The sequence below is a fragment of the Miscanthus floridulus genome, chromosome 2, assembly GCF_019320115.1.
Source record: "Miscanthus floridulus cultivar M001 chromosome 2, ASM1932011v1, whole genome shotgun sequence".
Classification (NCBI taxonomy): domain Eukaryota; kingdom Viridiplantae; phylum Streptophyta; class Magnoliopsida; order Poales; family Poaceae; genus Miscanthus; species Miscanthus floridulus.
Genome location: NC_089581.1, coordinates 68,960,091 through 69,032,179, shown reverse-complemented (window position 1 = coordinate 69,032,179; position 72,089 = coordinate 68,960,091). Strand labels below are relative to the sequence as shown.

General features: G+C 42.9%; 2 protein-coding genes and 2 pseudogenes across 2 annotated transcripts; 2 read left to right on the top strand and 2 right to left on the bottom strand.

Moving 5' to 3' along the window:
- Positions 1-26,231: 26,231 nt before the first annotated feature.
- LOC136536680 (uncharacterized) lies at positions 26,232-28,152 on the top strand. Its single transcript, XM_066528891.1, has 4 exons — positions 26,232-26,302; positions 26,380-26,575; positions 27,120-27,942; positions 28,032-28,152. Exons 1-4 carry the CDS (start codon positions 26,279-26,281, stop codon positions 28,150-28,152), a joined length of 1,164 nt encoding a protein of 387 aa, XP_066384988.1. The 5' UTR covers positions 26,232-26,278.
- Positions 28,153-34,634: 6,482 nt separating this feature from the next.
- Positions 34,635-38,496, top strand: LOC136539065 (protein EARLY HEADING DATE 2-like). The gene is given in 5 exon segments (XM_066530993.1): positions 34,635-35,180; positions 35,302-35,486; positions 35,488-35,564; positions 35,659-35,832; positions 37,523-38,496. Coding segments are annotated over 5 exon segments (1,266 nt in total). The 5' UTR covers positions 34,635-34,954; the 3' UTR covers positions 38,127-38,496.
- Positions 38,497-44,918: 6,422 nt separating this feature from the next.
- LOC136539064 (perakine reductase-like) lies at positions 44,919-49,757 on the bottom strand (annotated as a pseudogene).
- An 18,540-nt stretch (positions 49,758-68,297) lies between these two features.
- Positions 68,298-71,898, bottom strand: LOC136536679 (BTB/POZ and MATH domain-containing protein 2-like; annotated as a pseudogene).
- Positions 71,899-72,089: the final 191 nt, after the last annotated feature.

The following is a 72,089-nucleotide window of genomic DNA, read 5'->3' as shown; positions in this document are numbered from 1 at the left end:
TAAACTAAGTTATCGTAAGACTTCCGCTATTTTACTCTGATGTATATATTTGAATAAATGTTGTAATACTGCAATGACTCTGTAATGTGATCCTGCTCGGAAATCGTGGATGATTTAGGGTTCCCCGAGGACACCCGACAGACTTCTTAAGTTACCAGGAACATATGCATAGTTGTCAAAGGTCGTTGGACAGTGACAAGTGCATGTGGGTCCTATAATTTAGGTGGTTCTGCCACATATAACGCGGCCAGGAGCGCACGGGAACGACACGCAGTGTGCACCCCATGCCAGCACGAAGCCTAGGGTGGCCACGGGCGCTCTTGGAAGACCGGAGAAAGGACACCGGCGGTGGGGTGGTGGCGCCCTGTTGTCAACTTGATTTTTGAAATATTTATAGAATTCCCACTGCGTTTATTTTGCAAATTACTCACATTTTTTCTAAAGAAGTTGAAAATCTCCAAAAATCAAAGTTGCTCAACTTTTCAAACTCTATAACTTTGCTTTAATGAACATTTTGAAATTCTACCTCCATTTTGAAATTTGAATTTGGGTGCATTTGAGCATTTGAATCATTTCAAAATTACTCCAAATTTTATATGTAAACTTTAAAAACTTTGAATACCAAAGTTGATCCTTATAAAATAATCTTCAACTTTGCTTTTTGTCACAACCCCAAATTTAAAATGGATTTTGAATTAGACAAAAGGGGCAAAAGGACTTTTATGGTTTGAATTTGAATTCAAATTTGATTTGTATACCTTTTTACTTAACATTGATTTTTTACCAGTAACATGGCCCATTAGGGTTATTTGAGTCAATTGACACATGGTCTCACATGATCACATGAAATTTGACCCTTGTGGTCATGATCTTTATTTAAAGTTTTGAATCACATCACATAAAATAACAACTTATGAAATAAAGCTTATTTAGTGAATGCATTCAAAATTTTCTACTTTATGAATGCTTTGCAATGCACATAATGACATGTCAAGTTTTAGTGTTAGGTTAAAACACCAGAGGTGTTACAACCCTTCCCCCTTAAAGAAATCTCGTCTCGAGATTTAAAACCTAAGGCTAAGTAATGGAAAAGGAAATGTGTCAAGCTAACACATTATAACTTTATTCAAAAGGCTAGTGAGGGGGTTTTCCATTCTGTTGACAAACGAGACAAGTTACAATATAGACAAGGTATTGCAACTAGATAGAAGCAAAGAAGTCAGGAAAGTTTTCTTCTAAGTAATCCTCAGACTCCCAAGTAGCTTCATCTTCAATGTGATGATTCCATTGTATTTTGTAGAACTTGATTGTACATCTTCGAGTGACTCGATCTTTCTGATCTAAGACTCTAATAGGGTATTCAGCATAAGTCAGATCAGGTTCTAGTTCTACATCACCAAAGTCGATCACTTGGTCAGGTACTTGAAGACACTTCTTTAACTGAGATACATGGAAGATATCATGCACAGCTGTCATGTGATCTAGTAGCTTGACACGATAGGCGACCGGTCCACATCGTTGTTGGATTTGAAAAGGACCGACATAACGGGGCGCCAACTTTCCCCGAATCCCAAAACGATGAACTCCTTTCATTGGCGATACCTTGAGGTAGACATGATCTCCCACTTTGAATTCTAGTGGTCGTCTCCTCTTATCAGCATAGCTTTTCTATCGGGATTGAGCTACCTTCATATTGGCTTGTATGAGTTTAACTTTCTCTTCAGCTTCCTTGACCACATCTGGTCTAAAGAACCAACGTTCTCTAGCTTCTGACCAATTTAAAGGTGTCAGGCATCTACGGCCATACAATGCTTCGAATGGTGCCATTTTAATGCTCTCTTGATGGCTATGATTATATGAGAATTCAGCTAAGGGAAGGCATTCATCCCATTTAGCACCATAGGAAAGGACACATGCTCTTAACATATCTTCAAGAATTTGATTTACCCTTTTAGTTTATCCATCTGTTTGTGGATGATAAGCAGAACTACGGATAAGTTTGGTTCCCAAAGACTCATGTAAACTTTTCCAAAACTTGGATATGAACAATGACCCTCTGTCAGAGACAATGGTCTTGGGTGCCCCATGCAGACTGAAGATTCTATTAAGATAAAGCTTTGCATACTGTTCCGCTCGATATTTATCTCTGACTGGTAGGAAGTGAGCTATCTTGGTTAGGCGATCAACAATAACCCAATTTGAATTGTAGCCTGCAGATGTCCTAGGCAATCCCACGATGAAGTCCATACAGATATCTTCTCACTTCCAAGATGGAACTAGCAATGAATGTAATGGACCTACAGTCTTCATATGAACCACTTTGACTCTCTGACAAATATCACACTTGGCCACATATTGAGCTATTTCTATTTTTATTTTGGTCCACCAATATCTCTTTCTCAGATCATGATATATTTTGTTGCTACCTAGATGAATGGAGTATCTTATAGAATGGGCTTCATCAAGAATCTGCTTTCGTAGCTCTAGATTTTTGGGTACTACCAATCTATCCTTGAACCATACAACATCAGATTCATCAATCTTAAAACATGTTGGGTTTTCTAGATCTGACTTTATCTTTGATATGGGCTATGCCCATATTTTTTCGTTGAGCAGCAATGATCTGATCTTTGATAGTAGACTCGACTGTAATATTGGATAGGGAACCTTGTTCTATAATTTGTAAATTCAGATGCTCCATCTCTTGACACAATGTTCATTGCATAGGTTTCACAGTCAGACAATGGCAATGACTCTTACGACTCAGGGCATCGGCAACCACATTAGCCTTGCTCGGATGATAGTGCACTTCTAAGTCATAATCTTTGATAAGTTCTAACCATCTTCTTTGCCTCATATTCAACTCAGACTGAGTGAAGATATATTTCAAACTTTTGTGATCCGTATAGATATGACAGATGTTGCCCAATAAATAATGTCGCCAAACCTTGAGTGCATGAACAACAGCGGCTAATTCAAGATCATGGGTGGGATAATGTTCTTCATGCTTCTTGAGTTGTCTGGAAGCATACGCTATGACTCTGCCTTCTTGCATAAGAACATAGCTAATACCAATTCCAGATGCATCACAATAGATATCAAACGACCTCTCAATATCAGGTTGTGCTAATACTGGTGCAGTTGTCAGCAATTTCTTCATTGCTTGAAAGGCCTCTTCACATTCTGTCGACCATACAAACTTAGTTTGATTTTTTAGGAGTCTAGTAATTGGCTTTGCAATTCTGGAGAAGTCAAGGATGAACCGACGGTAATAACTACCTATCCCAGAAAACTACGAACTTGATGAATAGTGGTAGGTGCTCTCTAATTAAGGACTTCTTCTACCTTGCTCGGATCAACAGCTATACCTTCAGCAGATAACACATGACCCATAAATTGTACTTCCTCTAACCAGAATGCACATTTACTGAATTTGGCATATAATTGGTGGTCTCTTAATCTTTGTAGAATAATGCAGAGATGTTCCGCATGTTCCTCTTTGCTCTTAGAATAGATAAGAATGTCATCAATGAACACCACGACAAACTTATCCAACTCGAGCATGAAAACTAAGTTCATCAGGTACATGAAATGAGCCGGGCATTGGTCAGCTCAAAAGACATGACTAGGTACTCATATAGACCATATCGGGTAGTGAACGCTATCTTCGGCACATCTTCTCGTCTGATCTTAATCTGGTGATAGCCTGATCTCAAGTTTATCTTTGAGAACACCTTAGCTCCCGCAAGTTGATCAAAAAGCAAATCAATTCGGGGTAAGGGATATTTGTTCTTTATGGTGACTTCATTTAACGGCCGATAGTCAATACATAACCTTAATGTTTAATCCTTTTTCTTCACGAAGATAGCAGGACATCCCCAAGGTGATGAACTGGGTTGAATGAAACCCTTGTCTAACAACTCTTGTAGTTGGATCTTTAATTCTGCTAGTTCTTTGGGTGGCATCCTATATGCTCTTCTGGACACAGGTGTCGTTCCTAGTTTCAGATCAATTCTAAACTCTACATCTTGGTCTGGTGTCAGACCATGCAGATCATCGGGAAAGACATCCGTAAATTCACATACCACTGGAATTTTCTCGGCTTCTTCAATAGTAGTTGCACAGACGGTTTCAACTATACTCTTAGGAAAGGAAAGTTGGATGAGAAGTTGGGTTTTGCTGTCAAGTGCATTTACCCTTATGGTTCTATGCAGGACATCTATGATAGCCCCATGTTGGGTTAACTAGTTCATGCCAAGGATCACATCTATATCTTGATCCTTTAATATCAACATATTGGTAGGGAACTCATAACCTCCCAAATCAATAGGTACATGCTGAACTACCTCCCTTGTACAGATTCGTCCCCCAGGCGACTGTATATGATATGGTTCTTTCTTTTCCCCAATAGTTATCTAATGCTTCACAACAAATGTACGATTGATGAATGTATGGGATGCACCAGAATCAAATAAGGTAATTGCAGGATGCTTAGCAATGGGAAACATACCCATCATTATTGGTTCTCCCTCTGGAATAGATTCCACCTGAGTATAGAAGACCCTTCTAGTTTTCTTCTCAGCCTGACCCTTCTGACTGTTCTGAGCATTGTCCTTGTACTAATTCTAAGCTTGAGGAACAGGGGCTTTAGGTGCATCAGGATTATTCTTCCTAGGATACAGACATTTTTGAGAAAAATGTCCGGGTTTACCACAATTATAACATGGATAATTGTGATTCTAGGGAGTAGCAGTGCGGTTTGCATTATTCATATTATTTTGGTGCTACGGTGCTTGATGAGGATAAGGCGTATTAGTTGCAGGACGAATAAAGATTTGCTGCTTGCTTTGGCTTTGTTGTGGGCGGAATGGTGCATGGCCATGATTCTAAGGATGGTAGACTATCTTTTGATGCTTTCCACTCAACGATCCAGAAGCAGATATTCTTTTTTTCTTTGCCTCCTTGTGTCGGCGGTAATTCTCCTCGAAAGCAATAGCAATGTTGACCGTCTCATGATAAGTTGCATTGCCACATGTTGCCATCATGATCTGAAGTTTAGTGTTCAGGCCTCTAAGAAAATAATTCTTCTTCCTGTCAGTATTCACAAACTCTATAGCATACTACGACAGGTGATTGAAGCGCCCAACATAGTGCATCACTAGGTGCTCCCCTTGCTTAAGAGCCAAGAACTCTTCTAACTTCATGGTCATCACACCATCTGGAACATAGTGTGCCCTGAAGGCATCCTTAAACTCCATCCATGTGATTTGGTGACCAGCGGGCTGTATAGCTACCAAATTTGCCCACCAGGCACCAGCAGCTCCTCGGAGTTGCTATGCTGCAAACCTTGGTTTTTGAATCTCGGTACAATGAATCAGCTCAAACTTTTGCTCTATTGTCCTAAGCCAATCGTCATCTTCTAAAGGCTCTTCAGCCTTAGAGAACACAGGCGGACGTGTGTCAGTAAAATCAACATAAGTTGACTCGTCATTTCCATTATTATGGCGACCACGATTAGGGTATGGTGCTTGTTGGTTCTGAGCTAATTCCCTTAACAACCTAGCATTCTCTGCCGTTGCATTGATGAGTACGGCTATGGCATCTGTCATAGTCGAAGGCATTGGTGGAGGATTTGGGAAATCATCATCGTCATGCAAGCCACTAGCAACAACTCGGGTGATAGGACGAGGCATCTGTTAGAGAAACACGTTTACTTACATTATTGTTTATTGAAAGTAGTTAAAAGGTTTCATGCTACAAAGGGTTACTTATTTAAATTACATGTCTTGTATCCCACAAGACAACCCTGGTTTACTAGGAAAGCAGTAAAGGAACTATTACTACTCCGAGCTCTCAGTCATCAGTGTCCGTGCCCATACCGGACGAAACCTTATCTTCATCTGAGAAGTACACTAACTCCTCAGGATCCTCCTCCTCTTCTTCATTCTCGACTTCTCCTAGATCTACAATCATTTTTTCATCTGTAACTTCACCATCCCCATGAGGAGGATGAAGTTGAGCATACAGCATGTGGACATTCTCATGAAGAATGGCATTGTCCATCTCTAGGTCTTCTACATAGAACTCCAACTCATGGACGCATTCATTGGCCGCATCCTCTCGTGTCCAGGCTTCATTCCGCAGCTCCATGGTCATGGTGAGCCCCTTTGCATTTCCGCCAGCTCTTCTTGATCTTTGGCATGAGCTCGATGAAGAGTGTTGAGTTCCTTGGTAAGGTTCTCGATGTTGGTGGGATTGCTTGAAGATCCGTCATCTCCTAGGGTCTTGGAACTTCCTTCACCAAGCTCGTGGTTTCATGGTGCCAACTGGTGACGAGGGACTCCATGAGGTCTGGTGGACTTGCGTGTGGTTACCTTGGTCTTTGCCATAGCCTGTAGAATTTAGGGTAGGACTATAAGAATAGCTTGAGGATAATGGAGGTTAGCAAGAATGGGATTGACATTACTTACCCAACCACTATTAAGGGGAATTATTATGCAAGGTGTTCAAGCATGATGCATGAATCGATCTTATGAATCTAGGTACAAAAGATTTATATAATCATACGTACTAGATTTTTAATACATAGGACAAACCTAATCATATTATCCGCCACAAACTTTCAAATAATATAGGATTGAGGCTAGATCAAAGGTAAGAAGAAAGAAATTTGAACTTTAAAATATCAAGTTTACTTTCTTTGATCCAAATCAAGTTGAAGGTTTTCCAAAGTGACCTACAATGATCTTAGATAGGAACTGCTCTGATACCAGCTATGGCAGAACCTCCTAAGAAATTGGGCCCACGTGCATCTATCGTTGTCTCAACAGACCTCTGATAGCGTACACGAGTTTCCAACAACTTAACAGGTCTATCGGGTGTCTTTGGGAAACCCGAATCATCCACGAATCTTTTTTGAACAGGATCCCAATCATAGACATTGCAGATTACAACAGTTTATTCAAATATATACATCAGAGTAAAAGATAGCGGAAGTCTTAAGATAACATAGTTTACAAACCAGTTGTTTTCAAACTTACAATACCATAAGTGTCATACAACCATAGTAGCAGGATAATATTACATTAACTTTATTTATCATACAAACTAGTGCCTTGTCCAAAGGCCATTCATCATTCCTCATCGTCATTGACTTCAAACACAGACATGCAGCAGGGACCAAAACAAGCCTGCGCATGTGACTCACCTGCAACAAGGGTTAACAAACCCTGAGTACAAAAGTACTCAACAAGACTAACCCGACGTAAAGGGGTGTAAGACTTTAAAAATGCAGGTGTTGGGGCAAGGTAAGGATGTAGCAAGATTCAAAAGTTCTTTGCCAAAAGCTTACTATTCTTCACCCTATTTTCAAGTTTTGCCCCTAAGTCCTTTTAGTTCATTATCTCAAACTAAATGTACATTTCCCATATTCCAATCCTTCTCATTCCATTCTTTTTCTCATGTTTTAGTAATTCACCAGTCCTACATTGCTTCTGTAATGAAACAAGTCTCCATATCCATGGAGCACTAGCAATTCGAATTGATTCAAGTCCCAGCTGGGGATTCCTTATCACACGACATATGTAGAACTTAATCTTACATATATCAACCTCGCTACTGGATCCTCCTATACTAAGACGTCTCCACGCCACCTGAGAGCACAGCACACCTCAAATCCGGCCACATTCTAGCCACGAGGGTACATGCTAGTCCCACCATCTCTCCACTCCTAGTGCATGGGCATTCGTCTTAGTATCGGATTAGACAAAGTAGGCTTACCAGAGTATGTGACCAGTACTACAAAGTGTCTCGTTCAGAAGATCCACAATGAGTGGCCTTTAAGCGACATAGTCGACAACATTACCCAACATTCAAGATAAGTCACCCGACTAGTCTCTAGTTCATTCTATCATCTTTCTTTCTTTGGCCAGTATGCCATCTTTGATTGTATCGAAACTTTTACTTTGAAAGCCTACCATAAAGCATACTAAGCATTCTACGCCTTTGTAAATGAAATCATTTTCAAGGATGGTAAACAATTAACAAGGTAGGCAATGCATCAAGTAGGTAACATTTGAAATAATCAACTTAATGCAATAGGTAACATAGGTGATAAACTTTTCAAAGTAAACAAGGTAATGGTTTAATGCATAAACCGGGGCTTGCCTTTGTTAACGATCTCAGGTTCTGGATCAGTACCACAAATATCAAATCTCGAGGCAACCGGGGATCCTTCCATAACTTGCTCAACTAGGATCGGTTCACTCTCGGATTCTACACGAAATGATAACATATGCTTCAACATGATGATAATGTAAACATGATGCTTTCATGGTACATGAAATATAACAACACCTCGAATACTGGTCAAGGACCACACATGTGACTTGGCCAAACTAATCTTGAAACCCTACTGGTCACAAAACACGACCAAAACAAGATCAAACACTAATCTAACACTTAGGGTTTGCTTTCACGGTACAGTTGCAAGCCAACAAAATCAACTTGCAATTCTACCATCAAGGACCACACATGTGACTTGGCCAAACTGATCTTGAAACCCTACTGGTCACAAAACATGACCAAAACAAGATCAAACACTAATCTAACACTTAGGGTTTGCTTTTATTTATTTTTGAATTAATTTGGAAATAAGCCCAAAAATGAAGTTGTTCCAAATGACCTCAAAATTTTATGTAAGCTTCCTCATGACAAATTAGTGTACCAAAACAAATTTCATAATTTTTGGAATTATACAGTGGCCTACAAAAATCATGGAGATTGCATTTATCAATTAATGGACTGAATTTTTGAACATTAAAAATTTATTCAAATTTCAAGTTTCATATTTTTCAACCATAATATAACATGTACAGAAGCTACACACAAATTGTCAAAATTTTTGGAGCTATAATTATTTTCCTATAAATTTCCAAAGTTACTGCACTATTCAAAATTCAGAAATAATAAAATCTCACTATTCTCTCTCTCTTTCACTAAGAGCCGGCCCCCACATGTCATCCCTAACCTCCGGATTTGACCACGGCAATGACGGAGCTGACCGGCGCTAACTCGCCGACGGTGAGGCCAACAGCGACGAGCAAAGTACCAAAACGTTCACAAGAACTAGGCGCATCGATCTGTGGCATTTCGGAGGTTGATTATGACACGGAACAAAGCCGACGTCGGCCATGGCAGACGCGGTGGCACGGCAGTGTTATGCTAGCAAAACAAGGCTGGTAACGGTGAAACAAAGAGTTCAGGAAGCATCAGTGGCCCACCTCGAATGTGTTGAAGCTACGAGCGAGACCGGAGAAGCTATGGTGACGTGTTTCGACGCAGGGATCACGGTGGAGCGGACCTCGTCGACGATAGTGTTCTGGTGACTGCAGTGGGCAAAATGACCAAGCAATAGTAGATTAAGCACTACAGCATCGAGACGAAGCTGTAGAGACAACAAGCAAGGGCAACAGCTCACCGGATGATGCTGGCCACGGTGAATCGGAGTTTTGGTCGAGGTCGCCAGCCACGAGGAAGAAGAGTCGCTAGCGGTTGTTCTCGGTGAAATCAAGTGGTAACAACAGGTCAGTTGGAGGCCCAAGGAGCAGGCGAAACTAGAACACTGCTTTTTCAGGGCTATCTTGCGCTGAGGAGGCTAGGGGAGCTCGCCGGAGTTAGGGCGGCGGCGGTGGGAAAACAGAGGGAAGGAAGAAAAGCAAACGATGACGTCTGGGATTTATAGCGCGGCCAGGAGCGCGCGGGAACGACACGCCTAGAAGACCGGAGAAAGGACGCCAGCGGTGGGGCGGTGGCGCCCTGTTGTCAACTTGATTTTTTGAAATATTTATAGAATTGTCACTGCGTTTATTTTACAAATTACTCACAATTTTTCTAAAGAAGTTGAAAATCTCCAAAAATGAAAGTTGCTCAACTTTTCAAACTCTACAACTTTGCTTTAATGAACATTTTCAAATTCTACCTCCATTTTGAAATTTGAATTTGGGGTGCATTTGAGCATTTGAATCATTTCAAAATTACTCCAAATTTTATATGTAAACTTTAAAAACTTTGAATGCCAAAGTTGATCCTTATAAAATAATCTTCAACTTTGCTTTTTGTCACAACCCCAAATTCCAAATGGATTTTGAATTAGACAAAAGGGGCAAAAAAGACTTTTGTGGTTTGAATTTGAATTCAAATTTGATTTGTATACCTTTTTACTTAACTTTGATTTTTGACCAGTAACATGGCTCATTAGGGTTATTTGAGTCAATTGACACATGGTATCACATGATCACATGAAATTTGACCCTTGTCGTCATGATCTTTATTTAAAGTTTTGAATCACATCACATAAAATAACAACTTATGAAATAAAGCTTATTTAGTGAATGCATTCAAAATTTTCTACTTTATGAATGCTTTGCAATGCACATGATGACATGTCAAGTTTTAGTGTTAGGTCAAAACACCAGAGGTGTTACAGCGGCGCCATGGCCGGTGTGAACTGGAGTCGTCGGTACGGCTTTCCAGGGCGGGAAACGGTGAATGGATGGTACGGGCATGGTCAGGAGCTCACCGGGAGTTCGATGAAGATGATCTCGGCGTTCGAGGCGGGTTCCAAAGGTGAGGTCAACGGCAGTGTGGCTCTGGAGAGAGAAATATGTGCGGGTGAGGTTCAATCTAGGGTTTTTGTGACCAAAATGACGCGATACGGGTACCTTCGGATGTGGGTGGTCACGGCGGAGCTCCAAGCGGCGTCAGCGTCGAGCTTTGAGGCACGGACAAGAGGTACTATGGTGGTGGTGGCTCATGACTGCAAGTAGAGGATGGAGATCGAGGCGGGGCTCTGCTCGAGATTATATAGGCCAGCCGGTGGGGGAATTAGGGAAGGGAAGCGGTGGATTCGGGCGGAGGGGATTGCTTTCCATCTGGGGCGACGGCGCGGCGCTTTCCATCGGTGGTGATCGGAGGAAAAGGAAGGCACTAGCGGTGAAGAACGGAAGGCTGAGGAAGAAGAAAGGAAAGAAGAAGAAGGCGCTGACATGCGGGGGCTAGAGCGTAGTGAGTGAGAGAGAGAGCAGACGAGCGCTTCGGTGATGAAGGCCGGGCGGGCCGATGTGCCTGGCTGGGCCGCCGAGTGATGCGCGCATGGGTGGAAAAGCAAAGCAGGCCAGGCAGCAGGCTGGGCCGCGCAGGGTGTGGGCCAGTGCACTGGTGCAGGGCAGGCCGCCGAGAGAGGCCCGCGCGGGAAAAAGAAAGGAGGAAGGGGCTGGGCTGAAATGAGAAGGAGATGAATTTTTCAAAATCAATTCCTTTTTCCAAATCTATTTTCTCCATTTACACTTTTAAGCCAAATTCAAATAAAATTTGAATTCAACTTCAAATCATCTAGCCCTACACTCAATCAAAAACCATATGCTTCAGCATGAATGCAACAAACAAGTTTCTAAACTTATAGTATATTTTATTTATACAATATTTATTATTTGGCCTAAGTTAGAAATACCTAGAAAATGTATTAAAAGGGCAACAATTTAATTGCTAATTTGTAGTAGAATTTTGGGTGTTATAGAATCTCTAAAGAAACTCAGTGCTCGATTCATTAGTCCTCTGTCTCATGGTCATCAGATCGGTTATCTTCTTTTCTCTAGTCCCAGTGTAAAAATATGTATGAAACTTCTTCTCTATGTTAGCCCAATTGGTAATGGAGTTGACTGGTAGTGACAAGAACCAAGTGAAGGCTGGCCCTGACAGGGATAAGGAGAAGAAACGAACCCGATGGGCATCCTCAACTGATGCTTCACCCAATTATGTAAGATATCGACTGACATATTCTATTGTGCTTGTACTATCTTGACCAGTGAACTTGGCAAACTCTAGGAGCCTGTAATTTATAGGAAGAGCGACCAAATCATACCATTCTGGATATGGACGTTTGTATGAAAAGGTCAGCCCTTTCGGCTTTAGACCAAACTGATTCTTTATCATCTCGGTCACCTTTAGCAGCAACTCATCAGCTTATGGATTTGGATTTCTCGGTACTTGCCGACCTATCTGTGGATTGAAATCTCACGTGCCTTGATATCTTGGATTTGGCATCATGTGGAGGGTGTTATAATCTATGCCATAGTGATAGCCTTGTGGAATCTCAATCTATTAGGTCCTTTGCTGGCTTGCTGCTTGAAGTCTCTGATTGTAGACATAAGGATCTATATCTCTAACGATCTTTTGAATTGATGATGCTATTTTTGAGCCGACTACCAAAATTGATCATCTGGTTCTAACTTTGCCCTGTCGGCTATTGTATATGCTATATTGACGGTCCAAGATTGTACTGTACCTAATTCGTAGCAATACCTGGAGTTTGTTCAGATGAACCTTGAGGTGTCTGGACATCACCATTACCAGCTGGTACTGCTTCTTGATGGCTGGTACCGACTTGATTAGTCCCTTGAGTCAACAGATCTAGAATGTTGTAACAAGTCAATCCAACCAGACCAATTGGAATCCTATGAATCGCCTCTTTCATGGCGTTGTGAAATACGTCAATGAAAGCTTCATTGCGGCTTGATATGGCATCACGAACAGATTTGTTTATGGCTTTTGTAAAGAAACGTCTGTCTTTAGCTTCAACTGTATCTGTCTGCCTGTGTAGTAGAACTCTTGGTAGTGGAAATTTCTAAATAATTGTGTTGTCACGTGTTTTGGTGTAGGACAATAAACACTTCTTCTGAAATTCTTCTGTAGCTTTGCTGATGGTATCCTTATCTTCATTAGGTAGGTATTCATAGTGTACCATAAGGATGTTGTCATTGTTGTGAGCCACCATGACGATTGTGGTGTCCCACCGGGCATGCCAGAAACGTGTGTCAACATAGAATTTTTGCCTCCATGCCGAGGACACACGCAGCAAGCCGGAAGGGTCCGCTCAATGGAGTAGATCCGCCTGGCTTCAGCACAAGGGTGGTTGATCTTGCGCAATCCTCCCGAGATGTGCCAGTCAATTTGACCCTGCAATTGACAAGGAGAGAAAGCTTATCAGTAATTAAGGGTGGACCATGTCGGTGTTGCCAGACAGTCCCGAATGTGTGGCTCTAAGAGCCGATAAGAGAGGAAATCGACTAAATAGCCTATTCCAGCATGTTCACAAGAATGAATCGATTAAAGCTCATGGGGTTGTATAAGAAGGATCTGTTATCATTCAGGATAAATATTGTTTAAGTAAATATTAATCAATGGCAATAAGATATCAATGATGATTGGTTTATACTGAGCCAATGATTACAAGTAACTAAACTCCTTTTATTTAAAGAAACAACTCAATACTTCTTAACCATTTAATAAAGGTAAATCTAATGAACATGTTAGATCTCATCTATCGCCATGACCAGTGGGGCATGAGGTAGAATCATGCAGGCCGTAGAAACAACAATAGACTCAATGACCCTAACTCATTACTAATATCAGTAGGGCATGAGGCAGAATCATGCAAGCCATAATACCATAACAAGATCATGGAGCTAACGCATCTTTCAACTTATCTCTACTTCAATGATCTCGTAATGTGAACTGTTCATGAAAGCATTCGATATCGGCAAAATAGTTGATTTAGGCATAGCGCACAGTTAAAGTCATACCTTCTTAGGAACAGGTCTACTAACTAACGATCTCCACTCCATGGTGCCAACAGTGGGGTGAGAGGCAGAATCCCATAGGCCGTGATGACGGGCCATGGAATAGTTTTCATTAACTAACAGATCTACTCAAGATCGGACATGCCTTAACCACACACTATGCATGATTAAGATTGACGCAAAATAGCCAATAAAAACATAACTCATCGCTTAAGATGTAGATTAGATCAGTTTTAGATTAGCAAATGATGATTTAAACAAGATATAAGGCCGATCCAGATCAATCTCAATCGAGCAGAGTGATATTGCTGTAATTAGATAAACAATGAAAGCGATAAGCAATATCGGTAACTTAATGAATCTACCAAAGACTGCCATACTAAGGTAGAGCCGATAACTTGACCTTGATCTAATTCAAGCAGTGGGGTGTGAGGCAGAATCACACAGGCCATACTTGAATTAGACAAGAATCGATAACTAGCCTATATCAAAGTCGTAGTGGGGGTCGACCGGATCGATGCAGCCATACGAACAGAGGTATAAACCCTGACGATACTTATAGACAAGGAGTGTAGGTTGACCGGATCGATGTAGCCATACTCGCTAAAGAACTTGCCGAGATCTACTCTACTCCTACTCCTAAGGGGTGGCCGAAGCTGAAAAAAGTAATTGACTTTGTATTTGATTGATTGTTGTTTTTACAATAGCCGGGGTTTGGTATTTATACCCGGAGTCTAAACATGAACCTTACACGAGTACGACTCAATACAATCTTTGGTATAATGAAAATATTCCTAATTTAAGATAACTTGGACTCTAATCTTTCCCTTTTTGTAGAGTCCAGTATGACTCGTCCCAGCACCGACCGTAGCCTCTGTCGTCATCTGTTGGCGCTATCTAAAGAAAGCCGACTCTAGTGCATCCAAATCAACTAGTTCTGATCTCCATGCAGCTGTTTCCTTGATGATGACATGATTTTTGGGAGCTTTCAAATCCCTGTAACTCTCCTTCTAAATTCTAGTGTAAACACAAAGAGTTCACCCAAGTTGAAGGGTTGGATTTTGGAGAGACCTTTGCACCGGTTGCAAGACTTGAAGCCATTCGTATCCTTCTTGCATATGCATCCCATCATGAAATGAAATTATATCAAATGGTTGTTAAAAGTGCATTTTTAAATAGTTTCATAAATGAACTAGTCTATATTGATCAACCTCCAAGGTTTGAAGACCCTAGATATCCTAATCATGTCTATAGGTTGTCTAAGGAGCTATACGGGCTTAAGCAAGCTCCAAGAGCTTGGTATGAGCGCCTTTGGTATTTCCTCATTGAGAAGGACTTCACCATGGGGAAGTCGATACCACACTATTTACCAAGAAGCTTGATGGAGAGATCTTTATTTGTCAAGTATATGTTGATGATGTCATATTTGTATCATCAAATGAATACTATTGCAAAGAGTTTGGTGAATTGATGTCAAAAGAGTTTGAGATGTCTATGATTGGAGAGCTTATATTCTTTCTTGGTTTTCAAGTCAAGCAAATGAGAGAGGGGATTTTCATCTCTCAAGAAAAATATACCAAGGACCTTCTTAAGAGGTTCAAAATGAATGAATGTAAGCCAATCAAGACACCAATGCTATCTAATGGACATCTCGACCTAGATGAGGGAGGAAAATTGGTTGATCAAACTCTCTACTATTCTATGATTGGTAGTTTATTATATTTGACTGCATCTAGGCTCGACATCATGTTTAGTGTGTGTATGTGTGCTAGATTTCAAGCTAATCCTATGGAGCCTCACATGGTTGCTGTTAAAAGAATCCTTAGGTACCTTAAGCACACACCAAGCATTAGTCTTTGGTATCTTGAAGGAGCTAGATTTCAACTAGTTGGCTATTCCGATTTGGATTATGCCGGTTGCAAAATTGATAGAAAAAACATATCCAGAGGGTGCCATTTGCTTGGTAGATCACTAGTGTCTTGGACCTCCAAGAAGCAAAATAGTGTGGCATTGTCCTTTGCCGAGGAGGAGTACAATGCCGTGGGTGCTTGTTGTGCACAAATTCTTTACATGAAGCAAACTCTTCTAGACTATAGTGTAGTTCTAGAAAAGGTACCTCTCTTGTGTGACAATGAGAGCACGGTAAAGCTTGCTAATAACCCGGTTCACCACTCTTGCACCAAGCACATAGATATCCGCCATCATTTTCTTAGAGATAAGAAGGTGTAAGGACCGAAGATCAATTGATGGATATCTTCACTAAACCGCTGGATGAGGCTACGTTTTGTCGATTGAGGAGTGAACTCAATGTGCTTGACCTTAGTAACTTCAATAAAAAATGAGCTTGTGTTGTCCCTTGCATTGCATTGTAATGTAAAACATGTTTAATTTTTAGTAATGCACTTAGCACTTGTCTAACATGGTTAAGATAATAGCCAAAAATGTGTGAAAAAGCTTAACCGTGGATTAAACTTGACAAGCAACTAGATTTACTTTCTAGTATTGCATTGCATATGCATGTGTGTTGCTTTGTTGGTTCTTCTCGATTATCTTTTGAGCATCTGCTATGTTCATCCACAAATAGAGAGAGCATTTGAAGCTCCCAATGGTTGATTTCTCTATTTGTGTGGCCACATGTTGTTCCTCGCCCTTTTGTTGCCTATTTTCCTAAAAAGAATTATAGCCAAAGGCAAATTATTTTAAAATTTTTTGAGGGTTTGAGAGAAGTCTCTCAAATCAGTCCTAATTTGTGTTTCTTCTTGGTCTTATTGAAGTTGGGACTCGATTGGGAAAAAGCGGCTCGTAGGATCGAAGCACAATAGCAGATGAAGAGTGACTGGACGCAGCACCAAACTCTGCTACCAAGTGTCCGATCAGTACTTCTGAGGAACTGCTGCTGAAGGAGGACCAGATGCTGAATAGTGTTTTCCCACTGTCTAGTGAGATGTGCCTCCACTTTTGGTCATGTGCGTGTTGATTCTCGAGTTTGATCAGACTTTATGGAGCGTCCAGTCATGTGTCATCGGACGCGTCTGATGGCCATTTGGGCATTTCTGGACCTCTCTGTACTTGACCAAACTCTAGTTTGCTGCATTCGGTCATTTTCACTGGCACGTCTAGTCACTTCAACTCATGTAGATTAGATCCATTTCAACTATAACTATCATGAGGGGGCCCTCATTTATATCACCGCGCCCACGCCTATGCCTCCACAACCAAGCCTGCGTCGCACTGCCCTAGCTAACGCGCTGCCCTCGCATCTCCGCCATCATGCACGTGCCTGTGCCTCCACCACCATGCCCGCACCGCCCTCGCATCTCCACCGCCGCGCCCACACCAGTGCCTCCACCACCAGAGTTTCCTCCTCACCTTGACTCGTCAGCGTCTTAGCTCCCTCTAGCGACCTCATGTGTCTTTCTCTCGATGTCCCATGCTCACGCTCCAGTGATTCTCTTGGTCGGCTACCATTCCTCTAGGTGCTCCACCTTGATGTCCAGCGTCGTGCACCAGCATTTCCATGACCTGCAGCGCCCCTATCTTGTTCTTGTTGCCTTGATTCGTGGTGCCCCTGTGTTTGTCAATGACTTACCTTTTCATAAGGATTCTTCTTATTCTAAGGTAGTAAGCCAAATTCATTCTATTCGTACCTCATTGCTTGCTTATGATTAGGATCTCGCTTATCTCTAGAATATAATGTGATGCTTATATGTATTCCATCTATTTCTATCCATGCAGCAAGATGGTTCGTTTGAGGTTACTTAGCAGCTGCCAGTGGTAGTTGAACCCAGGGCCAAGCCCGTGAGTACAGAACAAAGGCCAAGCTTCTTGAGTGTCAGTGGTTCTTGTTAGCTTTAGAGATGGCACATTGCAAGAATGTTGGGGGTGGTCCCAGTGATGAGGATCCAAGGCCTCTACCTCGCCTGACTACTCAGCAAAAAGGAAAGGCAAAAAAGACTACAAAGATGAAGCGCAAGTTCGATGATGTTGAGACAAAGAGGGTAGCAGCAGTGGCAGCCGCTGTAGAGCGAGCCAAGAGAGGTGGATCTGGCAGTGGCATTCGCATAGGCGATCAGTTGTCACCAGCTTAGAGGGCCACTATCGAGAGGATTGAGGCTAGTCTTGGTAGTCCACCCGGGACTATCATACTTGGAGGACGGCATGTCTCTTTAGAGGACACTCTAGAGGTCTCTCCTCAAGAGGAGAGTTAGACTTAGGGGTGACTGAGTAGCAGACATAGTCGGTAGGGTAGATAGAGAACACTCAACTAGGAGAGCAGGTTGAGGAGGTAGAGCAGGCAGCACAGCCACAACTTTGATGCTCCAGTCACTCAGGTGTCATCGAGGCCTCAGACACAGAGGCGGGGCTCTCGTCCACCTCCTAGACCATAGGGTCTACCTCTCGTGGTACACCTTGACCTGAGGGCAGCCACAACCAAACATGTGCAGCAGCTACAGTTTGTACAGTTTGAGGATTGGTTTCCACCAAGGTAGGATGAGCATGCCTCAGAGCACTTCTACACTATGTTGCAGGAGGACTTCTATAGTGCATATCTCAACAGTAGTGTTGCCTTTAGATCTCAGTGGGTCTGCTCTATATAGTCTCTAGTTGTAGCTATAGGCGAGCAGATCTGTCCTTACCTTTCTTATCTACCAGGCTTGTCAGATCTCCTTGGATGGATTGGTCGGTATGTTCTATCTTGGGTCTGTGAGTTCGACTCCTCCTTGTGGATTGACCCAAGTCATAGGTTTATTCACTTTGCTTTCCGACAGCATGACTACATGCTCTAGAGCTCGAGGGTTAGAGAGATACTAAGGATTCTAGAGTCCCCTATTCATCTTCATGAGGTATGCTATGGATAGACAGAGCCTCCAAGACACCCTCACAGTGGACTTGTGCCACCTATAGATCTTGTTAGACCATGCTTCATAGAGCCATTTGGCGAGGGGTTGAGCAGAACACAACATGACCTTACACCTATAGCTCAGCTCCTTGATGCTATTATGAGGTGGACTCTGCTCTCGAGGATGGGCTACCGTGAGGGCCTAACTCAAATCCATATGTGGCTAGTGCATTACCTAGTGTCTTAGACTATCTTTGATATTTGGTATGTGATGCTTTCAGAGATGGAGGACACACTAGTAGAGGGCTTCAGAGGTCACCATCAGCTACCTTATTCTCATTGGATCACTTTCCTACTTCGAAAGGCAGTTCCACACAAGTCCCCAGAGACAATGGTAGAGTGGACAGGTGCTACCACTAAGTTTCCATGGTATGACATGAGCCAGATGCTACATCACAATCATGCAAGAATACCTCGCCAGTCGAGCCATCGCCCAGAGATACCAGAGACAATAGCTCAGCAGGATAAGATCATTAGGGGCATTGTAGAGATAGAGGAGGAGCAGCTAGATGCCCAACAGGAAGATATGGTCGAGAATGACCCTACTAACAGCTCAGATGATGATTATCAGCCGATTCCACATATGGCTCCTCGACCACAAGATAGAGAGGCTAGTGGCTCCAGCTCAGCTCCACCACAGCCATCGTAGACTGACCTAGCACTTCTAGCTGTACTTGAGCGGATGAGACAGGACCAGGCACGCCAGGCATAGTAGACCATAGCTGCACTTGCTCAGGTTCAGGCACGACAAGATGAGTTTAGCAGCAGCAGCAGCTTATGATTTAGCAATAGTTACTCGGCTTCATGCAGCATGTATTCACTGCTATTAGGGTTGCTCCTTAGCAGTCTACACTTCAGATAGGCCAACCAGCCAACACCACTCCAGTGACTCCAGCTGTTCAACCAAGTGGGCTTTTGAGTTAGAGACAACCAGCTCCTCCTTTTGCCTCACCTATAGAGCAGGTGTCTTAGTGGTTTGCTTCACTAGGGATAGCTCAGGGTCTGTACTTTACTCCTATTGTTACGGGCTTCACTATGACTCAAACCTCTTTGGTGTTAGTGACGGACACCCTAGTCTCTAGGAGTCTCGGTGCTACCTTCAGTGAGCTTACAGGGCAGCCTATAGCTCTAGTGTTCTGAGTCCCTGTCCCTACCATAGCTGCTCTAGTTACCAGGACTACCGAGATGATTTCATCGTCTGTTGCATCATCCAAGCCACCTTAGACAGTCACTCCTATACTTGAGGCTTCAGCGACAGTGGCAGCGGCAGATGTGGCTCCACTTCCTATAGTGACACCTCCAAAGTCACAGGCCATGCCAGTTACTGAGCAGACCCAGACCGCTTCATCTTTACTTCCAACGATAGAGGGTCACACTACTCAGAGCTCAGAGTTAGAGGGTGATGCAGCTCAGTTCCAGATCTTCCATCGCACCTCAGCGTCCGACTCGACTGCTCCTGTCTCACCGTCCGACCCTTAGGTTTTGGTTCTTGTCACCAAAGAGGGAGAGGGAATGAGTATGTTAGATCTAGGGGGAGCATGTGAGATGGTCTCGATTCGTTTCTTTTGGTCTTTTGTGTGTGATACTTCATGCATTCACATTTACTTTCATGCATTGTATTATATACATATGATGGTAAGACTTAAGTGACATGTGTGCTCTCTACATTGATATATATATATATATATATATATCATGTCACTTGGTTATGCTCATTTGCTATGCTTCTGCATTTTACTCCAGTTCAAATGAGCTTTACTTCATGTACTCATGCTTAATTCATATCTTTTGAGTACACAATGTTGGCTTAGGTCATACAAGCATGCCTAACTCCTTTGTTCTTATTGTTAAATGCTTATATGAACCAAGCATGTTGAAAACCTCACTCATCTCTATTACATACTTAAGGTTGTGTTGTCATCAATCACCAAAAAGGGGGAGATTGAAAGCATCTAGGCCCCCAGTTGGGTTTTGGTGATTAATGATGACACAAGATTACTATGACTAACGTGTGTTTTGTAAATGTAATTTGAGTTAGGTCATGGTAATAGAAATTGATTGGGCAATCATAGTTGTCATACCCCTATCGATGGAAATCGTTTTGGTTTTAAAAGGATGGACAACAAGGTTAAGGACGGACTAGTTCTAAGTATCGTTTGGCGTTAGAGAGACACTTAGAGTAGTTTAGGACTTTGTTTTTCCTTTGGTCATACTATTAAGGGGGGTATGGACTATTAGCTTGACCTAGATGAGTCTAATAGATTAGGTGTGGTGCACATGTGTCAAACTTAGCACTAGGTAGCTCAAGAATAGCCCTAAGATCGATAGAAGTCAACTTCATTCTCGAAGGATTTCAAATTGGAAGTGAATGGAGGGTCAAATGACTGACCCAATGCTAGTTTGGTTGTGACCGGATGCAGTTTGAAGAGTTCGGTCAGTTCATTTGATTAGCAGCTATAGTCATTTACTAACCGGACGCTAGACAGTACATGACCGGACGCTAGGGTGCCTGCGTCCGATCAACATCATAGAGCATCCATAGGGGCATTTTGCTGTCCGAACGCGTTCGGTCGGTGATGACCGGACATAGGTCAGAGTCCGGTCAGAGCTAACGGCTCTCTCTGACATAGTGACATGTACTACTGATCGAAGCATCCGATCACCCTGACCGGCGCGTCCGGTCACCCCGAAACTTGCTGAGTTGACCTCCAACCGTTATGTTTTGAATGAGGGGGTATAAATACTTATCTCACTCATTCATGGAAGGTCTCTTGCCTAATTGTTCAACTGTGAAACGCCTTTGGAGTTCAAGGGAGAGGAAGAGCCTAGTGTGGTGATTGAGAGTTGATAATCCAAGATTAAGGACCTCACTAGTGCATAGAGAGTAGCAAGTGTGCATCCACCTTTCTCATTAGGCTTGTCTTGGTCAAGTGAGAGTTTATGCTTGTTACTCTTGGTGATCGCCATCACCTAGATAGCTCGGTGGTGGTTGGGAGCTTGGTGATCATCCGACGGAGCTTGTGGATGACCCAAGTCATGTTGTGAGTGGATGTGGACGATTCACCGTGATGGAGTGTCAAAGAATTAGTCCGTAGAGAGCACTTAATCCTTGCATGGATCAAGGGGAGCTATACCCTTGCGCGGGTGCTCCAACGAGGACTAGTGGGAAGTGGCGACTCTCCGATACCTTAGAAAAACATCGCTGTGTTTCTTTCCCTCTCTTTATTTTGAGAATTTACATTTGAGCAATTCATTTCATGTCTTTACATTCCTAGAATTGTCATGCTAGAGTAGGATTAGAACCTAGGGTGTAAAACTTTTACACGGCAGAACGATAGAAACACATTCTAGACACAAGAGGTGAAATGGGCTAAGTGTAGAGCTTAATTATTACAAAAAATTTAGAATTAGCCTAATTCATCCCCTCTTGAACATCTTGATCCTTTCAAGCATCTTCAGATTTTTTTCCTCCCTAACTCCCTTCTGAAACATTCTAAATAGATTGCTCCTTGTTCATTGGTGGAGGTGTTCATACTGAAGGCATACTGTGGAGGTCACTGCCTTGAAGTTAGGCCCTGTTTAGATCCCACCCAAAATCCAAAATTTTTCAAGATTCCCCGTCACATCAAATCTTGCGGCACATGCATGAAGCATTAAATGTAGGTAAAAAGAATAACTAATTGCACAATTTGCCCGTAATTGGCGAGACGAATCTTTTAAGCCTAAATAGTCCATAATTAGACAATTTTTGTCAAAATACAAACGAAAGTGCTACAGTAGCCAAAAGCCAAAAATTTTCGCATCTAAACAGGGCCTTAAAGGCTTAGTGCTGTAGTAGTACTCCCTCTGTCCCGATATGTGAGTCGTTCTATGACTAGGCGACGCTACCAAGGAAGTGAACCAATGACCTGCATGCCCCTATGCTTGTAATCATTGAATGGATGCAGTAACTGCTTATGCTACCTGTGTACTCGAATGGCCACACTTGCATGAAACATTTATCATTAAACTAATGGACTGTGGAGGGGGCAAAGACTGGTGCACCTAACGGGCTAGGCACTAAGACTAGTACCATGCTACATTGGGAGTAGAGAACGATAATCTTTCAGGAGCAAATTCCTTCATTGCCACTAAAACATATAACACTCCCTTTACTGCCATTCAAAATTATATGTTCTCTTCACTGCCATCCATTCTAAATTTCAAATTCCTTCACTACCATTGCAGTCTAACATGTAGATTTCGTTCCCTTGATTGCCATTCGTACATATATTTTGTTTCCTCCATTGCCACTGAGGTAATGGAACGGCGTTAGAAGACTATCCCTACGTAAATGCTATACCAATTTTACCCTCCTCCCGACGATGAAAACAGAGACCACGAGTGGTCTGCTCCCTCGTCCCAAATCTTCTCGAGCTAGAACCCTAGATCCCCTCCGACCCTGCCCGATGCGACGCCCGCCTCTGACACCGCTCGACGCGACGCCCCGCCTCCGACTCCACCGACCCGATGCGACGCCAGACCCGCCCCACGACGTCGTGCCTCCGACCCCGCCCGAGCCTCACCACCGACCCGCCCCAAGCGACGCCCCGCTCCAGCCGTCACCCGACCGCCGGGCCTTCCCAGCTGACGCCCCACTCTAGCTGTACCTCGGCCCGGGAACTGACTGGAAGGAACCTCGGGGCGACTCGGCGGCGCTGCAGCAGCTCCTACCGGGGGGCGACTCGGATGTGACGGCGACTCAGCGTTCTCTCCTGCGGCGCCTATCATCTCCAGCCGCCTTCTCGTCGGTAACGCACCGCCCTCCTTTTCCTTCCTGTAGTCTCAGTCCTAGGGTTCTTGGGTGCACGTTCTTGATTCCGCCCTATGGTTCTTAGGGGCGAGGAACCGGCCTTGGGTGCGATCAGATGAGAAATCCTTGTGGGCATGGAAATATGCATGTATCCGTTTCCAATATGTGGTATGTGGTTGCTCAACGCCTTTCACTGGTTAGATGAGAAATCCTTGTTAACTGGTTGTATATTTTGATCATTTGCCTATAATTAGTCCATTACTGTTCTATTTCATTGTGGCCTGAATCTAGTTATCAATGTTACAAAAGACAGCATTGCAGTAATATGCTGGAGCCATCTTGTGGACCATTGTGACCTGTTCTTGTCAAACTAAGAATCATGTGTGAGCTTTCATTTATACTCAGCAGAAACTTTAAGTAGTCACTATGCAATGAATTAGCCATACTTCTTTCTGATGGATTGCCTGGAGTTATTTCCAGTTTGAATTATAGGTTTATTTCCTTTTTTTCATTTATTCAGGCCTCATACTAACAATCATTATACTCAGACTTAAGTAGTCACTACGCAATGACTTGGTTATGCAGTCATGCCTCTTTGCTTATTTACTGCCTACCATTATTTTTATTTTGATTATAGGTTTGTTTCCTTATTTTCATTTATTCAGGTACGATGTAAAAATTATAAATAAAAATCTATGAACTGAAATCTGTATACCTATATTTCGTGTTTAAATCTATTTTATTTTCTTTCATTAGTACTGATATGTTCCTTTTGAGACATGAGTGAGCATTAACTGCTAGGATTGAAGGCTAATTGGGCTCATCAATACCCTTGTCCTTGTAAATATTTCTGCTTCCTGAATCTTATAATAACATGAGAATATAATGGTTTCTGGATTCTTATCTCTGTTTTTCATTTTTAGAAGCTTTAATGATATGTGTTTAGCTTAAACAAAGACGTACATTTTTCCATCCTAAAAAGTTGATAATGTCGTTCATGTACTTGATCTGTGACTACTTTTTTGTACATAAATGTTTCTGAATATGCTCTTTTCTTTGCTTAGATACTTTTGAATTATACACCTTGTGGGCTGGATTTTTAGACTGACCAGCAAGGCCAAGCCCTTTTGTAATCAGGTCAGTGAAATATCCCCTTGAATCCACGGCACCTGTGATATAGCAAATACCAAAGATTATTGAATTTAAACACTGTTGACTACCATATGATCATTAGGTGTGTCATGTTTGGTACCTTGGCTTATTATTGATGAGTTGTTAGTTTTAGTTTTACTCCTGACCTGAAATGCAAGGCATCCTAGGAATTCAGAATATATGATGCAACCCTCTGAACTTATTGTGAGGTCCATATAAGAGTTGGTAATGTGTTAATGTTGCCTTTTTTAAACTAAGCTATGGGTTCCTTCACCTAGAATCTCTTATAATCAGCTACAAATTTTGAATGATTTGGCACTTGTATTCTAGGACGGTGGAAGTATATTCATTCTTGAGCGCTCTTCATTCTTTTGCTGCTGTTACCATTGTAGTGTTTGCTTTATAAGTGCAGCATTTTCTGGCTGTGTTAGCAAACTATGCATTGCAGCTAATAGCAATAACCTAATTTTAACGTGTAACTCTAGCACCTCAAAATTTGCTTTGAATGGAATGTGACATTGAAGAATGTTTAAATCCCAATTTGCTTTTACTATTGCAGTGTTTTATTAACTGTGCAACTTTTTACCCTAGCTGTGATGACATTTTCTCTTTAAAGATAATTGTGCGTGCGTATCTGTCAATTTATAATTCTCACACGAAAGAGCAAACAGACAAATCAACTACTGACGCGACGCCCTCTGGATATGGATTGAGGAGACAAGAGGGACACATGGGAACGCCAGGGCAAGTCCCCGACACATCTTGCCTTCCTGTAGGGTAAGTGCTTCGTATGTTGTTCTTAGTTCTTCACATTTAAGTACATACAACTACACTTGATTGTGTTTGCATAATTTTGCATTCACAGGATGGACCCTAAGTCCACTTACCTACTGAAAATCAGACTCACTGGAAATCCTAAAAAGCGTAGGAAAGAATTTTCATGCTTTCATATCACCAAGGTTGTCGATTCTAATCTATGCAACTTTAAGGATCTTGTGGAAACAATTGTGGATGCATACCCTCATGGCTATAATGAAATAGTATCTATTTTTTACTATGATGAGGTCCAAAAGAATTTCCCACAAGTCACAACAGATCAGGAGCTTCTTACAATGTTCAACAAACATGTTGATAGCAAGGAAGTTTCGCATGACGATTACTTACAGTGAGCCCACGGATGTTGTTTCTGTCCCTGAGAGTTATACTCAACAAAATGCAGAGGTGCTTGATATCCCAAGCACTCCATCTGTGGCTTGTCCAATTCTAACTATAGCAAGCCAGTCCACCATGCCTACAACAAGCAGTCCCATTGAGCCCACAACAAGCCAGCCCACTATGCCTACAACAAGCAATCCCACTGAGCCCACAACAAGCCTAGCCTAGCACAAATGAGCCTACTGCTGATGATGATTACCTAGCAAATCCAAAACCACATAATGAACATGTGGGTGTTGATGAGGAAGGTTTGTACCTAACCTGTGGGAAATCTAGAGCTGCTCATAGCGATAGCAGTGACTCCGACTCTGAATCTGATGAGGAGTACCTAGGAAGAGGATGGGCTAGTTGGGCAAGATCCTCTGCCACCTATACCAGTTGTAGCTTATGACAAAGAAGATCCTCCAATGGGTGTAGGCAGCATATATCCCAACATGCGTGAGTTTAGGATTGCACTATCTCAGCATGCTATCAAGCATGAATTTGAGTTTAACATTGAAAAGAGTGACCCTAGGGAGAGTGAGGGCATATTGTTCAAGGAAGAAAGACGAAGGGTGTAGATGGAGATTACATGCTTCTACAATGAAGGACAACGTAACAATAAAGGTAACATTTGAACTGTTGTACACATTTTTTTGCTCTTTATTTTCCAACATTTGATAATCTTGTTTAAATGTATGTAGGTGAGGAGAAACCCACGTCGTCATGACTGTTCTAGTGCAAGAAGGAGCAAGGAAGTTAGGAATGCAAGCAAATTCTGGATATGCGAACAAGTAAAGGATTGGCTTATGGAAGATGCAAGCGTAGGAGCTAAAGAATTGCAGAGGCGAATAAAGGACAAGCACAAGGTATATATCAACTACAAGAGAGTGTATGCTGGTAAGGAGCTAGCCCGAACACAACTATTTGGTAGTTAGGACAGCAGCTTCAATAACTTGTATAGGTTTAAGGCAGAGGTGGAAAGGTGTTGCCCTGGCAGTTTTGTAGTAATAGATCATCACAAAATTGCTGAGAAGGTCAGATTTCATAGGATGTTTTTTGCTATGAAACCATGTATCGATGGTTTTCTCAATGGATGCAGACCATACTTGGCCATAGATAGCACATTTCTGACAGGAAAGTTTAGGGGCCAGCTAGCATGTGCAATAGCTGTAGATGGGCATAACTGGATGTATCCCGTTGTTGTTGGAGTGATAGACTCAGAAACTAATGAAAATTGGATATGGTTTTTACAAAGGCTTAGAGATGCCATTGGAGCACCTACTAGGCTTAGCTATATGTACAGATGCTGGTCAAGGAGTAATGGCAGGAGTGAAAGAAGTGTTCCCAGATGCAGAACATAGAGAGTGCATGCTGCATTTGGTGATGAATTTCAAGAAAAGATACAGCGGGAAAATATTTGATGATCATCTTTGGCCTGCAGCATATTCATGGAGCCCATACTATTTTGAGAAGCATTGGAAAGCAATGGAGGAAGCTAAACCATCAGCAATGACGTATATAAGGCAGTGGCATACTAGGATATGGACAAGAAGTCAATTTGGGACCCATTGCAAGGTTGACTATGTCACAAACAATTTGGCAGAGTGCTTCAACAACTGGATAAAACAGTTCAAAGGGCTGAATTTGGATGACCTTATGGACAAGATCAGGCAACTTATTATGGATAAGTGGGATGTTAGAAGAACAGTATCAAGAAAGATTGAAGGACTTATTCTGCCACACATCATCAAGAATTTGAAAGAGCAAAGCAGGAACTTGGATATGGATGTACAGAGAAGTGGGGATATTCTAGCTGAGGTGTCTGTCAAGGGTGGCAGTGGGTTCAAATGTGTTGTCAACCTAGATGAAAGAACCTGTCATTGTAGAAAATGGCAAGTCTCGGGAATTCCTTGCAAACATGCAATTGCATTCATAACATCTCTTCGGGAACCTTTGGAGAAATATGTTGACATGTATTATTCAGTTCAGAAATTTAGAGCAGCATATGAGATTCTTATCCCTGCTATGCCTGACAAATCCCAATGGCCACAATCTGACCATGGTTACTTTATGCATCCACCACTTATAAAATCTACATCTGGTAGAAGGCAGAACAAGAGAGCCAAAGGATGTACAGAGGCTAATGGCAGCACAACAAAGAAGAAAGGGTCACATCAATGCCCCATTTGCAAGGATTATGGACACCGTTGGTATAACTGCAAGGATGGTGACCCTGAGGATATAGCAGCTATGCTAGCTGAGAAGTAAGCATTCTAATCTTTACTTAGTTTGACTTGTTATTGATTTCATATTGCTTCCTTTTGAGATCTCATTGATGTTTATGTTTATGCAGGGGGCCACCAAAAAGAAGGAAGAAAACAACTGAATGTGAGAGTAGCATTGTCCCAGCTGACCCAGGACCCAAAACAATGCATTTTCCTCCTAGGTATGCCTCCATATACTTAGAGATCTAAAATTTAAATTCTGATTATTTTTCTAAAAATTGCATTTCATTTTTTTGTATTACAGCCAAAATGCCTCGCTTATCTTAGATTCTGGAAACTCTCTCAAGTATGTGCCCAATATCCAATGTTATTTGTTCTTAATTATAACATTCTCAATATTATTCTCTAAAAGTGTAAAACTCACTCACATGCAGGTCTGGTAGTGGCTCAAACCAACCTGAGACACTTTCCATTGAGTACCCTTTATTCACTTTAGGTGAAACCACACCACCAGCTGCCACATCCATGCCTATAGTAAAGAAAAAGGGTAAAAGGAAGGCAAAGGCACAAGGGAAAAAGAAGAAGCAGCAAGTTACAACATCAACAGATAGTCCAGCAATGGGGACTAGAAGCAAGAACCCTCTAAGGCAAAGCCCTGCTGCACACACTAGAAGCAAGAGAAAACTTCCAGATTTGAATTTGTAATTCAAGCAACTCATTTGTATGGTCTGTAATGTCGTGCAACCCTCTTATTTTGCTTGATATATAAACTTATGGCTGCTTATTTTGCTTAGCAAGTATGAGCCTAGTTAAGAATTAAATGGACAACAATGGCTGCTTGAACCTGTTATTTTGTTTGGTCTATAATCCAATGAATTGCTAGTTTGGTTGGTAAACATTTGAACTAATGAATATCAATATATTATATGGATTGTTGTCATATTTCTATGTATGTGTTGAAATGTTATCATTTTTGTCACTGTATATTGCTGACAGGTCTCCAATTGATTTGCCTGTGTTCTAAAGTTAATGGCAACCAAGGGATTGTTATAGAGAAATTTTTAAGGGTAAAATTGTCTTTCACATGCTATCTAACAGCAATCTCTCTGCATTGGACGGCAATGGCAATGAAGGGATTTGAAATTTAAAATAGATGGCAGTGAAGGAAACATATAATTTTGAATGGCAACGAAGAAAGTGTTATAGGTTTAAGTGGCAATGAAGGAATTTGCTCATCTTTCAGGGATAAAATTTAAACTCCTAAAGGACTGATATTCCGGGATGGAGGGAGTGCTCCTATGTTCGGACTGTCACATTTTTACTGTCATGTGTACTGATATTCGAATTCCGTGATGGATGCAGGTGGGAGATACGTGGGGTGTTGGCTGACGTCCACTGGCAGGTGGCAAAGTGATCTTAAGGACTGTGACTGGCAAATATGTCTAGAGGCCAACGCATACATACAGCTGTTATCAGCTTTTATTTGCAACGTCCCAAAATACAAGACATATTCATCATTTGAGTAGTGCTACAGGTAAAAAGTTCAATACCTATTCGACATCTTCTCCAACAATAAGACCCCGAAAGAGAATCTTTTCTATAAATGAGTTTTTAGGAGAGATGATGTCTATATTTGGGTTGTGTCTCTCAGGCAATCTAAAATAGATCTCCTATATAGATACTCTGTTGAAGACTGATTTTAGATCTCTTGCTATCCCATTTTGAATTTAGATGTCCACTGTAGAATCCTCGTTGGAGACCAAGTCTTACTATTAGAAAAAGGTATCTGCAGTCAGTCAGTGATTGCACGATGTGGACGGTGCTGTCTTGTTCAGGGTTCTGGGGTTAGGGTTGTATGTAGGTTTGACTGGTTGAGTAGAGTCAATCTCCACCTGTGATTGGTGTAACCTGAAAACATGCTCAGCTTGCTGTTGAACTGATAAGCATCTTGGTGTTTTACTCCAGCTTCATGATCCTTGTACATCAAATTGCTGAAATATGAGCAAATATGAACAGTTTGGTATCTCTTCTTCAAGATGTGTTAGCTTTCGTGTACTCCGTGTTGGCATTTGGCTACAGCCTAACTGTGGTCTACTCCATACATGCTTGTTGAAGCTGTTGCCATTGGTAGGGCGGTTCCATTTTGCCGTTTGCAAGACCGCTGCATGTGCACTGTCACTATTAGCCTGTGTGCAGCTCACCGTAGTGGACTAAGGTAGTTCAGTGATGTTGGAAGCTCTGCATCCGGATTCCATCAGAGGCCACTAGTTGAGGCTAACGATAAAAGCATGGTCACTGTTAGAGATGTGGACAGCGTCGCGACATGTAATTAATTAGGAGAAAGCCAAAGAGGCAGAAATACGCACACACTACTAATTTTGTATGGTAACAAATGTAAAGGAGTCATGTTCAGGCTAAACAGGATGATATCCCTTTTTCTGTATGTGATGTGATTCCAAATGCCAATGTGAGCACAACAGTGAAGCCTTCTGATGGAGAAAATGGAAGGACATGCGTCAGAAATATTAACAAGTCACCCACTATCTTCCCACCACTTCATTAGTTCACTGCTTAAATAAACGTGAGATATGCAAATGGGCACCAGATGCACCTATATAGTATAGACTATTCAGGCAAACTTTGCATGTGACTTCAATTGCTTTCTCCCAAAAAACAAAATTAAAAAAATAAGGAAAAATGATGAACAAAAATAGGATTACAAAACCGGAAACATACAACACCACAGGCCAAATGCGCTGAACTTTGGAGTTGTGAACCGGTGACCCGCTAGTAACTGACTGAATTTTATTACTATTAGATGAGATGATGCATCATCTCTACACCAATTACCACGTTTCCATTTTTTTACACCAATACTTCAATTTGCTAAAGAAAGATAAAATGAGAAACAACCGTATCCCTAGGATTTGAAATTCAAACATCAATCTGAAATTTGAAAGCTTTGTAACTGGAACCTGTTATTGCTAGGCAGTTTAGCCAGTTACAGCCAATAGTTTTTTTTAACGCAAGTTAATTACAGCCGATGTTTGAATCTCTGGATAGAAGAGGAAGAGCTGCACAAGATCCAACGAACCAACAGCAGGAGTGCCCACAATGCCAAAGGGAGGAATTAAGGGACAGAAAGGGGCCCAAAAATTCTCATCAGTGGGGCTAGTTTAGCACACCATGCATCTTTGGACCAAAAGCACGGATGGAATAAGAAAAGGAGAGAGACACATACAAAAAAGAAGGAAAAGATTAAAGCAGCAAGCAAGGAATTATAAACCAGTACCATCCCTCAAAGCACCCAAAAAAAATGCATGGGCAGGCTAAAAAAGTATACAGCATCAGAGATTCAGAAAGATGGAAGAAAGAAACCTTGTTTAAGACTGATGAAGCCTGCAGAATAAAGAGAGGCCTTAAGGGAGAAACTAGAGACAAACAAGACTAAAGAGTGGATGTCTGGTCTCATCTGATCTGACTTTGAAGCCCTAGACAGCCTTTCTAACACACACCTACTCAACAAGATACACTACATAGTTCCTGCAAGTAAACAGAAAGTTGTCTTTGAACATCAGTCACAACTCAAGGTCTATTTTTTTTAGATAATGACAACTCAAGGAGTATATATGCAAACAAACTCTGAATTAACAGCCCAGGTGATGGGGGCACAAAATAAATGAAAACCTGAAGGGAAGTGGATCAATGAGTGGTTGTGCTCTATGCTAGGACTTTAGCTTTCATTGTAGGGTGAGTTTGATCCCTTGTGTATGCAATGCACTGGTCTTCTCTGACTACAGGGCAGGCGGAACCAGAGCTCCGATTCAGATGAGATTAGAAGCAGCGAAAAGTAGAAAGCAGTAACAATAATGGCTAATGTATTTTTGCTGATGATTTAAATGCTGCTACTAAGGCCCCGTTTAGATGCGAAATTTTTAGCTTTTGGCTACTGTAGCACTTTCGTTTATATTTGACAAAATTTGTCCAATTATGGACTATTTAGGCTTAAAAGATTCGTTTCGCCAATTACGGGCAAACTGTGCAATTAATTATTCTTTTTACCTACATTTAATGCTCCATGCATGTGCCGTAAGATTTGATGTGACGGGGAAATCTTGAAAAATTTTGGATTTTGGGTGGGATCTGCCTACATACGCGCATGACTGACTAACACACTGCAGAAACATACAAGATTGATTCGAAGATGACAGGGCCAAGCATGTCTGATCTATTCATACTGACTACTTAAATTCTGCACCAACATTCAAGTCCACATAGGTGAAAGCGAAATAAAAAATGAGACATATATAATTCATGCTGATGACATCAGTATGTCGTTACTGCATGTTCTTTCGTCCCTTTTTTTCCGAAGAGCCACCAACAAGAATATACCAGGCATGTATTAATAGAGAAGAAATAGGTTACAGAAAATTTAAAATAAAAACCAGCAATGCCTTTTGACACACCAATCTGATCATTAGCTTGTGGTGAAAGGCGGCTGAGTTAGTGCTGCAAATAGAAATTGAATTTTTTCTTGAGGAGAGAAATTGAATTTAGTCCTGCTGTCTAGTCTAGGTGTAAAACATAGACAATTTCCTTTTCAGTTGTGTACCTCAATTTTGCACAGTCGCGGTCAGAGAAAGTAGTAACATATAGCTAGCAGAGCCACACAAAAAAAAATGAGCTCAGCTCCTTTGCCCACACAAAGATAGTACTCCTATGTCGACACCGTCGTCATGGAGCTCATTAGTCCCTAAGAAAACCAAAGGTTGGAGCTAGCTTGCTTTTGCCAATGCCTCAATGGTCTATATTCATGTATATTATTAGGGGTTTTTTTACTACATTTCCATCGCCTGGTAAGCCAAGTAAATATCCATGATGATGGCTGTAGTAACTTGCTGATGTGCTGATGCACTGATGATGCATGTGTGTGACTACGGCGCACAGGTCAGCTTCATCAATAAAGCTATTTTTTTTTGTTTTCAACTCAATGAGCAGCTCTACCCATGAAGCTAAGCTATTTTTCTCTTCCTGTTTGGTAAAACAGTTTCATATGTGGACCAAAAGACTAAAATTACCATACTGCCCTTAACTTTTTCTTTTTCCCCTATTTTTTCCTTATCCCCTCCCCGGCCGCTGTCATCCTCAATCTTCACAGATCGCGTCTCGCGTGTCCTCGCGTAGTCTCGTGCCGCTCGTCCCAGCGGCCGCGAGCCCCGGCGGCTGCAACCTACGAGCCCCCCACCAAGCTGGTGCTGTACCCTGGCGAACTCGTGCGTGGTCACAGCGGTTGCGACCTGCTAGCCCCCGGACGAGCTGCTACCCCGGCGAGCTCGTCCGTGGTTGTTGGAATCAGTGGTGACCACCGAGTTCTCGATTTTAGAGCTGGCTTGCAGTCGGCCCGGCTCGTTACGAGCCTGTGCTCCCATAGGTCCTAGGTTCACCGGAGCTGACAACATAATAAGGCCTTTGGGCCTTACTCACACAAAAGACTAACCTGATAGGTGGGGGCTTTTTCCGCCTTATATGTTGTGCTCCCCCACCATCACTACACGATGTGGGACTAAACCCCAACAATCTCCCCCTTAGTCACACATCGGGGGTGCCCCCACCATATATATATATGTGACGCTCGAGATTTTTTTATCGGGTTTAGCTTTTCTGACCTTGGACGGCTCTGATACCAATTGTTGGAACCGGTGGTGACCACCGAGTTCATGATCTTGGACCTGTCTTACAGCTAGCCCGGCTCGTGTCGTATCACAGGTCCACCAGAGCTACAACATATAAGGTCTTGGACCTTCCCAACCCAAAAGACTAGCCTTATAAGTGGGGTTCTCCCGCCTTATATATTGTGCTCCCCACTATCGCTACATGATGTGGAACTAAACCCCAACAGTGGTCACGGCGGCGGTGCCCGCTCGTGCCCCGGCGTCCCCTCGCGCCCAGGCAGATCAGACTGCGCCCACGCTTTGACCCCGACGTCTGTGCCGACCGCGCCCCATGGCATCCGCGTCCCCAGCCCCGCGACGGTGCTTCGGCCCTGGCGAGCTGTGCCAAACATGGTCGTGGCTGTGTGGCTATGTGTCCCCGGCGAGACGTGCTCCGGCGGCTGCGCGCCTCGGCTCGTCAAGCTTCAGCGGCTGCGTCCCCCGGCGTGCTGTGCCCGACGAGATGCGCCACGGTGGTCGTGCCCCCGACGCTGCGCATCCCCGCATGGTACTTGCAAGAGAGGGCACCTGTAGTCTTTTAGGCCTAGTGGGTCCCAACTGTGTGGGATGAAGTTGTGATAAGCTACTTTTTTTTAGCTCTCTTCCATTCCATTCCCCTGTGAGAGGAGAAGAAAAACATAGAAATAGGTGTTTGGCAAAAAAAAAAAAAAAAAGCTCACAACCGTTCGTGAAATTCTGGTGAGCTCCGTTAAATAATAGGCCCCACTGTATATAGCTCAAGTTGTACCACAGACCACAGGTTCATGCATGCTTGCTAGCTGCCATTGATAAAAAGATGCTGAAACTAAAGGGAAAAAGAGGGCACGGCTGGCTGGATGGATGGGCGTGTGGCTTTTTGGCCCTGGACGCCACTGGACCTGCAGAGGGAGCGCACTCGATTGCAGCATCTCTACACGTAGGCCTTCTTATTCTGGCTGGCCTGGTTGCCTGGCTGCAGCAACTGCGCCTGCAGAGGGCAGCGCCAAACCCCCCACTGCACACCGTACCGCCACATCCCTCGCTCCTCTGTGACGCCTTTTCCGATTCTCTCCTGCAATAATACAATAAATCCGATCCTGCTCTCCCCGGCCTCCTCTCCTCTCTCAAATAATCACACACTTGGACAGCACCAGAAGCCTTGAGCTAAGCTAGCTGAGACCACAGAACCACATAGACATATACTACTAGTCTACTCTACTACACGGAGTAGAGAGTATATAGAAGCTAAGAAGTAGATAGAGGATCAGTAGCTAGCTTAGCCCGGCCGGCCAGGGTGCAACTGCAAGAGAACACCAAGAAACAGACAAGCAGCAGGCTAGTGAGTGGCGATAGACGATCAGATGATGATGCTCTCTGATCTCTCGTCTGAGCAGGAGCACGAGGCCACTGGATCCAGCTCCTATGGCGGGGACATGGCCAGCTACGCGCTGAGCCCTCTCTTCCTCGCACCGGCGGCGGCCTCGGCCACCACCGCGCCGCTGCCGCTGCCACCGCCTCCTCCGCAGCCAGAGGAGCCCAACAAGGCGGCGGGGACCAAGAGGAAGAGAAGCCAGCCCGGCAACCCAGGTACGTAGCTGGTAGTGAGTTGGTAATTGACCATGCGATGCATGCATCTTTCATTCTTTTGTGCTGATCGATCGTCCTGGCATGGTTGGTTGCTGATGCTGACTGATTTCAATAATTAAAGACCCCGGCGCTGAGGTGATCGCGCTGTCGCCGCGCACGCTGGTGGCGACGAACCGGTTCGTGTGCGAGATCTGCAACAAGGGGTTCCAGCGGGACCAGAACCTGCAGCTGCACCGCCGGGGCCACAACCTCCCCTGGAAGCTCCGCCAGCGCAGCAGCCTCCCGTCCGGCTCCGGCGGGAGGCAGGGCTGGTGAGGCGGCCGCGCCGCGCAAGCGCGTGTACGTCTGCCCCGAGCCAACGTGCGTGCACCACGACCCGGCGAGGTAGGGATCGATACATATGCACACACACATCTTGAACAATCCTACTAGCTAGTACTGCATGAAATGGAACCGAAACCGACTGATTGTTGTGCAGAGCTCTGGGGGATTTGACTGGGATCAAGAAGCACTTCTCGCGGAAGCACGGGGAGAAGCGGTGGCGCTGCGAGCGCTGCGGGAAGCGCTACGCCGTGCAGTCGGACTGGAAGGCGCACGTCAAGGGGTGTGGCACGCGCGAGTATCGCTGTGACTGCGGCATCCTCTTCTCCAGGTATACAATCGAGTACTCTTTTTGTTGGAAGGTCAGTACATTCATTTCATGGACGTGCTTGTAATTACAAACGATGATCATTTACTAACAACCATGTTGAATAGCCTAATCTCTGTTTATTGTGGAGAAAACCTAGACGCCGCGATCCAGGTTGCCGCCTCCTGCACGCCTGCGACTGCGAGCAGAGTTGCAGCAATACGGAGGCCGGCGACTGTTCCATCAACCCTGTCGTTTAGTCTAGAGGGAGATCAGGAAATAAAAGGATCAATGCAAGCATATTCACTCACCAATTGCATGCTTTGACTTCACCATGCATGAAGCAAGTTAGTTAGTACATTATACATATATTATAAACAAATTTTCAAGAACAAGGTTTCTGTTTTGGGCTACACAAGATTAATTAATTGACGAGTCGTGTTGATGAAGACGGCATGCGCATGCTAACCCTTTGAGTTCCGCCTGTCACTGGACTCCTGAATGATAGATTCTAAAACACACATATATGATTGAAGGCAGCGCTATCTGCTTGTGGGCACGGTTCTTAAACTCTTATGTTTGTAATAATGATGCCAACAAAAATGTATATAACCCGCATGTGGACGGACTTCATTTAGAATTTTAGGGTTTCCCATGCATCTTGTCATAATATTATTTGCATGTTCACATCCCGATGCACATATACACGTACTGCTTAACTAGTTTTTACTTATAGAAAGAAACAGAAATATATATAGGAACCCCAGGGAACATGCATGGTACTTTGAATTTCTTGTGAAAAACCATGAATCCCTAGTGAAACTAGCACTATGTATACACGCATATGTTTACCTTCATATTTGGAAACATCCAGCCTGCACCTACTTTATGGCAGTCCATGTGGCCATCATGACATTTCCTTCAAAATGGAACCTAGCTACAGTATATCTGAAGCAATTGAGGAGTACTTTATGAACTAGTACTACTGCGCCTGCTGCAAGTATGTAGTAGCAGTGCAATAATGCAGCACGTAGGATCGTTTTCACAATTCCATTTATTATATTGCACTTTCTACACATTAGATAGTAGTGAAGTTATTTCAAGCAGCACACAGGGGTCCCTCCACACTGGATAACATGCTCAGCTCTTCAAGGGCGAGATCGATGAACAGTAATAGGTCACGCAGATATACTCACTCCATTCAAATTATAAGATATTTTAGTCTATTTAGATATATTATTTTCGCTATCTATATATCTAGACTAGACACAGTGTACATCTAAACGAAGAGCAAGAACTAGGAAAACCATTGTTTCGCTAGAATTTGGCTTATGCTGATGGCAGAATTTGTTGTGGGAGAAGAATTGTTCTTTTCGCTGAAAAGTAGTGCCGAAAAACATGACGAATTACATCCTACACACGCGCGCACACATGCATCTGCATGCTTCCTTTCAGTAGTGATCACAAAGGAAACTGACAAAAGAACCTAGCTAATCATAGGACGTAGCTTTTCGTCAGCAAAGTTAAATGAAACTTTACATGCATGGATTGCATGCATTGAGTACTCACGCATGTACACATCAGCATATATACATTTTCAATTATAGTATATTAACCTAGTACACCAACTAATTAACATATATAATCATTGACTTTTCCTCTGATCATTTGTTTCACTGACCCGTTTCGTTTGATGCATGGTCTGGTGGTGCAGGAAGGACAGCCTGCTCACGCACAGGGCCTTCTGTGATGCCCTAGCAGAGGAGAGCGCAAGGCTTCTTGCTGCAGCAAACAACAGCAGCACTATCACCACCACAACCACCAGCAGCAACAATGATCTTCTTCTCAACACCAACAATATCACACCATTATTCCTCCCGTTCTCCAACTCTCCTCCGCCTGTCGTTGCGGCACAAAACCCTAACAACACCCTCTTCTTCCTGCACCAAGAGCTGTCTCCCTTCCTGCAGCCGAGGATGATGATGCAGCAACCCTCGCCCTATCTTGACCTCCATATGCATGTAGACGCCAGCATCACCACCACCACCAGTGGTGGCAGCATCCTCACCGACACGCCGGCGGTCAACTTTGGTCTCACTCTGGACGGCTCGGTGGCCACCGTCGGCCACCGGCGCCTCACTAGGGACTTCCTCGGCGTCGATGGTGGCGGTCATCAGGTAGAGGAGCTGCAGCTTCCACTGTGCGCCACAGCAGCTGCTGCCAGCCGCACTGCCAGCTGCGCCACCGACTTGACAGCAAGGCAGTACCTCGGCGGCCGGCTGCCGCCGGTCAACGAGACGTGGAGCCACAACTTCTAGGCTACTTGAAGTTGCATTGAGAGACGAAAATGAAAAGCCACCCAAACTGCATGCACTCTTGAAGAGCAACCAAAACTGGTGTGGCGACGGTGTGTCCTATGGTGCACTACTGCTGTTAATTTACCTTAATTTATTGATCTTTGTTTTATGTTCATTTAGGGTAATGCGAGGCTAGCTAATTCGATCTGCACAACTTTTGATGAATGGACCATCAAGTTTATCTCTTGTTGCTTTTTACTGATTTAATTGTTTCGCTGAGAGGCATGTGTTCTCTCATAATGATCTTCGGCCAAAAGCATATAGGGTTCTCGTTGAGATAGTTGAGAGTATACATTGAACTTTGATCGAAGCATCTTGTGTTTTCTTGTGTCTCGAATATAAACTCTATGTGGTATTACCTCGCTCCCTCCTAAAAGAATGGGATTTTATTTTCTCTTAGGTCAAAGTGTCTTAAGTTTTATATAAGTTTACACAAAAGAGTGACAACTTTGATGACACCAAATATATATACTATGAAAAAGTTTATTCAACAGTGAATCTAATGGTACTTATTTGAGATCATAAGTACTAGTTCTTTTTTTATAAATTTGATCAAGCATATAAAATTGTTTGACTTATGATGAACATAGAACTGCATTCTTTTTGGGATGGAGGTAGTACACACTAATTCAAACAAGTAGAAAGATGGCCCTTGCAAATAGTGTAGATAATAACTAACCTTTTCTATTGTAAAGTTTGACTTCCTTTTTTTACTTAAAAATATTTTTTACATTTTTTGTTTATTTGTTAGGTTACAATTGTCCTCTCTCTATGTGCCCCTACCATATCTAGTAGAACAAACTCCATATAGCTACCATCGAAAATTTCTTGGCATTAAAAGCTACCATCATCTCCCACTCCTATTTTTTTTCACTCCTATCACATGGTTGTTCAATTTCTGTCAAGGCCAAATCAAGATATAGCTTTTAGTTTTCTCTTATAGATCTCCATTCATCCATGAAGCCTCTGCCCAGTTAAGTCTCTCACAAATTGTCAAGTTTTTTGGCCCTCTTGTAAGTTCAAATAATTTTGAAGTGCCTATTTGGTTCTTGCATGCCACACTTTGCCAGTCTGCCAAACTTTTTGGGTTAGCTATTTTCTTTCTTGCCTACAATTTCAGCATGCCACACTTTTACATACTTCGACCCCATATAGACTGTTTGGTTTGGGTTTGGCATAGGGGCTTGCTGGCTTGTCACAGTCTGCTCCAGCTACTTCTATAGGATAGACAAAGTCAATGATGGTCTCGACATCGGTAACTATCAGCATCTTGTTGTCTCTCTACCACCTTTAATTTAGTGAGATCACAAGAAAACCAACACCATCAACTGACAACTACGGCTCCTGTGAATATATGCTTCCTGAAGCTCTAGAGACAACTACTACGGAGAGTCAGCCTCCTCCAGCTACATATTTATATTAGAGTCCCTCAGTCATTAGCGGGCCTGACTTTAGTCAGTGAGCCGCCAGTTACTGTGACCCATGCCACTGAGGTGATTGTAGAGAGAGGTGATGAGCATGTTTCTGTACTGTTTTAGATAGGTCAGCGCAATACACAACCTAGTTTGACTGTGTCGACCCCTCCAAGTGGCCCTTAGGTGTTGGTGCTTGATGCCAAAGAGGGAAGAGTATGTGAGATAGAGGAGAGATAGTGAGATGGGTTCTAATCTTTTGTGTTCTACTCTCATGCATTTCATGCGTCATGTTTACTTTCCGCATTGTATGAGCGACATATTGGCATGACCGTGTGAGGATGGGAGGAGCGGTGAGCAGCGACGCCTGAGAGGGGCATAGAGGTGCCATGGGGTGGAGAGGTAGAGCTTGAAGAGAACGGAGTGAAGAAGGGGCACATTGGCCCCCGTGGGGGAGGGGAGGAGCGGCGGCACTATAGAGAGCGAAGTGGTGGAGACGATGTCACCTAGTGAATTAGATGAAGGCAATGGTTCATGAAGATATTTTGTCTCTGGCCATTGAGAGTTTGACACGTGGGCATTCACAGAAGTTGGATGGTGGGATAAAGCAGGATCGTGAAACTAGGATCATATGCGGTAAACTTTTTTCCAATGAGGTGGATACCCTGGCCACACGTGAACCCAGCGGTTTGTAGTGGTAAATGTTTGCTAGCTTGTACATTATGACTTTGTGACATGTGTGTGCTTGTATTTATCTTATGTCATGTCATGATTTTTACTCGTTTGTTGTGCTTTTGTTTATATACTAGCTATTTCAAACGAGTATTTTGTTTTGTACACGCGCTCATTTCATGTATTCCATGTATGTGTTGTGGACTTGGATTTCATGAACTCACGTAACGCCTTTACTCTTATTGTCATGTGTTCATGCAAACCAAGTGATGAAAACCTCAAGTCCCTTATGCACATAGTCAATGTTATGTTGTCATCAATCACCAAAAGGTGCAGATTGAAAGCATGTAGGCATATAATTTGATCTTGGCGATTAATGATGACACAATCATTGTGACTAACGTTGGTTCTAGAGCAGCATTACTCATCACAATTACGACGAATGATTTGGAAAATTATGGTTTTCATGCCCCTATTGATGGTCTTTGTTTGGATTTTCAAACGATGGGCACAAAGGCTAAGGATGGACTAGTTCTAAGTATCATATGGCGTTGGGAGATGCTTAGAGTAGTAACAGGTTCTTTCTTTTATCGTTTGGCCATACTATAAAGAGGGATATGAATGGATAGCTTGACCAAGCTAAGCTAGATTAAGTCTAGTGAGTGGGTGTGATGCAAACTTGTGAAACTAGCATTAGGTAGCTCAGATGAAGGCTAAGAATCAATGGGATCAAAAGCAAACAAAAAGGTGTTTGAAAAGGAAGAGTTTGAAGTTTTCAATAGGACACCGATGCTTATCTATTGTGCAACATTCATTTCATCTGTTGCACTCAGATTAGACCAATTCACCCCCCTCTTGGGAATCTATCCTTTCACACATAAATTTTTTGTTCACTATTACATATTTTAAGTTTGTAGTATGGTTTTCACCACCGGCTTGGCCAGAAATGGTGGTGAAAATGTTTCATCGCCTGTTCAAAATCTGGTGGGGGTACATGCATACGAAAAATCGGCGGTGAAAATTGTTTTCACGGCTAGCAGGCGGATGACCTATCGGTGAAAACTACGCACCACCAGACATATGACGAGCTTGCGGTGAAAACGATTTGCACCACTAGTTTTTCGCCCACTATGTTGCCCACTATGCTATCCAATCATTGCGGTGGAAATTGCTTTCACCGCTGACTCACCGTATGATTTGGTGGTGAGAACCAAATCGTGATAGAGACCATTGTGTTATTTTTACGTGGTAATAATTGTATTTTTTACGTGGTAATAATCTCATGTTATGTATATTTCTATGTTAGCTTAGTTCTTAAACATACATCACTCATGTATAGACTCATGGCTCTAGCTTGAATTATGTTCGGATTTGATATTTATATAGACTGATGGCTCAGTTCAGTGTGGTTCCGCCAAGTGATTTGTCAGTTAGACAGTTACTAGTCACAAAATAATACTAGTAGCAGCTTTTCTGAAACAGGCTCCAAAATTTGTAGTTTTGTGCGACATATATCGAAACAGTTTGTAGATATTTCTTGAAATCGCTCATTTTAATTTTACCGTACCGAAGCACACGTGTCATGGACATGTGTGTGAGTTAGCGTCTGCATGGATTTTCATCCTGTTGCAGTATATGTGCATGCTGATCGTCAGATACCGTGTGCATGCATATGGTGGGACTACGAGCTGTGTTGGGGGACCATGCATGTATATATTATCATGACATATGCATGGGGAGATACATACGTGTATATATGCAATGCAACCCCGAGATACATATAGCGCCTAGCACATAGTTTGAGAAAGATGGGGTGCAAGAAGGAAAAGGACCTGTGCAAAATGTGTGCAGGCTTCTTTATTGTCGTGCGTTGACATGCATCATGCTCATGCCCCCACCATTTTCATTAATTAGTGCTTTAAAAGCGTGCACAACTGGTAGGTATACTGCATATATAATATCAAATCTCCCTCCCCTTATGAATGGCGATTAGGGTTCAAATGTTATAAACCATATGTAGTTTCTGTGCCTATTAATTTAGGTAGAAGCTACATATATAAACTATGTCCTAATAGATAGTTTCTACAATTTTTTTTTATCAAATCACATGTCTTTTCTCTTCATCGTCTACCTAATCCCTTATGACTTGTTTCTCATGTAGACATGATTTCTTATCTAAAAAAAATATTTTCTCATCTCTTTTCTTTAACCGCACGTTTGGATGGAGATGGGGATGGGGAGTGGGATAGGGATAGGAAATATTGTATCCTAGTCATCCGTTCTTCACACCTCATTTAATCATAGCCATTCATTGCCATTCATTTATTTCCCTTTCCCTATCCACCCCTATGTCCCAATATCCAAATGGAGGTTAACTGTGGTGGCATATCATCTTTTTGCTTAGTTGACACCCTAATTAATGAATATAGGAACTATCTAGTTTCATAGTTGGGAGTGTCCTTATATACTGTACAAGATAACCATAAATCAATCCATGTTTTCAATGCTAAATGGGTGTTTCCCATGTCATGCGACTAGCTAGTACTATGTTTGTTTGTGCAATTCAGATCGAATGTCGAAAATCTAGAGAACACTTGTGCACTCGCAAAAGATGTTTAAATTTGCATTGTACATGTATATCGTTGTAACTTTAGGAACGCTTCTTTTGAACAAATTTTGGAATAAATTCGACGTTCTGCATCTATGCAGTTTTTGGAAGCCTTTGGAAAATACCAAATGTGCAAACTCATCACCATATCTCCTTAATGAAATGCACGTGATGAAGTCCTGTCCACGAAAAAAAACTCATCACCGTACGTACCTAGTCATATTGACCCGTATATAATATATAGGTTTGATCAATGGCTGGTTACTACTAGCAGCGCGCACCATTTTGTATGGATGGACCTAAATGGCTTTGCGAAAGATAGGCACGCAAAAGATGGAAAGCCTAATACGCTAGAATATTCTTGATGAGTGATGTGGATAAAGGGTATAAAGTTTGGACGGAATAAACCTAGGGATTGGGATTATATCCATCCCAAGGACAGGCATGCTGCAACTGCATATACTGAACCCCAGGCTTTTGAGGAAAAGCCATGCATTTGCAGGCATGTGAGAGATGCAACACCAGGGAATTAGTACACTCAATATCCCAATTGCCCCCCGTCCTTTTGCTTTGTTTGCTTTGCCTTCTTTATTCCTGGCCGGCCTCTTTGCCCTTTGCAATCAAGTCCAGGCATTAACAAAAAGCATGCCCTTCTTTTGGATTCTCACCAGGTTGATATGCAGCTAACAGACCGGAAACAAGCACATATCAGTTTTAAATACCTGAGCTGCCCTGCATTCACACATAATATGCAATATCAGCAGAATTTGGTTAATTGCTTCTAATATAAGTGCATAACTAGGGTTCAAAAAATTGTTGGGCTTCAAAGAGCAGACAAATGGATTGGTACACAGTTTCAGAGAGTTCAACATCCATGAATTTTCAGAGATGAAGCTTCAGAAAGCTGCATCAACCTTTGTGCGGATGGTAGCACACTGTACCTTGTTAGAGATTATTTTTCAGCATGATCAGAAGATCGAGCATAACACATGAAACAATCAGCCAATCAATCATCCAACAATCATAGACTGGCAGCTGCACTGCATCCCCTGCCGCTGGCTGCATGCAAGGACTCATTCATGCATGCCTGCCTGCCTTGCTTTCAAACTCATCAAGGTACGATCTTTCGAAAAACCTCATCAAGGTACTGTGGCCGGGCAACCAGTCGGGGCAACGATATATCCCGGCACCAGAATTTGGGGAGGTGGTCCAAGCTAGAGGCCAAAGGCCGGCCGGCCACCAGCTGCTCCACACACATGTTCTTGCATGGTGGGCGCGCGTTCCTTGTCCCTCCTTCCCTATCATCAGCAGCAGCCGCCGCGCAATCTCCGATGGATGATGGATGCTCGAAGCGCGTGATGGGCGTCGCTGTGCCTCGAGATCCAGTCGAAATCTGGTCAGCTCCAACCAAGGTTCCTCCTGAAAGGGACACCATGCCCATATGGCCCATGGAGACACTAGTGCAGCAGTAGCAGCAGCTAGATAGCCCTACTTGGGCATTGCAAATTGTCTCCTGTTGCTTGGAACATCTGCAAAGTCCTGCACGAACAGTGCAGGTTAATCTGTCTCACTGTCTGTTTAACATTTTTTTCTGGTGATATATAGAGGAGATTATTGCCTGGAAATAGCAAGGGTAAAAACACACATCTGCCAATGTAATAACATTACAGAAACAGGCACACAACAGGAGTTAAGATGAAAAGCCGTGCAGTGGGTTGAACATCCTTATCTTGATGTGCTAGCACCCTATTTCCACTCCACTCATGAGCAAACTTTAACAAAATGCAGTTAAATCGAAATGAGGACTAAGTGACATGTTCCATTTTTTTCAAAATTCAAAAAAATATTTTTTTTGAGGAATCTGGAGGAGCAAAATTCAAAATAGTTGTGCACAACCAAATAAGGCACCATTGATCTAATCAAGCAGAACCAGTTAGGCCCCGGTTCGAGATCTGCATTCTAAATTTCTAAGCAGGCCCTTAACTCTGTACAGGAAGCATCTTGTAGTATCAGTAGAAATCATATAGGAACTAAAGTATATCAAAGTGCACCATAAAGGACATCAGCTCAACTCCAACATATTTCTTTGATCAACTATAGCAATTGGTACATTCCACACAGAGCACCCGTTACATCCCTTGTTTCAGGTACATGCATTTTCACGAGCATACAAAAAGTCATTTGTTTCATGTAGATATGATCTGATATAACATAATCTAAATGGTAGGATTCTCAACAATTTGCATCTAAACTCGCTATTTTGGAAGTGGGGTATCTGCAAGCCTCCAAGAATAAGGCTCCAGGACTCCAAGAAGTCTGGACCCGGCCACCTCATCAGCAGGGACTGCACCCGAGATTTCTTTGAGGTCTTCCTTGCTCAGGTTTACCTTTACAGCAGCGATGTTATCATCAAGGTTCTTCACTTTTGTTGTTCCTAGATTCAGAGAGCAGTTATAAAACTTGTGCGCACAATCAGCTATAACTTGGATGGTATTTTAGAACAAGATATAGCTTATATGGCTATCACATAATCAACAGTAGCATTTCCTTCTCTATATGAAGCATAGGGGCATTTAAACTAACTAAAAATGAAATGTACTGGACTGTATGCTAAATTGCTAACAGCTACATCTGCAAACATCTGGCAATTGTAGCTGGAGAAAATTATGGTTTTTCAAGTTATTTTAGCAGCACAAACATAGTTCGCTAAGGGAACAAGGTGGATGAGAAGAACATATTCTTTTTTTTTTAATCTAGAAGAACATATTCTCAAAAGAAAAGTATGCTCCACAGAATCTGATTCTGGAGTCAAGTCACAACACTTATTGAAGCAGAGAATAGCTGCTAAGTTTGAAACAGCCAAGGTGATGCTCTTTCAGTCTCAATGTTATCGAGGAAATTGCTTTTCTAGTAAAACGACAGGGATGATGTAACTGTACATTTATATTTTGGTATGCAAAAGAACACAATAACAAAAAAGCACTTCATATCACTCAAATAATTAATTTATTGAAAATTCGGCGATACTGCACTTTGGGGGTTAAGATGGTAAAATTGACAAGTAAAACTTGAGCAGTAGATTGTTCAAATTGACAAGTAAAACCTGAGCAGTATATTGTTCAAATTGACAAGGAAAAAATGTAATTGTCAAGGCTGACAGGCAGGCCTAACTGCCTAACTGCGCAAGACATTGTCAAATTGACATGCTTCTTCCAATATCTGATAGAAGATCTTTGCTAGTTTCAGATAACTCTGCTAAATAGGTGCATTGTATAAAAGGATGGCACATTACTGCTTTTCTGAGGCTTGGTATTCAGCTACTGCAATATATTGCTTTGTTCAGGGACAGATTAGCATCAATTTCTGAAATTGTTACACAAAGTGCACACTTATCTACCTTCTATGGAGTAGAAAAATCTTCATTATGCATCTAAATTATATTATTCAATTTTATAGAGTACAGTACCAGTTCTAATTTACATACATATATACCAATCTAATCCAATCTATGAAGGCTACTCAGATTAAAATTTGTGCAAGTTCAGATCACTCAAGTTAGTTCAAAGACCTGACCAATAATATAATGCACCACAGTCACAGCGAAACCTCTCAAGTCCAACAGTTACCACTTTTGTTCAACATATAAACCTCAAACTTCTATGTGATTGTTACAGATCAGTGTTTACAGGCAGGATTCAGACTTCAGAAGGGCAGTGAAAAGACCAGGTGTGTTTTCACCATAAATAGGCCCTGTTTGTTTTTCTAAAATTGTTCTGCTTCATAGCTTAACAACATCACATGATGCTTACTTATTTGCACATGGATGTAATATTACATCTTATAGCTGATCCCAGCATCGGAACTTCTTAAAATTCATTAAAAATTGAAAAAAGGGGATATTTCTTCCTAACTGGGCAGACAGAATTTTCTTTTAATTTTTGGTTTTGTGATGCGAAAGGTTTGACCTTGCTCACAGGAAGACTAGGTCATGACCATGATAATATTAACATACAGTGTCAGGACATTACCAGGGATGGGGACCACATCTTCTCCTTGATGAAGAACACAGGAGAGAGCAAGTTGAGCAGGGGTGCACCCATACTTCTTAGACAACATTTCAAGTTGTGTGTACAGAACTTTATTCTTCTCCAAGTTTTCCCCAGTATACCTTGGATGTTTAGACTGAGGAGGGACAGAAAATACACTAAGTCACAACAAATAGCATCAATAACTTTATGGTAGTGTAAATTTCATTTACCAATAGACTTTCTGATGGTACACGCTCTACAGCTGCCCTGCCAGCAAAGAAGCCACGGCCAAGTGGGCTATATGGAACTATTCCAATACCAAGCTCCCTGAATGCAAGTAAAGCGTTTTAGGACAAACAGATAAACACATGATATCGAGGTTCAACAAACCAAAGTTCAGAAAAATTAAGCATAAGTTAACTAGGACTTGCAATATATAAGAAAGAGAAAAATTGAACACCATCTAAACATTGCCAATAGTGTCTACACTGAAAGCAAGTTCCTAAAACGCATAATAACTTGAAAAAGTCTAACGGTCTATATTGTGTACGCATCAGTGTAAAATCAATATTCAGCACCATATAATATGTAAACTGGGGTCTGCTGATTGTGAAACTAATAAGACAGATTCATGATGCCAGATCTATACACTTGATACATAAGTAGATAAACTTAAAAATATACTCACAATAGTCAACAAAAACCTGATAAGCATAGTAGTAGTGTACATTCATAACATAAACAAAAGCAGGATAATTTTTCTCTCATATTTCAAAGATTATTATTTTTAATCAGTGATAAGGAATTTTCCAACAGAACGTACTGTGAATAAAATTGTTAAGAACCAATACTGCTAATCAAGGCTGCAAACATAAGTTCCAATGGAATAAAGGGATTGCATCGAAGGCTAAGGTATATAACTTGCCAAAGTTTCTGGAAGTTAAGGTAGACAACATCATTCAAGTATATAGGTTAAGGAGGGAATGAACCTGCAGACTGGTATTATATCTTCCTCTATATCTCTGGTCCATAGTGACCACTCCAACTGCACTGCAGTAATTGGATGGACAGCATGTGCCCGTCAGATGGTATCAGCACTAGCATCTGACAAGCCAACATACTTCACTTTCCCTTCTTCAACTAACTTCTTTAGTTCCCCCATCTACACAACCATTGATGATATCGAATGGATGAAATGCAAACTACAAAGCATAGTTCACGATCGACAGATACACACAGTTTCCTCTATAGGCACTGACTGATCAATGCGATGTTGGTGGTATATATCAATGTAGTCAACAGCAAGGCGCTGAAGGCTTGCTTCACAACAAGCTCGAACATAATCTGGAGTACCCTTCACACACATGCCACCGGCATCAAATCCTGCAATGCCACATTTGGTGGCAACTTGCACCTTCTCACGGGGCAAATGCTTCAATGCCTGCACAACCAAAATATCTCCATATGATACTTATGACAAATATACAATTTGTGTATCAAAATGGGCAAATGCTTGGTCGAGGGTGCCTATTTTCTTCTTAATAAAATTCCACCTAGTTCCTCCTAGGTTGGTCTAGTTTTTTTTTTCAATGTCTGCACAACAAAAATATATTCATACAATACTGACAAGTATACAATTTGTGTATCACAATGTGCTTTAGGTATACAATCAAGGAGGAACAGAACCACTGATACAAGGCACAGCATGCTACTTATATGCAGCTGAAAACTGTACTGTATGGTGTAGGTACATGAGTGTCCAAATGATCATCAAAGCCCATGGTTACAAGTTACAACCTTGGAATATAAATCCAATGATTTTAGAAAGGGTCATCAAAGAAACAAAGCAGCTGGCCTTGTATCTCTTATACAATTAGGATCTGTAAGTAAGATCACTTAAGAATAAATCATGAGTGAAAGGGATGGAGCTTTCAGAGCTCCCATTATACTGGGAAGAAGGGCTCAGAGCCTTGCACAGATGTGCACTCGTGATTCAAAGATTACATCAAGCACAATCTAGTTTTGACAATTTAAATGATGGCTAAGCATGTGTCTGCTCAATGGTTAGGGTGCCCACTGTTATAAAAGGGTAGGCAGGTTTGGTTTATGCAAGGTCTCCATGGTTTTGTAACTTAATCTCTTTTCTTCGAGACAATAATAGGATCTCACCTTCTGGCTTGGCTCATCTAAGCAAATGTGCCTAAAGGGCCTGTACATCAAGCCATATTAATTTATATTCCAAAATAGTATATGCAAACAAAACATTGTAATTTAACTACCATTAGCTGCCTGTACATCATCTATAAATTTACAAAGGAGGGACTTTCTCTCCTCCCTGCAACTTCACCACTGCAAGACAAAACAAGTATATGATGGCAGTGACAACTGTAGAGTTTGCCAGCAGACAAAGCATGGTGGGCGTGGAGTTTGTAAATCTGCCTCACAAGATCTTGGGAGGTGGAGTCAGTAGTCAGTGATGAATGCATTTAAAAAAAAAATGTTAACCGACTAATAAGAACAATATTATTATGCCAACATAGATAGTATAAGATGATGCCACCTATATAGTCACCAAGAAACACAACTCCTACATTAACATTCTCATCTATCCTCGTTGAATTCCACCAGCCTCCAGGCTCCAGACCAATGATACAGACAAACATGAAACACCACTGGACTGGATTCAGAATGTTTTTACCTTTCCAAGCAGGACCTCGTTGGTGTGTGGCCCATAGGCATCAGTGGTGTCGAAGAAGGTGATGCCGGCCTCAAACGCGTGCTTGATTATGGCGATCCCAGCTTTCTCAGGAACAGGGGCGTTGTATACTCCAGTGAGGCCCATGCACCCGAAGCCAAGCTTGGACACCTGCATTCCACATCCCACGAGCCCAATCGATCAAAACCAAAATCAAAACTGGTCCAATTGCAAGAAAATCATTCTGGATTCCCTAGCACACACGCAAGATTGCGCTCTTCTTTTTCTTCACCAAACCAGATTCTTTCCCTTTCCCCCTCTACGGGGACATCGGTACCAAATTCGAGAATCTCAAGAACCATTAGCATCAGGATGGCGATGAGCGGAGGAAGGAGCTGCGATCGTTTACCTCAAGGCCCTGCTTGCCAAGCCTCACCCTGGGCATTTTGTCCCCTTCCATCTACGGATTTGCGGACGGGGAGAGTGGCTGAGTGGGGAACTGGGGACTGGGGGCAATTGCGTTGACTGTTTGGCCTTCGGCACTTTCAGATACTTGCTATGTAACCGCAGGCAGATTCTACTCGAATTTTGGTCCGTTCGATCGATGATCAACTGCTCAGAGTAGCCTCCGGCCCGACACTGAAAATCTTGTTGTTTTCCTTCTATAGGGCTAATTAGATCTGTATCATTATAAATTTTGTATTTTTGAGACCCCCTAATTCGTCGTAAGGGCATCCGCAGTAGTAAGAGTTGGTTACGAGATCTAAGACAACTTCTCTTAGTGTTATAGCAATGACTTATAATATAATTAGATCCACATGACAGCCTCACATTGATCTTGAAATATGCATATAACTAGGGATGAAAGCGGGAACTTGAAATATGCATATAACTAGGGATGAAAGCGGGAACGGGAAATTCCCGTACCGACCGACACCGAATACCGGAATTCCCGACCGGATATCATTTTCTCGGGAAAAACGGATCCGGGAAAATTCGACGAATCCGGTATCGAAATCGATTAGAGTGATTTCCCGATCGAATTAGCGGATCCTGTATTTGTCCGGGAAACCTCCCGCGGGAAATTCCCGTTTTTTCCATGGAGCAGCAAGGTTTGGCCCAGGAAGAGAGGAGGCAAGGAGCGTGTGGCCCATCATTCCATGCTTGGCCCAGGAATTCACGCATGGAGCACAGGAGCAACAAGGTTTGGCCTTTGTTCATTTTTCTTTTCCATTTTCTTTTTTTGGTAGTTCTGTAGTTTTCTTTGCATAAATATTCTGACGAGCTCACTGTTTGCATATAGATTATGCATGGTTGCTATTGTTGTATCGAGCTCATTGTTTCTAGTGGTTACATATATCGATGTTTTTGTTTTGTGTTACCGCTTCCCGATCGTAATCGACGCGTTCCCGTTCGAAATATTCCGTTCCTGATATCCCGTAATACCGGATTCATTTTCCCGTCCAGCCTTCCCGTTCCCGTTCCCGGCCAAAAAATACAGGAGCAGGAATGGTTAAGACATTTTCCCAACCATTCCCGACCGTTTTCATCCCTACATATAACACTAGCTCTTGAACTATCCCACATGTAAAAGTTAAACAACAAGCTTACACTAGAACTAGCAACTGCACTAACAAGAGATAACACGTGTAAAAAGCTAGTGTAGATGGGGAAAACCACGAGGGAAGGTGACACATGATGTTATCCTGTGGTTTGGTGACCCACCTACTCCATGTGAGGCAAGTTCAAGGATCACAGCTCTCCGCTAACTCAACTATCCCACAAGGTAGGTTCTGACATGAGAGCTAGTCTCCGAGCCAACCGATCACGAGGCACTTGACAATCCTCCAATCCACTAGAGTTGCTCAGCTCTTCACCTTCCTCTAGCGAGGACGAGCATAAGAGCCCCAAACAAGTTTGTCTTTGGAGCAACCGCGCAACTACACGCAGTCTTTCAACAAAGCCACCAACTCCAAGCTATCTAGCAGATGACAATTTCACTACAAGAAACTTGTTAATTCGTGACGGATTCTTGGTGACGGATTTACAAATCGTCACTAACAAACGCAATCTGTGACGATAATTTATTTTTCGTCATGGTTTGTGTACCAGTGGATATTCCTGGCCTGCTAACTCGTGACGGTTTTATCCGGATCGTCACAGTGTATGATTTTAAATTCGTCATACTCTAGTTAGCCTAAAACAATATAATAGGCCCGCTATCAATATTTAGTTTAAAGAAAAATAAAAAATGTAATTACAAAGAGAATCAAACCCAAAAGACGATTTGTAAAACTATTTGAATAAATTAATTTTGTTACTTTGTTACATGTATATGATGCATATGGCAAAACTAAAAATATTTTTCATATATATGGTGTGGATGGGAACAAAAAAAATTCTGTAGCATGTGGGGCTTGAACCCAGCACCTGTAGTAAAGTAGCAAAATATCTAACCATTGGAGCTACCTGTTCTATTTATCTAATTGTGCACTTAAGTATTTTTATTTATTGATTGGCCCAGCATTCAATTCGTCGTTGCTCATTCACTCGAGTTGCCCAGCATCCAGTCGGCGTGGCCCATTCATCACTCGAGTTGGCCCAGCATTTGGTAAAATTAGGGGAAAAAGAGATGCGCTCAGTGGGAATCGTACTCATATATACACCGAAGGCCCGACGTCGCCCAACGCGCATGTACGATGGCCTCGCGAGGCGGCCCAAAGCAGGCGCAACAGCGCGCAGCCAGAAATTACATAGAGGCCCCGTTCGGCTTATCTGTCTTGTTTGGTTTTTTTTAGCCAAAACAGTATTTTTCTCCCACAATATTTCAGCCAGAACAGTGTTTTTTCAGCCAATTTCAGCCAAGATTCAGTAAGCCGATCCAGTGCCTTGGCGGAGGTTCGAAATCAGGATTTAGAAGCGCAAGTTCTACCACTGAGCTACGTGAAATTTTGTGATGAATCTGGTGGTGGGGGCTATATATTATGTAAATTATTGGTAAAATCAATTTGTGCATTAAGCTATGCATAACAAAAGTTTTTATATAACTAGGTGTCTTTTGTTTATTAACCCCTATCTCCAAAACAGAAAAACATGTGAAGATTATTGTTAAACTATGGCATTAATGTTCTCAGTTTATATTACCACTTATGCATGACACATTGATGTATAACTACACTCTCAACACTCCGAGAATTCCCGACCTAAGGGCGCTTCTAAGTTCTAATAATCCTCTTGACGGATGCCATTTTGACGTGTGGTGTGAATGTGTTCTAATCGTCCGTCTTTACGTGCTCGTGGACCCACGTGCAACGGCACGCTTTGAGAAAAGGGTGATGTCCGTATAGCCGATGCATGTCTTTCTATCGCTCCGAAGACAACGAGGAATGAGGTATCCACTTTTGTAAAAGCATATATATTATGCCTACATGCATGCAGGCCCAAAGCATGTCCCTACGCACAATCTTAGATTTATCTAATAATTTCGACCATTATTGCATTTATTTTGTGCTAAAATTGAGAAAAGAGGTCGAGTTATAACTTGAAAATAATATATTTTTCCATCCACCATCACTAAAATTGATTCTCTTGGACATATGAGACCCAATATAAAAATTTTTCGGATCATTTCTGGAGAAGCCCTAGTTCAACCTTCAATTACGGCGTTCCGCCATGCAGAAATTCCTTTAAAGTGTAGAAAATAGCAAAACACCTCCAGAAAATCTGAAATTTAGTGTTTCCTCACTCCGTGGCTTGCACAAGCTTGAGAAAAAGTTTGAGGAACATACGAGATCAAAATGCACAAGTCATGTGGAGACCTAGGAGTTGTAGTTAGGGCTTGTCAAAATGACGCAGGCACTTTGTGAAGCATGTACATTACCCATAGTCCAAATAGGTTGATTTTTTTTGCATGCATGCCCAAAATCGTGGCCCTACGCGAAATCTTAGATTTATCTGATCAATTTCGACCATTATTGTATTTATTTTGTGCTAAACTTGGGAAAAGAGGTCGAGTTATGACTTCAAAATAATATATTTTGCCATCCACCGTCACCAAAACTTCGCAAGCATTGCTTCTTTGGCCGATTGCTGCCACATGTACATACATGAATTATTCTCTGGTGCCATCCTCTACGGTGACCACTAGAACAATAGGTCAAAGCTATTAGAACACATTGTGCATGACTGCCAACTTAACTTCCGGTGGTCCCACTCTAGAGACTACTAGATCTTTTCGGTGCTCGTGTGAAAAGTCAATATATATACGACGATCGGACCAAGCTGGTCGGGACGACCTAAGCTCTAGGGCCCCTACTATAGTGGGCGCTAGGCTAATCTGGAGAGTGCAGAAGCACCCCACCTAGTCCATCTCTTAAATCTTTTTTTTAAATATGCTAACTCCAAATGATACCCTGTGTGACAATCAACACCTTTAGCATTGAGTTAGTATTTTCAAAAAATATTCAAAGGTTTTCACTATTAAAAATATCCACTTTTATGACGAAAATCATAATGACGAATCCGAAACCATCATAAAAAATCGTTTTTTATGATAAAAATTTTGGATTCGTCATAGATCATCGGTGACGATCCTCGAACCCCTTTTATCTATGACGTAATCGGGTATCATCACAAAAAACATCATAGAATAGCACAGGGTTTCGTCACACATCACTCGCGCGACTGTTCCTGCTCATATGTGACTATCTTATTCAGAACTGTGACAAACATGGCTTCGTTATTGAACTAATTATTGATATGTGACGAACAATATTCAATCTGTAACGACGATGCTTCGTCATAGATCTCCACACGGTACTTTCTCCATCTGACGTATACCTGTGGGATCTGCAGTTACTCATTCGTGACGCTTACAATTCATCATAAAAGTCTCTGCTCGATCTTTTCTTTATGCGACGTGTACCCGTGGGACCCTTCTCCATCCGACCTATGGGACTCGATGGCTTACGTGTCACGTGTACCTGTGGGGCCTTTCTCTAACTCTATCCGACCTGTGGGACCTGACGACTTGCGTGTCACTTGTGCTTGTGGATCCTTCTCCATCTGACTTGTGGGACCCGATGGCACCTTTCTCTATCTCTATCCGACTTGTGGGACCCGACGACTTACGTGTCACTTGTTGCCGCCGGGGTTTTATAAATTCAAACTCAAAAAATCATGAGAGCTAGGAGTCGAACCTGGGACCCAGAGCAAGCAATAGACCATCTTCACCATTGCGCTAAATGCCTTGTTGTGTTGACATGTCTTTGGAGTAGTATATGTTCTCTGTGTGGATAGGTTGACTTATATATTGGATATATCCCCTACAAGTGGAAACAAATCTGTGCCCATAGGACTTGCGGCGGCGGCGACAACGGAGGATCCTCAGTGTGCTATGGTGGCTCAGACGTCCTTTTGGAGGCTAGGTGGTAGGTCTTCCCAGTGGAGTGTGGTGGCATTGGCGTTCGTGTCCATCGTGTGTCGCGGTAGAGGCAACAGATCCGATCCGCAGGTCTCCTTTCTTGCCTTTTTCTGTGTCACTTCACTGTTTTGGTCCTTGCTTGAACATGAGATATACAAGAAACATTATAGCGTTTCAGATCTAGTTAGGCCAATGATGATGAAAATAACTAAGGGGTGGCACTGGTTGGTTTTCTACCGGCGTGTGTCACTTGTAGAACTGTCTAGGCAAACAAACAGGTCATTCGCTTCTACCTTAAACTATTTTTTCTGTCCAGTACTTGCTTGATTCTACATTTCTGTTTCATATGCTCTAGTGCCACTATTGAGTCCTTATGGTATTTTGAACTTGTAACATATCTGAGGCCATATTTCTATGCCAATGATGTCTACATGGCTATTGGATGTATTAGGATGCAACTTATATATTTGCTTTCTATGTCTTCTTGTTGACAACCAAGTTATCCATTTGGTTCCAAATAAGATAAAGGCATCGAAAGCAAATCAATGCTTTGTGTCCATCATTCACATGACTAAGGCCACTAATGTCTAAGCTGCACATATTGCTACTGATACCAATGATGATCACTACCACTTGTTCACTGACATTCTACTTGTGAAAATGAGGCAGCCTGTTCGGGTTGTGCAGATTTGAGATTTGTCGTCCCTGCTATGTTGTGTGCAATGGTCATGAGCCAGGAGTTTACTACAACTGGCCTGACTGCTAGGAACAAGTTCATAGGTTTTGTGGTGCTTGTTATAAAAAGTACAACTCCTATGAAGAAGGAATTGCTGCCTTCAAGTCAAGAACCAACTCAAATCCACCCTTAGCTCATGATGATGACTTCCACCTTCAAAACCCAATAGCTGCTCCACCTTCTTTGTCCTTCAAAACTATTGTAATTGTTGTCCTCTTAATCTTTATCTGTCTCCTATGGAAGAAGCTCTGAGGTCGTGTACTGATTGTAAGTGTAATGGTTAGACTTGATTTAGCTGGAATTGTAATGGTTATGGCTCTATTAACTACTACTCTAGTTTGAGTTATATATATCTATGTGGTGCTACTCTAAATTTAGATAAGGTCGTACCATGAAAACTATTAATGGTTGTTAAAGTTGCACTTTGGTATGAGTTGTGGACTTCACTGATGGATCTTTGTTAGATTATTTTCCTCCTCAGTGATCTCATTACTGAGCAAACTCTCATTCTACTTGTTGGCATTTTGTAAACCAGACTAGTAAACTTATATGATTGCCGCGCTGTTCTAGGAAGACAATGGTAGCATCCAAAAGACATGAGGATTTATACTGGTTCAGGCCGGAGCCCTATGTCTAGTCTCAGAGATGATCGAGTGCGTGTTCCTCGCTTGAATGCTCTAAAGTTCTTACAATGGGGGTGCAAGAATGGTAGAAGAGGAAGAAGAGCTAGAGCTAGGAGATGGGCAACCCGAAAGGTAGCTTCAGGAGCCCTGCTACAATGGAGAATGAGTGAATGAGTAGGAGAGTCTTCCTTCCTTGAGATGGGTGCCCTGACTACCCTTATATGGAGTTCGGGCCCAGGGCGCATACAATGGAGGAGGTTCTCCCAACCGAAGGGTCATGATCTAGATGGAGGGCCTATCTAACTTGGCTTGCAAGCTACGTAGTCTTATGGTGTATGTCCGGGTGTGGCTGTTGTCATGGTCTTGTGGCCACATAATAGCATGGTGTGGCATGATGCTACTATGACGGCCGTGGTGGTACTATATGCTCGATGGTAGTTTGCCAACCATCCTATGCGATGTGGCCTCTGCTGTGGTCTTTGTCATCGTCTCCTGGTTTCCTAGGGTGTTGTACAGGAGTTGGTGGCTGCCCCTAGTTGTTGTTTGCCTGGTTGTCTTGAGGAGCGAGGGGCCACAATCCCTGCCGTTGGGCTCTGTTGGCGGTCCTTAACGACCAAATCTGACCGCAAAATAAGTCACAAAAAGAGGAGAAATTAACAATTTTAATCATATATGCATTTACTATTAATCAAGTTCCACATGTATTTGGAGAACATTATTTTGCAGGTCACAAACACAAATACATTGAATAAATCACTAAAAGGCGCTTTCTGACACTAATTTGCGCAAAAGAACAAGGAAGACGCCCATCAAATTAATTCAACCGGGGCAAAACCCCATGGAGCAGTGAACCATGTCCAGCCCATGGTCTGCCACGTGAAGGCGGTGGTGGGGGGCATAGTCAAGGGGCGCCCAGTCCTAGGGGGTGGCCGGCCCCCTACTGACGCTCCTTAGCCTCACCTTCAATAGGTGGTGGCATGGCTCCATGCTAAGGCGATGCAGCCCGGGGCTTTGCGCCAAGAATAGCCAGAGCACCGCCTTAGAGCCTTGTATAAATAGAGGGGTACTCCCCTCTCTCACACACACCATTTGGGCTTCCACAACACAACACAACACAACACAAGAGAGCCATAATGTGACAAGAAGAGAAGAGCTCCATTCATATCTTAGTTCTCTAGCTAGTTCTAGTGTGGGGAGTGAGTGAGTAATAGTGGAGAAGTACCAGAGTTGTCGGCTACCTCCACTTGTGTACTTGGGGCCTCTTGTACACTTAGCAAAAGGAATGTCGAGAATCATCGGCTCCTCTCCACTTGTACCTCTATGTTCTGAATAGTACTTGGAGTATAAGGTTCGTGTTTATCTTTGGTGGTGAGTTCTACTTTAAGTTAGTCTTGTTCATTATTTATTTGCGGGTTTGTTGTTCATTCTTGTGACGAATACTCTAGTAAAGGGCCCTGATAGAGATGGATAACCCTGATCGATGCTAGAGTAGTAGTCGACAGCATAGATGTGGTGTCTAGGCTAGAGGCTATCTTCGTTTGCCTTGTTCCCTATGGTTGAGGGGAAGGCGACAGGTGGTGACAACCCTATCCGTCCTTCATACTCCCCCACATCTAGGTTCAACGTAGGCTACAAGCCAGTATCACCTGGCAGACTAGGTGCGCTCTGGTGCCCAAAGTAAGTATATAGTGGCAAAGCTATCTTAGCTTAGGATCTCTATCCTTAGAAAACCTCGCTACCTGAGCTATCCTTCTTCTTGTTATCATTAGGTGAACTAGCTTAAGAGACTCTTACACCTCCGTTCCTCATGGAAATACGATACCCTGAATACTCCTAGGTGAAATGCTACAACGGTAATTTTGTGCACTTGTAGATTATTTCTATATGCGTTAAGATATACCAACAGGGTCGTGGTTCCTGCCAGCCTGGATGGCCTTTAAGTCAAGGCCCCCATTGTGAATTCCATCCCGAAGTGGGTGAGATCATACCTACATCTTATCGGACCATGTCTGGCCGATGGTCGTCGTACCTATCGTCATTGCTTTAGGGCAATACTATCTTGTCTGTGCGATGTGGCACATGAGTGGCGACCGGTCCAAGGTGACTGCTATCTCCTTGGCCCTTGCGAGGTCAGTGTGGCATGCCTATCCTTGTCAAAGTGGGCATGCTTGGCTAGGCTTGACCTCCCCCATCCCTTCTAGGGGTTGTGACGAGGGAGAGGTCATGATCCCTTCGAGCGCCATGTGGCTAAGGCATGAGGAAAGGGTCATGGATAACCTCAGCCTTAGCATCTAGCCTGGTTTGCTCTACTTAGCTAGGCCTCAATTGTTTGGGCCTTCGTTAACTGGTGTACTACGGGCCATGTGGCTTGCTAACTAATCAGTGCCTTGTGACACCCTGGGGTTATTACCCCGTCAGTAGCCCTTGAGCACTTTTATGATCATGAAGTGATCGTGAAAGCGCTGATATGTGTGCGCATCAGAGAGCGGGTTTGTAGTCTTGGCTTATTTGAGCTTTGTCGCTCGATCCCTTGCGGGTAGGCGCGTTTGATGCGGTAGATGGCCATTGTGCTTTTTGCCCATCAAGATGCCCTAACGATGTGGTACATGGCTGCTGAGCCCTGCTATGTTAGTGTGTTGTGTATCAGGGTTTGTGACCCAGGCAGGGGCCGAATGGTCTCATCGATGCTGTACTGCCCTACCTTTTGGAGGGTCCTAATTTCCTATTAAAACATGGAATAAATTCTAGTCTTTGCTGAGCACCGCGCTGAGTAGTCCTACCAACACACCCTAAAAATTTGATTTCGTACCGCACCGAGCAGTCCCGCCAACACGTGCCAAAAATTAGATGTTTCTCTTTTGCCCTCTGTGCGGAAAATAGGTTTACCACACCATCGATTTCAGACTAGGGCATTTGTGGTAATATGATGGACACATAAAAGTGCAAAGAGTCACCGTCTCTGCTTCCATCTCCGTTCTCTAGCCGCATCATCTCTCCTCCAGCTCCAAATCCTAGTCCTATGGCCTCTTTCTCCACTCTTTCGCCACCCCCTCTGCCACCCTGCTCCGGACCCTAGGCTCCATCAGAACAGTAGCTCGACTCCCTCTCCACTCTCCAGCGGCACCCTCTCTCATACATTTATGAACCCTAGACGGAGCCAGAGCCCCTTCGATTCATCGACAATAGCTCAATTAGCAGAAGGACTGCCTTGATGATGGTACAAGCCAGATCCAGTTCCCTTACCTAGCTTGACACCTATCACAACTGACTAGATTTGATCCCTAGCTAGAGCTAGATCTGGTACCCCTTCGTCAATGCCGGCCGCACCAGCTCCGCGACCGCGATGACAAGACGATGATGCCAATGACAAAGCAAAGCCAGTGAACATGATAGAAGAGGTACCCAAATTCCTTTTATGATGTGTGCTCTACTATAGTGGCTGAACCAAGAATATGTAGATAGCGATGGAGTTACATATTTCCTATAGTTGAGTGTAGCTGGCATGTGCTTTATTAGATTAATGACTTTTGTATAAGCTATAGTTACTAGTTAGGCACTTATTTGCATACTCTTCTCTATTGTGTTGACATTCCGTAGAAGCTTTAGTTAATAAATGCCTTTGTAATCTAGATGAACAGCCACTATCCGCTTATGAACGAGCATGGGATGCAAAAATCGCAAGGAATCATAGAAAGATGGAAGAACTTGGAATATGTGTGGGCCCAAAACCTGTGTCTCCAAAGGCAAAAAAGTCAGGCACAAAGGGTAGACATGGTGAATATTTGGATTATATCCCTGAACCAGGCGTGGTAGTTGAGGGATTTGATGATACAGATGGAATAGATTTAGATTTAGAAGATGAGCCAGTGCCCCTATCAATTGAGGTGCTTGTTTCTATCTTGTATTTAGTTCAGAGGGGGAGGGGGGTAGGTAGACATGCAATGCTTTACTATTTGGATAGCAATGGAATTTGTACATGCTTGCCACTTAAGTTTGTATCTCTAATTTTAGTGTCCAGGTCGAAGAAGCCATAGAGGAGGCTCTGCTAGCAGGACAAAGGTAGTGCTTCCATGAGTCCTGGGCGAAGGCCCTCCAAGCGAGTGAGGTCAACACCACTAGAATAGGCTTCTCAAGGAGTTTGTACTGAAGGTCTACCGCTGGCAAAAGGGTGGAGGTAGCAGCATTAGGTAAATATAATTCTCCATCATGACCGACACTCAGACCTAGGAATCAATTCCAAGTTCATGAATTGACTAGAGACATTGGACGGGATGGTACCCTACCTAGCCCTAAGAAAGACTCCTCATGGCCAGATGATTATAGCCCTACCAAAGAGGAGCCCCTCTCAGCAAACTCTCGTCTCCCCCACCCATAGAATGATGAAATTTGCCAAGGTTAGTATTATCTTACAGATGTCTATCAATCAATTTGCACTAGCTATTTAATATCCATGTAACTTTTCTAACAATCTGAATGTATGAAAACTATGTAGTACCTTTGCTGGAAGAGCAAGGAAGATGAGGCCTCAAACTCGTGGAATTATGCTTGACAAAATGAGAAAATCACTAGGAGGATTGAGGATGCGCATCTCTATTACTGAGGGGAACAGAAGGCCACATGATCCAGTGCAAGCTACCAAGTTTGCCTCAGAGGTAGGTGTATTAGTCAGGCATGAAGTACCAATTTTGATGCATTGGAAACAATACAAGGGGAAGAGGCTCAGCGCCGTCTATTGCACAAGATTTGTGGATAGGCTAAATGTATGTATGTGTATCCTCTCTTGACATTCAACTCTGCTTTGAGTAACTTTAATAGATTTACTTTTCATTCGCACTACTGTGTGCAGCGAAGGCTGTGCGTTAACGGTGCTCACTCACCAACAAAACAAGCTTGCTGGAATGTAATGCAGTCTGTGGTATGGTAGGCACGCTACAGGTTGAAGAAAAAAATACTTCATTAGCGTCCCTACTGATCAGATCCATATGTCCTCTCCTATCTCATCCATGAACGATGCATAGTGGTGTGAATTTGTCAAGATTTGGTCTAGTGCTAAGAACAAGGTGTGTGAACCCATCGATTTCCTATCTAGTCTTGCTATGGTCTACTTGTGCCGCAGTCTAACACAAATAAAGCTATAGGAAACATCCGAGAAGAACAAGCAAAACCATGCAAAAGTGAAGTACCACCAGGCTATAGGATGTCGCTCCTATGTTGTCTAGATGAAAAAATTTGTAAGTGATGGTTGTGTTTTATTTTTACGCTTGCCTTTGCATAAATATAAACCAAAACTCATGTGTAATGTGAATAGAAGGAGAACAAGAGGAAGGCAGCAGAACACGATCAAGGACTTGAAGAAGAAAATGGTACACCTAATGAAGATGTTAATGCTGTGGAAGTCTTAAGGGACTTCCATACTAGTAGCAAAAAGGGCCTGAGCGATGCTACAAGAGCAGCAGTTGTAAGTACCTTCTTTTGCTTCCCTTGAAATCTACTAAAGCCATTGTCATAAAAGAAGGAAACATAGTAGGAGCCTAGTGTTATGGAAATATACTAAAATCTACTGAAGCTTATGTAATCTCTATCAGCACTAGGCTGAGGAAGACCTATGCATTACTTGTTATGAATCAATCTCTTGGGTTTTCAATTGAAGTCCTCTTACACTATATGTAACCTAATGTTTTACTGATTGAATTTTGCAGGAAGCTATGGAAACTATACAAGCAGAACCTATTGCTGATGGGCAACAACCAATGACTAGTGCTGATGTTGTTTGCAAGGTCCTTTGCGTCTAGCAGGGCAAGGCCCCCTCCTAGGGAAAAGGCAACAACTTTTTTTTGAAGAATGCTGGTATCCAAAGAAGCTCCACCAGAATAAAGACATTGGCGGAGAGAATGCTTTGGGAATAGCTTGTTGCTGAACAGGAAAGTTCCGCTACCCTCATCGATCAAGTAAATGAACTGAAGAGGAATACAGAAAAGACTGAAAGGGAGCTTGAGGAATATAAGAAGCGACAATAGGATGAGTACAACAATATCCATGAGCTATGCATGCGCTTCAGCTCTTCTGGTAACTCTCAATCTTCAACTCCTGTGTCTTGATGCAATGAACATTTGTGGTTTGATGTGTGAACTCATGTGTTGGTTTGATGTGTGGACTTGTATGCCGGTTTGATGTGGTGATACTCTGCTAGTGGTTCGTTGCTGACGTGTGAAATGTTAATTATTATTATTTGATTGCTAGGCTAAATAATTATGTAGTCAATCTGTGCAGAAGTGATGATCTCGAATTACTTCTATGATGAATTGATTATACTCCACATGGTAGAATCAGGATAGGCCATGTGATCAAATAAAAATGCAACGCATGGATAAACCAGTGCATGACACATGCAATAGCCAGGACTCGACATGTGGGCTATTAAAATCCGACACGTGAAAGGAAGTTATGAAGCCGCATGGCTGAATAAAAATACAAAACATGGATGAACAACAACGCCGTGACACGTGGTCGAATAAGAAATGGCCACATGGACCAATAAAAATACGACACATGGTTCAATAAAGAAGTGACATGTGATATAACCGCAACATGGCACGTGTGCTAAAAGAAAACTGACATGTGGAACAACAGGGACCCGACACATGGTCTAGTAAGAACCTGATATGTGCAAGAACCAGAGATGGCCACATTGTGCAATAAAAAGGTGACACGTATCCGAACCATCTCCATGGCAACCAGCTATAGCATATACACGTGGGCTATAGCATGTACACATGGAAAGCATCTCCAATAGAAGCACCCACCAGCGTCGTAGCCCCTTACCACGCATGTCAAAATAGTTCTATGACGGTCTATTTTTCATCATAGATCAAGACACTTCTATGATGATTTTGTTGGATTCATCATAGATGTGCAAGTGTGACGCGACTTCTATGATGAATCGTTTTTCATCATAAATTCATCATAAAACTAAAATTATGACGAATTTGGCTCCTTCAGTGACAAAATCTATTCATCATAGAAGTGGATATTTCTAGTGGTGTTTCAAACTCATTTCAAATCAACACACTTCTCTATTTGCAATGCAAAGTTAGACTTAGCTTCCCAAGTGGCACTAGATAACCAATATGCAAAACACATTTGCCCCTCAATAGTACAACTATTAAGCCTAAATAGGGTCATCTCAAACTTCTGTACAACACATCATGACCAACACAATGAAATGCCCTACATTTCATACCTTTGTCTTGTGCATATCCACTTTAGCTCCAAAGCAATGCTCGCAAGCAAACTCTCTCCATATCATCCTCTTCGTCACCATGGTCATCAACATATGGAATTCACCATTTTATCTCAACTTGATTGTTGTCATGATGATCCTTCCATCTTCACTCCTTCAACAAGCCACTTGATATCCACCTTGGCATCAATTCCTTGGCTTGCTCTTTACATGTGATATGGAGATTCATATGGCATTCATAAGCCAATCGACCTTAGCCTTACCTGCTCTTCACCATCGCCTTTGTCCATTAGTGCCAAGCCTCTAATCACACTTCACCGCTACAATAGTCCATTGTCTTGAGCCTCTAGCTTGCCCTTCACCCTTGCACGGTCCATCATAGCCAAGACTTGCCTTAGCCTTCACCATCTTGCCATACGAAACTTCATACCCCATATTCAGTGAATCCATCACTTGGATCATCATCTTCATCAATTCTTTACTAGTTCAACACTTCACCTCACATGAACGTGTCATCTCTTCGCTCCATGGCCATCATGTTGCCCAACTAGCTTGTGGACTAATCACTTATTTATCTCACATGAAACACATTAGTTGTTGTCACTCAATTACAAAAATCAAACCTAGACTTTCACTCAACCAGCTGCACATAAGGGGCTCAGCCTCTGCACGTCAATATTATGATAATTATATAAATATAATCTCTAGGTGTTCAGACATCTAAATTATGGGTTCAACTACAATAATTCAAATAATAGATCATGATAATCCTATACCATCTCAAATCTACTAATAGTAGGTTGGTGGTGCTCAAAATACCAAATTCTATAATCCAATGTGATCTAAACAATCTTGATTGTTAATTATAATCTCATTGGCAATCTAGATTCTAATAATTGAAAGGTGATAAGAAGATATGACTAGCTCTCTTCACCACGTAGAACTCCTTGGTATGCTTTGACTTGCCATACTAGGTCGATGAATTGCATGGTGGTTTCACTTGGTCCTAGGTGATTATTGACTTGACAGGTGACATGGGACCATTACACAAATGGTAATGCCTGTTTGAGGGCGTCCGGGTGGACGAATGGACTGACCCCATGTGCATTACGCCCAATAAAAAAGGGCACGTAGTTACAGTTAGGTGGGATTCGCACCCTAGGAGCATGTGCGTCCACTCATTCAGGGTACATGCAGGATGTGGGGGCCCATGCATTTGTGTAACCATAGAGAGAGGATTGGCTACCTGCTGCATCCGCTGCTAGCTAGACTAGCCAGGCAGGCCCCTAGTTGCACATGTCCAAGGTCGCATTCCTCCCTACCGTGCCTGCCCTCTGCTACCTAGCGCCTAGGCCTGCTGTTGCTTGCCATGCTGCTCCTTTTCTCTCTGTGTATTGTTTGTGCTAAGGCCAAGCTGCTTGTTGATGGTAGTTAACAACAACTATAAACCGTCAATAAAACATGTATAAGGGCATGAATATGATCACCAACAAAGGTCTAGGGGTTTAAACTAATAAATTCCATGAGTTTTGGTGAATCTGTATTTTCTATAGGGTTTATTCAGAAAACCATCAAGGTGGACCTACATGTCAGAATTAATTACGCTTATTCATAGCGAAACAGACACCAGAAGGTTCTAGAAGACTCGAGAGGACTCCACACCAAGGCGGAGCCCAAGTGGCTGCCCACCTGTAGGCCACCTAGCCCCTAGGGCCCACATATCAGTCCCCATCGCAATGTCGATTCTTCACCGCCTCCTAGGTTGCATCTACGCCGTCCTTTAAGTCGGTTTGATCCAAGGGCTCACGATGGACGCTTCGCCCTATATATACCAGCCCCTGCCACCCCCTAGGGTAATAAGTCATTTGAGAAGATAGAAACCCTAATCATCTTTAGAGCTCCACCATATTTTAGGGCATAGCTAGTTAGGCTAGGTCTAGAGGGAGGCAAGCAAGCTTCGCTTGGATTCCCGATCTTGTTAAGAGCGTGGTTTGGTATAATCTTTGTACCCTCTCTCTTTTGTATCTCCATTACTTTTATATGCTTGCTACAATTATTATGACAATATTAGTATTCATATTAATGTTCTTTGTTATAATGTTCATCATCTACTTTGATTATATGCTTAGTATAGCTAGTTTATCGTTATATCCATGCACTCCGCTACGCACGGGGTGAGTGGTCGACATAGTGTAAGCATGGTGCTTATACATTATTTACATGTTGATACAATCTATATTCTGGGTCATGTGGTAGATCACAGATGTGACACTCTCATTGAGTCCTTTGTAGTCCACTCCCCGAATATAGACGCACGTAGGGTCCGGTTACGAAAGAAGAACAAGCTCTGTTCTTAATCTTTCTTAGTAATATCTCTTATGTGTAGATATAAAGATGATCTTAGCCATGACTACTAGGTGTAATTGCATACATCAATGTATGCTTTGACTTGTAATTAAGAATGACTTAGGAATTATTCCTCTAATATCCTACTTAACCATGCTAATGCCGTAGAAAGGAGTACTCTGAGTGATTTATCATTGATCAATACTTATCATATACATATCTTATCCTATGATTTACCCCTGTTGTGAATAGAATATTGGTTATGGTTTATTTCTCCATCAATACTATAAGTTATCAATACATGTCCATGTTAGACCTTCCCTGTTGTAAAATATAAATAACGATACCTGGAATACTCTCGGGTGAAGTGCTACGATGGTATAATTATCTGTGCGCTTACAGATCCTTTTCATTCATATATATATTATTCTTTCTAGTCACATAAAATGATAAAGCACTGCTTAGTATTATTCTAGTAGTAATGCTAGGTAGTACCAATGAGCATCTCTTGCACTATCATTAGGGATGACAACCTAGTCCAAGTAGTGCTAAGAGATGTAGGGATATAATAGGTGGATACTTAAAACAAGTGAGAAGTTAATAAATACCAACACTACCCCTACCGCATGCTGCCTACCTCGTTGCTGCTTTGGATGACTGGCTTAAGCGCTTATTAACCAGTTTGTGAGAGGAGCACGAGCCCACATCTGCATGGCAGCTAAGTGCTGGCCCAAATTTTTTAGTCACTCCATGGCATCTAGCTCCATATGTTTCATGTGTTTCAGATATATATATATATATATATATATATATATATATATATATATATATATATATATATATATATATATATATATATATATATGTTTCATATGGATGTTGTATATATGTTGTTATGGCTATACACGTATGTTGCAATTGTATGTTTGAAATGTTTCAGCGGTTTCAAACATATGTCACAAGTGCTTTATCTGGATGTTGCAAATGGCTACACACTTATATTGCAACTCTATCTTTCAAATGTTTCCGCTGTTTGAAATGTATGTTGCAAGTATTTTATCTAGATGTTGTATATGTTGCATTGGCTATACACCTATGTTGCAAGTGTATGTTTTAAATATTTCAGCTGCTTCAAACGTATGTTGCAAGTGTTGTATTTGGAGTTGCATATGTTGTAGCGACCATACACATATGTTGCAAGCGTATATTTGTAAATGTTTCATTTGTTTTGAACGTATATTGCAACAAATGCTTTATGTTGCAAGTGTTGCATGACTAGGCATGGGAAGTGGGCACAGACGGAGGTGATCCCAGGAAGCGAAGCGGGCGCGGCGGCCCCACATGCATGCATAGGCGCATACATACCGCAACAACAAGTGGGGCCCAACGGGCAAGCACGACAGCACAAGTCGCGGCGACAATAGTAGCAGCAGCAGTGCACAGACAGGTGCGGCGGCAGCGTGTTGGTGGATGGGGCAAGAGATGCATGCATAAGCTGTGGGGCCCGCCCAGGCAAAGTGGGAGGCATAGACACAGTGCACGCATCTAGGGAAGTGTAGGCGCTGGCGTCCGGGTGCTAGTCTATTCCTTACACAAATGATGTGTTAGAGAGAAAAAAATCATTAGCAATAGCCAATCCCCTGGCAACAGCAGTGGCTGACTTGAGATCTTAAAGAGATTTTCAAAGACGAAATAATACAGGCTGAACTTCTGGAGGCAATACAGTGCAGTGCTTCCTGACGACCTAACCACAGCTACGTGAAAAACATCCATCCATGAAACTTCTTATACTAAAGAAAAGTTTTACGCACTCTACAATTAACAAAAAAAAAACTTGAGCCACGGGGGAGACATCCCCACGGTGTTTCATGAAGAAAATAAACTTTTTACGTAGCTCGAGAAAATCCTCAAACCTCAGCCCCACCCATATACAGCGGCACGTGCATCCCCGTGAGACGAGAATCACGGGGGAGAGACGTCCCCACGGTGTTTCATGAAGAAGATGAATTTCTCACGTAGCTCGAGAAAATCCCTGAACCTCGGCTCCACCCATATACAGCGGCACCTGCATCCCCGTGAGACCAGACGGCCACAGACCTATACTTTGGTGTGGGACAGACGAAGAGATTTTTTACTCTCAAGCCTCAAATTCGTCCCGTTGGGAATCACACTCAGGACGGGGTGCCGCCGGAGCCATCTAACCGGTTGGTTAGGCTAGAGGACATTTGGCTCTACAATTAACAGACAGATGAAAAAATATATATGTTTTTTTTTCTAACAAAAGAAGAAAAAAAAACATATTGCCTGGACTTTACAGTTTGCTTCTAGCGAGTTTGCCTTTTGTGATCAACTAAACCTGTTTTCCCCAGAAATCGAGACGACAGTCGGTGATCAGATCTTTCAAAACAGAAGGGCAGGTATTAGCCAAATGATCAAAGCCTTCGGCTGCTGCGACGGCATTGAGAACAGCCGGGGACTCAAGGAACTGAGGCAATGCCTCCTTGAGGCCATGACACCGGTGCTGCTCGGCCAAAGCCAATATGATAGCCACGGAGGCCACGTTGATATGCGTGCAAAGTCGGTCCTCGCATACCAGCTTCAGCCTCTCCATGCTGTACCTGTCCTCCGCAACAAGCAGATGCTGACAGATCACAGCTTCCTCCTCCCGTGTCATGTCCTGAGGCAAGGCATCAGTGTACACGAACTCTAGCAGGGCTTGAAACACTTGCGCCTCCATGTCTTGTATCTTGACGACAGCCGCAGCATGGCTTTCTCTCATCGGGCCAAGGAGCTCTGCCTGGAAGACCGCCGACTGGGACGCGAGAATATACCTGTGCGCTCTGAACGTCTCGCCGCCAACATGGAACGTGACGTCTGCGCCTTGCTTGGACGCGAGGAGCTCGCCGAGATGCTGGTGCAGATCGGATGGTGGCACCTTAACCATCCCATGCGCAGCTCTCGGCCGCTCCTTGCAGAGCTTGTTGGCAATCGTGATATCGCATCGAATCGTGAGGCGGTCGTCCTTGAGATGCTCCGACTTCTCCAGATCTGCCCTCCGCATGAACTCAGGAAAGTAAAAGCAGCAAGGGTAATCTGCAGAGATGAAGATCTTATCGAAGATCAGCACCGTGGTATGGGAGTGCGATGGCACCGGCTTCCCAGCTCGATCCAGCAAGCTAAACTTGACTCACGCCTTCACGCGGTCGGCGCCGTCGCTCTGCTCTAGGCCGAGGAAGATACCTATGAGGCCATCGGCGCTGTGAGGGCAACCGTTGGGGTAATATGAGATGTACCAGGAGCAACCTCCAACGGTGAAAGGGAGAGAGTTGGTGGAGTCTCCACGGCGCAACTGCTCCTTGATGTGCGAGTATCCCTCGATGTCCAGTATGTGGTACCCGGTCACTTCGCCGCCAATGAGATGTCAGATCGCGCGTCGGAGTTGGTGCATGGCGGTGGCAGAGTCGTTATGGCGGCGGCCGGATCGATATGATTCAAGGGTTTTGCTGGTATTATTACGGGAGAGAGAACGGCTAAAGTAACATCCTGGCGGCGCGACGAGGCTTTTCACCTAGCTAGGATATTGACGAGCGAACTGCCTAGGAGCGTGCCCTCACTACCGGATTCAGACACTCGGCAAAGGCGACAAAAAGAGCGCTCGGTAAATAGTTTATCGACAAAGACTTCTTTAGTCGAGTGCACTTTATCGGATACTTGGCAAAGCCTTTGTCGAGTGCAAATCTGACACTCGGCACAGAAAAGTCACCGTGATGGCAAGCGCCACCGTAATGGCGGCTTTGCCGAGTGTCAAGGTCAAACACTCGGCAACGGTCGCTACTTTGCCGAGCGCCGTTGACTCAGACACTCGGCAAAGGTGGCCACTGCGCCGAGTGCCACCGGCAAGACACTCGACAAAGGTAGCCTATTTGCCGAGTGTCTTGATAGGACACTCGGCAAACAAGAGACCTTTGCCGAGTATCTGGCCCGTGGCACTCGGCAAAGTTGCCGAGTCTAATGGCCTTTGCACTCGGCAAAGCATGTTCCTAGGTAGTCACTTTGCCGAGTGTTATGGTCATTGCACTCGGCAAAGTGACTGAAATAATCTTTTTATTTGTTTTTTACATCCCATCCAAACAAGCAGAAGATGTATATAACAAACATCATCAACATCATATATATATCATCAACAACACATATATATCATCAACACCACCTATATATCACAAACATCACATATATATCACAAACGTCACATGTCTCACAATATATCACAAATAAGTTCACAAGTAATCCAAGTGCTCCATCATCTACGACCACAATTGCAAATAGAAGTACCATTAACAACCATAAGAATCTTAACCAGATGGCCAATGAGACTGATTTGGTGAAGGATTCGCTGAAGCATGAGGATCGTTCGATGCCACCGATTGATTCTGCACAAAGGAGAAGAGATTGCATGTGTGAGACAAGATAAATATATACCATACATGAATAAAACTTTCATACTCCACTAGGTTTGACCGTAAGCATGAACATACAAACTAAAACATTTATACTCACAGGAGTAGAATAGTGAGGAGGTGGAGCGAATAACGAAGGTGGCGGAACTACACCCGTAGCAGCGCCAAGACTTTGCATGTACTGAAGAATCTTCGCCATCCTCCGCTGCTCGGCCTCCCGCTCGGCCTCCACCCTCTCCATCTTCGCCTGCATCTGCTCCTGTATCCTCATCTCTTGTTCCAGCTGGGCCTACAATATATTCACCCCAATATTACAATAATGCAAAGGAAAGTTATAAAAAACCAATGAACGATGAATAAACCAGGAATAACCTCGAGTGCCTCCACCCGATGGCTTGAAGTGTCCTGCCGAGGTCGTATGGCCGGGCACGTGCTCGTGCTGCTTGCTCGAATCTGGTAGAGACTAGGAGTAGCGGCCGAGTCGATTGCGCCGTAGCCAATCTAGTACCGCCCATGGTTCTTGCCTCCTCCCACCCTCATGATGACTTCTCCATCAAGGTCCTCGGTGCTCGGATTATACTCTGGCCCATGGACCTCCCTTGCCATCGATGTGTACTCATTAAGGCGGTTGTAGATGGTTGCATTGTTGTACGTCTCGGGCCCGTCCTTCGGGTTGCAGTCGACATCGGACGTCGCCTTGCCCTTGTGGGCCATAACAAATGCCTTGAAGATGGAGCAAGCCTGGCCATCATGTGACGCCGACTGCGAGAAAAATAGCAAGATGATTAGAAATCATGCAGAATTGAGTGTTAGAATAAATAAATAAATTCGTGTACCCATGTTTCTGCGTATCCGCTGAGGCTGCGGCTGCCTTGATGGTGTGCTACACCTGGCATCATCAAATGCCGCTCCCGACACAAGTTGTGCGTCACCTCCCACTCGCGTGAGCACCACTTGTCCACCATCTATACCCAGCACTGGGGATGCGTGGCGCACCAATAAGGAATCATCTATAGGCCATCAAGTACATGACATATCAGAAGATGAAATTAAGCCTACTTAATCTCAAAAGGAATTAGTATTAATGTTATGTATTTACCTGCAGGTACTGGTCCCGGGTCAGCGTCATGGTTCTTGCATCCCTTTTGGTGACCTTCGTTCCAAGGACGGTGTCGTGGTAAGTTACGACGGCCTGGATGCGCGCCTCGTAATGCATGTCCACAATGAGTTTTTTGCAGCATTTGGTTGCCACCGCATCCACCCTGGCCTCATATCCGTCCTGGCATGTAAAGAAATCCTGCATACAAACACGATGTATCCATTCATTATTTCAAGAATGTCCAATGAATGCGATGTATTGAGCAATGTAGTGCGAGGAAGACTTACCCATAGCTCTTGCTTCACCCGCTCCGCCTTATTGTTGAATACCCTGTGGACCCGATCTGCAGCATAGGGGGTGGCGGCGTAGTGGTCAAACGAGTAGGCCAGCCCCATCACTCCGGCGTACTCAACCAGGCCATGAAAGTGCTCCTTACACAGAAGACTGAGGATGCCATTAACTTGGCGTGTGTGAGCACCTCCACTTGCCACAATCGTCCAGTTCCTGCCCAAGTGATTAAGAAAAAATATTAGTTTCTATTTTGATTTTCAACATATCATATAAAGTAGTGATAACATCTAAAGTT

Bases quoted from the DNA above. Each gene is read 5' to 3' on its own strand.
- LOC136536680 (XM_066528891.1), top strand. From the start codon at position 26,279: ATGAAGGACAACGTAACAATAAAG. The intron at 26,303-26,379 runs GTAACATTTGAA...AAATGTATGTAG, and splicing joins AGGACAACGTAACAATAAAG to GTGAGGAGAAACCCACGTCG. The intron at 27,943-28,031 runs GTAAGCATTCTA...ATGTTTATGCAG, and splicing joins GCAGCTATGCTAGCTGAGAA to GGGGCCACCAAAAAGAAGGA.